This window comes from Rutidosis leptorrhynchoides, chromosome 10 (genome assembly GCF_046630445.1).
Source record: "Rutidosis leptorrhynchoides isolate AG116_Rl617_1_P2 chromosome 10, CSIRO_AGI_Rlap_v1, whole genome shotgun sequence".
Taxonomy (NCBI): Eukaryota; Viridiplantae; Streptophyta; class Magnoliopsida; order Asterales; family Asteraceae; genus Rutidosis; species Rutidosis leptorrhynchoides.
In genome coordinates, this window is record NC_092342.1 from 158,058,349 (window position 1) to 158,130,437 (window position 72,089).

General features: G+C 31.0%; 1 protein-coding gene across 1 annotated transcript; it reads left to right on the plus strand.

Moving 5' to 3' along the window:
• The first annotated feature begins 34,073 nt into the window (after nucleotides 1–34,073).
• LOC139870688 (MLP-like protein 43) lies at nucleotides 34,074–34,637 on the plus strand. Its single transcript, XM_071858471.1, has 2 exons — nucleotides 34,074–34,260; nucleotides 34,369–34,637. Exons 1-2 carry the CDS (start codon nucleotides 34,074–34,076, stop codon nucleotides 34,635–34,637), a joined length of 456 nt encoding a protein of 151 aa, XP_071714572.1.
• The last annotated feature ends 37,452 nt before the right edge of the window (nucleotides 34,638–72,089 follow it).

Consider the following 72,089-nt stretch of genomic DNA (forward strand, 5'->3'; position numbering starts at 1 on the left):
TAATGATAATAATAATAATGACAATCTAATGAAAATAACAATAAAACTACCTTTAAGGAAACAAGCTAAAAATAAACGCCACTGCCCGGGCTCGAACTCGCGACCTCTCAGTTACCCAACACATTACCAAACCATGGATCCGTAACCTGTTTTTCTATTATAATGTGTAACCCTTTTTCATTTAACCTGAATATATATTTCTGTTTTCCCTTTTTATCATCTTTACCCAATTGATATCAATATACATCAACTTAATCTAATCACTATCATAATCGTCGTGATATTATTACCAGATCATTCTCATCAGATCATCATCACAATTCTATATCTTCTCCATAATCATAAAATAATTATCGAAATCCTAATTTATAATCTATCATAATATTATTATCATAATCCATATTCACCAACAGTACTTCGGGCATCATCATTACCATGTACCTCTATCATCATCCACATTAACATCATCACATCATAATCATATACCCTAATCGATATCATCCTAAAGAAAATAGAAAATAAAGACCTCCCATGGCAGCAACATAGTTCGGTATTGTTGAAGGAATTTTGATGGCCCAATTTGAACAACCATTTCACAGTCCAACATAATTGTTCAGCCCAAGTACAATCAGCCCAAGGTGGCTACCTATTAATTAATGGCGCAAGTTGTTAAGCAGAACAACAAATCTGCTTTTTCTTGGATTCTTTTATATTTGAACAGTAACCAAGGATTTAGTTGGAAGTGGGATTAGGTAATTCATAAGCTAAGAAGAAATGGTACGTTCTCTTTTTGAATCTCTCACTTTTTATCTGCCATACATTCACAACTTGACTCACTTACCTAACATCAATCATGCGTTTTTTTTTGTTGGAGTATTATATAACCAATTTGAAATATTTAAATGGTGGACATGTTTTTTTTTTCTTTAGCGTATAAAAAAAAAACCACCTTTGTTATTATAGTAATCGAACAAATGAAAAATAAGTTCATTCCATTGCAGCTGTAACGAGTTTAATGAATATTAAAAGGAGAGTAGTTGCATATTAATTTGGTTTGTGTAGTTGTTCTGTTTTGTTCTTGGAGAGGGGTGCAACAGTGGTAGTAGCAACAATAAGTGTGGTGTTATAACCGAAGTAATTGCAAATTAATGATTGAAGCAGGTGGTGGTTATATGATTTCGTGAGTGAGACTTTATGAAATGGTTCTCGACAAGAAATAAAACCATAGTACCTGTAACATACGAGGTTCGTTTGAATGGGAAATAGAAAACGGTAAGCCTTAGTTGTTGGAGCAAGAAGTAATCGAACTGGATAGCAGTGTGGGATTCTTGGGTTGACGACAAGATAGTCTGTGGTGTTTTGTTATGATTCGATCAAGAAATACCACAACTGCAGTAGCTGAGTAGTTGTGATGGTTTTTAAGTAATGTTGTGTTGGTAATTGAAGAAAACAGAAGTGACAATACATGATGATTGTGGTTCGATGGTGTTGCAAACCAAAGGGTGAAGGTAGTGATCAAGGTGAATGAGTGAAAATGGATGATGGTTTAGTTTACTCTCTTTTCTATTTTAAAATTATTGAATTATAGAGTATGATTTATATATTAGGATTTGGTCGACACAAAAGATCTATTAGTACAGAAATAGATAAAAGAAATAAGGAGGTGATATCAGATTGTACTATCGATTATGATGTTTAACCAACTAGGGAATTCAGATAAAAACGAATACACTTTTGATAGCAATCAGTGACTGAATTTGTATTTTTTTATATATATACACGTTTTATATATTTATTGTTAATAATTAATAATTATAATTATATTAGTAGTAATGTAAATAAAAATAATTCTAATATTAATATTAATGATAATAATAATACTATTATTAATGATACTATTAATAATACTGATTACAATAATATTAGTAATGACAATATAACATTTTTCATTTATATCCATTTTCATAATAATATAACAATACTAATATAGATATTACTATTGAAAGTAATAGTAATATTACTATAACAATTATAGTTTAACTTTTAAATTAAATTTATTATATTAACTATTAATATTATCTGTTATTAATTTTATGATATATATAATAATAACATTATTGACAATAACTTCTTAATGACAATGCTTAATATTAATTCTAATAATTCTTAATTTAAATGGTTAAGTTTTTATTATTCCTAATTCCTACATTTATAATTATATTTATATATATACACATTTATTTACACACAATTGTTCGTGAATCGTCGGGCACAGTCGAAGGTCAATTGAACACATGAACATAGTTTTCAAAGTTTTTGAGATTTCAACAGTACAGACTTTGCTTATCGTGTCGGAAACATATAAGGATTAAGTTTAAATTTAGTCGGAAATTTCTGGGTCATCACAATCGAGACGTATGATCGCATTTAATTAATGAGATCTTAATTTCCTTACTCGCCGAAGAATCAAATCTTTTAGATTTCGAAGATTTTCTTTAAATCCCTTAACTATCGGAAATCAACTATGACTACGTTACCGGTTAAGACAAACCTGCATTTATTCATTTCATTCTTTTGTGATAGCTTCACTCGTACTCTTCATATAAACGATTTATTTTATCCATATCACTCAATGATGATAAAACTCTATTTATCAACTCATATTCGTCATGAAAACATTTTTATTATTAGCCATGACCATCCCAATCAAATTTCGGGATGAAATTTTTTTAACGGGTAGGTACTGTGACGACCCGGCAATTTCTGACCAAATTTAAACTTAATCTTTATATGGTTTCGACATAATAAGCAAAGTCTGTAATGTTGAGTCTAAAATTTTTTGAACTGTCTTCATAAAACCTATTGACCTCTGACTATTCCCGACGATTCATGAACAACTATTGTAACCATATATATATATATATATATATATATATATATATATATATATATATATATATATATATATATATATATATATATATATATATATATATATATATATATATATATATATATATATATATATATATATATATATATATATATATATATATATATATATAGATATATATAAATATAAGTTTATATATTAAATTGAAATAATAAAATACAACTTAATTAATTGAAATTAAAAATGTAAATTAATGGACATAACAATTAAGTTACTATGAATAAATATATTTATGAAATCTATATATAAGTAATGGTATATACATATCTATTAAATGTTACATCAAATTAATTATAAGTTTAAAATATAATTATTATACCGATGTTATTATTACTTCCATTATTAGTATTAACATTTATACTAATATCACTACTTGTTAAATTATTTTCATCATAATCATAGTTAATAAAAGTGTTATTTCTATTAAAATTATTATAAGTATTATTATTGTATTAAAGATACAATTTATTATAATTATCATTAATATTATTAATATTAATATTATTAGTAATATACTTATTATTTTCTTTTATTAATTATATGTAAATTATAAAATCAAATATATAAAAACAAGCCTGATGTACCTTTAAATCAAAAATGGGATTTCCTGTCTACTTGAAAAGCTTGCAGTCGAAATCTATATGGCTAAACAACAAACCATTGTTGTTAACATTCATATCCATCATATGTACGAATTCAGTTATATATATGTATTTATATTTGTTGTTTATCTTCCTTCTCTATTCTTAATTGATTTCCTGTCGATATTGATAACCCCACAAATCAAATGAATTGTCCTCTTAATTATTCTATAATCGTTTATAAACCAACCCCAACCAAACCGATAAGATATATACTGCAATTCCTAAAGATAAATCAAAAATTTATAGTAAACCGTCGAAACACCCCTGTAAGTGTGACTTTTTACTCAAAGCTTGATATTGAATGAATTGCCAAAAACTAAAATTACAGTATGGTTAGGAATCGGTTGTGTAAACTTTCAGCAAATGTTCAAACTCCAATTCTTCCTAACAATTGCGAATTTTTCGAGTCAAAGTTTCATGCCAAAAGTCAAACGATATTTCAAAGATCAAATTGAGGAGTTTTAGGTTGTTTATGTTGAAATTGTTGAATTCTAAAGTTTCTGTAGATGATTTAAAGCATCTTTCATTTTGTAAAAATTGTCCAAACTGTAGTGAACCGTCCTAATCCATCTGGACGAAGTCTTCAACAGTTGGTCCCATTGCGAGGTTCTGACCTCTATATGCCATGAACGACTCCATGTAATATGAGTAAATGCACAGCGGAAGATTTCTTTCATACCTGAGAATAAACATGCTTTAAAGTGTCAACCAAAAGGTTGGTGAGTTCATAAGTTTATCATAAAACAATAAAATTCATCATTTTGATAGACCACAAAATTTAAATGCTGCATGGTATAAATAGGCCCGAATCCTATACCCACCTATAATGTACATGCGATATCTTTTAAATACAGTACACCTTTCTCGTGTACGAAATCATCTTTCATAAATCTTAGTAACCGTACACATATTTCGTGCACAAAAATAACATACACATAACCTGTGTATAAAATCATTCTCTCGATATATAACATTCACTTTTCATTGCTTTCATAGCTTGGCTTGGTAACCGAACTTAACATATAATGCACATAATAATATCCCCAAAACAGAACATCTCGTCTGTATAATAATCATATAAACTTCGAAGTACTAAACACCATGCCCACTAGCCCTTCCGTCTAGTGTACATTCTGGGTGGGGGTGTTAAACCCGGTAGCTACCTTTAGGATTCGCGTCAATTAGGCATGCACTAATTCTCAAAATTAGTGATGTTCCCTAATTCTTAGGTTACCAAGCAATAATAACCAGGGCAAAAATATTCATATCAATTGTGGCAATTATCACGTCCACATAATTCAATGGTGGCAATTATCACGTCCACATAATTCATTCGAGGAATGTTTTGCTTGTGTCTATCTTGTCAAACATTTATTAAAGCATTTCATGTATTCGCAGTTCAAAATGTATTTCAAAAGCATTTAATAAAGCAGTTGTAAAAGTAGCTAATGTATTCTCAGTCCTAAAAATGTAAAGAGTAAAAGAGAATCAAATGAACTCACCTAATGTATTTTGTAGTAAAAATACATATGACTATATTGAACAACTGAACAATGCAGGGTTGGCCTCGGATTCACGAACCTATATCATTTATATGTATATTAATACATATAATCGTAATCGAACAAATTTAGGTATTATTATTAATTGTTATTTTAATAACTTATACGTTTCATTAATAGCTAAATTAAAAATTTTTACTTTTATATACATTAAATAGATAACGAATATTTATTACAAACATATTAATATAGTTATGTTTTATGTAAATAATATATTTTTATATAGAAAATCTTTATTGGATATATTAATAATACTAATGATAATAATGATAAAAATAATAATATTACTGTTAGAAATAACAAAAATGATAATAAAAATAATAATGATAACAATAGTGATAATTCTAATAATAATAATAATGATACTTCTAATAATAAAAATGATAATTTTTATAAAAAAAATTAGTTTAAATAATAATACTACTTACATTAAAAATGATAATACTAATAAAAAAAATGAGTAATAAGTAATCTACCTCAAAGGAGTAGTCCTAAAGAAATGCCCAAGTCCGGGTTTGAACCCGTGAGTCCCGCTAACCCGATAATGTACCAAACCATTTTTCTACTTTAATATGGATTCTAATTTTCATTAAACTCATTTTCTGTGTTCCTCACATCTTATAATCAACATCCTAACAACCCATCATGGTGACAACATTTATCTTTATGATCATCACGGTTTCATCTTCATAGCATCATCATCATTACTTGATCATAATCATAATCTAATCATCATCTCATAATCATCATCGTCAATATCATACTATCTTTATCAACTTTTGATTATCATTATCACCATACGGTTTTTATCATTATTTTACGTATCCATTTGTCATCATAATATCTTAATCACCGACACCCTAACCCTTAATCATCATTTATGTTTTATCTTAGAACCATTTCATTATCATCATTATCTTTTAATCATCATGTTACCATCATTTTAATTATCATCATCATCATTCGTTATCAATATCATGATCGACATTCTAACCACCTAAATCATCACTTTATCCGTAATCTTCCATCATTATTCTTAATTTCATCGTAACTGTACTCATCATCATCATAAGAAGTAAAAAAAATAATATAAAAATCTAGAATAAATATTAACGAACCCGCTGATACCGTGTTTTCAAGGCCCAACAACCAATTAAAAGACTTTGGCCCATGCTGTAAATCAAAGCCCAAAAGTTCAGTTTCAAGCCTAACTCCTAAACAACCATACAGTCCACATTTGAAACGAGAGTTCAGTTGTTTATCCTTCGTCATCTTTATAAGGAAGCTCGGTCCACATTGCCTCAATCGGCCCACATAAAAAGTTTGTGGCTGTTTTGGCTTTCATTGTCAAATCCAACAGAAACACTTGATATTATTTATTTGTTATAGACTTTTAACAAGGCATTATCAAGTGGGTGTAGTGGGGTACTTACTCCATATATGTCGATAAAAGAAAATAACATGCAACAATAAATTAAAAGCCAATATTAACAACGAATTGTTCTTGTATGGTGGTGTGTGGCTGGCATTCATACGAGACAGAAATAGCAAGATGAAGAAAAAAATAAGCGTAGCAGGAGATGTAGATAGAGTTGAAACTTAAATGGGTTTCAATTTGTTACAAGAATTAAGAGAGAGAGAAGAGAGAGAAAATGGTGGTGAGTGTGTTCACGAAGGAGAGGATGGTGAGGTCATGGGGTGGTAAGGTTCTTTGGTGTTGCTAGACTTCAAAAAAATAGGAAGACGGCTGTAGCAGTCGTTTAGTTAATATGATTGATCGTTTGTACAGAAGAACAAGAAAAGAAAAAGTAATCGTAGCAGTAAAGGCTGTATAGAGTGGTGGTTTGCAAATCTAATCAACGTAACAGGAACGTAAACTAACCTGTAGTAGATTGTAATGAGATTGTTTGAGTTGTTTGTGGCGGTTATAGGCTGCAACACAGCAGCTCGTGACAGTAATGAAGATGAAATTAGAAAAAAAACATAATAAAGGTGGTGATGGTGAAGGTTTAGTTGTTGGTGGTTCTTAACTCATAATATGGTGATCAATATAGTGAGGTTGTTGTGATGTGTGGTAGTTTGGGTGAGCAAAATGGTGGTCGAGGGTTGTGTCCACCGTTGTAGTGGGTAGTGGAGAATGATGGTTTCGATCATAAACCGAATTAAAAGTTAGAATACACAAGGTGGTTTACTATGGTGATCATGGGGGTTTAATGATGGCGTGTGGTGGATTTACGATGGTGGTAGCTGAGTAGAAAGAGAAAATTTAGTATCCGTTTGTGATAAAGAGTAGTTGCTAGATAGTGTTGATGATTAGATAGAGATATTAGGATGTTGAAAGTTATCCATATGTAAATGTATGCATCGTGTATATGTAATATTTAGTTAGGTAGAGATTTTGTTTGATTGATATATAGTAATCAATCAAAAATAGTAATCCATGGTTTCATATAGTCAAAAGTGTCGAATAGTTCAAGAAACAAATTGCAGCAAAAGTCTAATGGGTTGGTGTATGATTGTCGAATAGTATAATAGAGAATAATAAATGATAGTGAAAGATAATCATGGATGTGAAGGTTGTCGGGTGATATGCCTTGTATATATAACGAATAGAGGGTAGATAAATATGATGGTGAAATGAAACTGAAAAAGGAAAACAGTGCCACACACAAACACTTTTAATAATATCATAACTTTACTCAATTCACGGATAGAGTTCAGACAACGAAAAGAAAAAATATAATATAAATACATAAACATGTGATAATATTAGCTGTCGTTTACTATTTTATTCACAGACTGAAATTCGTGCTCCGTTGATAATGGATAAGAGTACACAGAAAAATCCCCAATTTTTATATTAATTAACTTCATTTATTTCAGTCATTATGGTATAAAATGTAGTGACCCGAACTTTTCCATGTTTATATATATTAATTGAGATTGATATTTACATGACTAAATGTTTCCAATATGTTAAGCAATCAAACTTGTTAAGACTTGATTAATTGAAATATGTTTCATATAGACAATTGACCACCCAAGTTGACCGGTGATTCACGAACGTTAAAACTTGTAAAAACTATATGATGACATATATATGGATATATATATAGTTAACATGATACTATGATAAGTAAACATATCATTAAGTATATTAACAATGAACTACATATGTAAAAACAAGACTACTAACTTAATGATTTTTAAACGAGACATATATGTAACGATTATCGTTGTAAAGACATTTAATGTATATATATCATATTAAGAGACATTCATACATGATAATATCATGATAATATAATAATTTAAAATCTCATTTGATATTATAAACATTGGGTTAACAACATTTAACAAGATCGTTAACCTAAAGGTTTCAAAACAACACTTACATGTAACGACTAACGATGACTTAACGACTCAGTTAAAATGTATATACATGTAGTGTTTTAATATGTATTTATACACTTTTGAAAGACTTCAATACACTTATCAAAATACTTCTACTTAACAAAAATGCTTACAATTACATCCTCGTTCAGTTTCATCAACAATTCTACTCGTATGCACCCGTATTCGTACTCGTACAATACACAGCTTTTAGATGTATGTACTATTGGTATATACACTCCAATGATCAGCTCTTAGCAGCCCATGTGAGTCACCTAACACATGTGGTAACCATCATTTGGCAACTAGCATGAAATATCTCATAAGATTACAAAAATATGAGTAATCATTCATGACTTATTTACATGAAAACAAAATTACATATCCTTTATATCTAATCCATACACCAACGACCAAAAACACCTACAAACACTTTCATTCTTCAATTTTCTTCATCTAATTGATCTCTCTCAAGTTCTATCTTCAAGTTCTAAGTGTTCTTCATAAATTCTACAAGTTCTAGTTACATAAAATCAAGAATACTTTCAAGTTTGCTAGCTCACTTCCAATCTTGTAAGGTGATCATCCAACCTCAAGAAATCTTTGTTTCTTACAGTAGGTTATCATTCTAATACAAGGTAATAATCATATTCAAACTTTGGTTCAATTTCTATAACTATAACAATCTTATTTCAAGTGATGATCTTACTTGAACTTGTTTTCGTGTCATGATTCTGCTTCAAGAACTTCGAGCCATCCAAGGATCCGTTGAAGCTAGATCCATTTTTCTCTTTTCCAGTAGGTTTATTCAAGGAACTTAAGGTAGTAATGATGTTCATAACATCATTCGATTCATACATATAAAGCTATCTTATTCGAAGGTTTAAACTTGTAATCACTAGAACATAGTTTAGTTAATTCTAAACTTGTTCGCAAACAAAAGTTAATCCTTCTAACTTGACTTTTAAAATCAACTAAACACATGTTCTATATCTATATGATATGCTAACTTAATGATTTAAAACCTGGAAACACGAAAAACACCGTAAAACCGGATTTACGCCGTCGTAGTAACACCGCGGGCTGTTTTGGGTTAGTTAATTAAAAAAAACTATGATAAACTTTGATTTAAAAGTTGTTATTCTGGGAAAATGATTTTTATTATGAACATGAAACTATATCCAAAAATTATGGTTAAACTCAAAGTGGAAGTATGTTTTCTAAAATGGTCATCTAGACGTCGTTCTTTCGACTGAAATGACTACCTTTACAAAAACGACTTGTAACTTATTTTTCCGACTATAAACCTATACTTTTTCTGTTTAGATTCATAAAATAGAGTTCAATATGAAACCATAGCAATTTGATTCACTCAAAACGGATTTAAAATGAAGAAGTTATGGGTAAAACAAGATTGGATAATTTTTCTCATTTTAGCTACGTGAAAATTGGTAACAAATCTATTCCAACCAAAACTTAATCAACTTGTATTGTATATTATGTAATCTTGAGATACCATAGACATGTATACAATGTTTCGACCTATCATGTCGACACATCTATATATATTTCGGAACAACCATAGACACTCTATATGTGAATGTTGGAGTTAGCTATACAGGGTTGAGGTTGATTCCAAAATATATATAGTTTGAGTTGTGATCAATACTGAGATACGTATACACTGGGTCGTGGATTGATTCAAGATAATATTTATCGATTTATTTCTGTACATCTAACTGTGGACAACTAGTTGTAGGTTACTAACGAGGACAGCTGACTTAATAAACTTAAAACATCAAAATATATTAAAAGTGTTGTAAATATATTTTGAACATACTTTGATATATATGTATATATTGTTATAGGTTCGTGAATCAACCAGTGGCCAAGTCTTACTTCCCGACGAAGTAAAAATCTGTGAAAGTGAGTTATAGTCCCACTTTTAAAATCTAATATTTTTGGGATGAGAATACATGCAGGTTTTATAAATGATTTACAAAATAGACACAAGTACGTGAAACTACATTCTATGGTTGAATTATCGAAATCGAATATGCCCCTTTTTATTAAGTCTGGTAATCTAAGAATTAGGGAACAGACACCCTAATTGACGCGAATCCTAAAGATAGATCTATTGGGCCTAACAAGCCCCATCCAAAGTACCGGATGCTTTAGTACTTCGAAATTTATATCATATCCGAAGGGTGTCCCGGAATGATGGGGATATTCTTATATATGCATCTTGTTAATGTCGGTTACCAGGTGTTCACCATATGAATGATTTTTATCTCTATGTATGGGATGTGTATTGAAATATGAAATCTTGTGGTCTATTATTATGATTTGATATATATAGGTTAAACCTATAACTCACCAACATTTTTGTTGACGTTTTAAGCATGTTTATTCTCAGGTGATTATTAAGAGCTTCCGCTGTCGCATACTTAAATAAGGACGAGATTTGGAGTCCATGCTTGTATGATATTGTGTAAAAACTGCATTCAAGAAACTTATTTTGTTGTAACATATTTGTATTGTAAACCATTACGTAATGGTCGTGTGTAAACAGGATTTTTTAGATTATCATTATTTGATAATCTACGTAAAGCTTTTAAAAACCTTTATCTATGAAATAAAGGTTATGGTTTGTTTTAAAAATGAATGCAGTCTTTGAAAAACGTCTCATATAGAGGTCAAAACCTCGCAACGAAATCAATTAATATGGAACGTTTTTAATCAATAAGAACGGGACATTTCAGTTGGTATCCGAGCGTTGGTCTTAGAGAACCAGAATTTTGCATTAGTGTGTCTTATCGAGTTTGTTAGGATGCATTAGTGAGTCTGGACTTCGACCGTGTTTACTTAAAAAATGATTGCTTAACAAATTTTGTTGGAAACTATATATTTTTAACATGTGAATATTATGTGATATATTAATCTCTTAACGCGTTTGATATTATGTGATAGATGTCTACCTCTAGAACAAGTTTCATTGACTCACCTAATAATAATGAAGAGTCAAATGTAAATTGGAATGATTCGTGGACTGATTCACAAGTTCCCGAAGAGGAACCGGAAGAAGAGTCGGAACCGGAAGAAGAATCGGAAACGGAAGAAGAATCGGAACCGGATGAAGAAATAGAACCGGTGGGGGAAATAATAAAACAGTTAAGTAAAAGAAAATCCTCAACCAACCGACCAAGGTTAATTATGGTCAATGGTGTTTCCGCTAAGGAAGCAAAATATTGGGAGGATTACCAATTCTCCGATGAATCGGATTCTGACGAGAATTCCGATGATGTTATAGAAATTACCCCAACTGAATTTAAAAAGGCAAAAGAAAATAATAAGGGAAAGGGCATAAAAATAGAGAAATCTAATTCCAACCCCGATGAACTTTATATGTATCGTCAACTCCCGAAGTCCTTAAGTTGTAACAATGACCCGGGAACCTCTAAACCACCAGGTTTTTCTAAACCAATGTGGATAACGACTGCTCGTATTAGGGGAACATCATATATCCCTAGAAACTTGATAAAACGAACCAAAACTGAAGAAGAAGAAAAAGCGAGTCGGAATAAGATAGTTGTATTCGTGTGGTGTAATATATGTAATATAGTGTGATTATGCTTTATGATATATGTAAAAATTGCTTGTATTAATAAGTATTTTTTTTATGAATCTAACTCTTGTCTATTTTACAGTATAAAAACACAAAATGGATAGACAACCCAATATTTTAAGAGACCTACCCGGAGACATGATTGATGAAATCTTGTCTAAAGTCGGTCAGAATTCTTCGGCACAACTATTTAAGGCGAGATCAGTTTGTAAGACATTCGAAGAACGTTCCAAGAATGTCTTGGTTTATAAGAGACTTTCATTTGAAAGATGGGGGATATCACATTGGGAAACCCATAAGTTACGATGTGTTTACTTTGACGCATATATTGCGGGGAACCCAAATGCTATTTTACGCAACGGGTTAAGAAATTATTTTGACTCAATATATCCGAATATTGGACTTCGTGATTTAGAAAAAGCGGCTAACATGCAACATAAAGAAGCATGTTATGCTTACGGATTAGTAATGTTCGCTTCTCACCAAAGTGAGAACAAGAACATCGGGCTACAACTATTAAACAAAACGTTTCCACAAGTGACGGAGTCGGTAATTGGGGTAAGAAATGAGGTTTTTAGATTGTTACGGGACTGTTGGACATTACGTAACCCTCGTCCCTTTGACGACGTTACAACACGCTGTCATATCAATGGCCATAACGGTTATGTTCCACAAGACCAAGGATGGGAAGTAATCCTAGTAAAACCAGAATGCATGACTTGTTTCTGGACGTATGGATTACGTGTCTTTATTGCCTTTGCTGAACGACTTGTGTACTAGCTAGAATTATCTTCACAACCATTTTGTATCAAATTTATTGTGTGCTATATTTCATGCTATATGTAAAATAAGCGGTATTGTAAGTTTGTAAAATATTGTGTAAAAGTTTGAACGCGAAATATTATTATAATCAGTTTTTCATATAGAATTGTAGTAGTTGAATTGTATATTAGCTACTAAGTATGAACTTAACGGGTAGGTACTACCCGAATTTAAACTTATAAAACGCTAATATGAAGAAAAAGCTTTTATAAATGAGTTCATATTATGCTACGAAATACTATTAACTACTCTTAATATTCTGTATGATTAACTTGTTCCATTTAACTATTTTGAAGGAAATGGCACCGACTACTCGACACACCGTGAATATGAATGAAGAGGAATTCCGTACTTTTCTAGCTTCAAACATAGCCGCAGTACAGGCTGCGCTACATACCAACAATAACCTTGGATCTAGCTGTACAGGAAATCGTGTAGGATGCACCTACAAAGAATTCACTGCCTGCAAACCTTTGGAATTTGATGGAACCGAAGGACCGATCGGATTGAAACGGTGGACCGAGAAGGTCGAATCGGTGTTTGCCATAAGTAAGTGTACTGAAGAGGACAAAGTAAAGTACGCTACGCATACCTTCACAGGTTCTGCGTTAATATGGTGGAATACCTATCTAGAGCAAGTGGGACAAGACGATGCGTACGCACTACCGTGGTCAGCATTCAAGCACTTGAGGAACGAGAAGTACCGTCCCAGAACCGAGGTTAATAAGCTCAAGACAGAACTTAGAGGGTTACGAACCCAAGGATTTGATATTACCACGTACGAAAGACGATTCACAGAATTGTGCCTATTGTGTCCGGGAGCATTCGAAGATGAGGAAGAGAAGATCGACGCGTTTGTGAAAGGATTACCGGAAAGAATCCAAGAAGATATAAGTTCACACGAGCCCGCCTCCATACAACAGGCATGTAGAATGGCTCACAAACTAGTGAACCATATTGAAGAAAGAATTAAAGAACAGACTGCTGAAGAGGCCAATGTGAAGCAAGTCAAAAGAAAGTGGGAGGAAAACGGTGATAAGAATCACCAATACAACAACAACAGTAATTACAACAATAATCGCAACAATTATCCCAACAATCGCAACATCAATCGCAACTACAACAAACGGCCCAACAACAACAACAACAACAACAACAGCAGCAGCTACAACAATCATCCCAACAACAATAATAACCGCAACAACAACAACAATCAGAAGCAGCTATGCCAAAGGTGTGAAAAGTATCACTCGGGGTTCTGCACCAAATTTTGCAACAAGTGTAAAAGAAATGGTCATAGCGCAGCGAAGTGTGAGGTCTACGGACCAGGGGTTAATAGAACGAAAGGAACAAATGGTGTCGGAACGAGTAATGGCGGAGCAAGTAGTGTCAGAGCAAGTTATGCCAATGTAGTTTGTTATAAATGTGGAAAACCGGGCCACATTATTAGAAATTGCCCGAACCAGGAGAACACGAATGGACAAGGCCGTGGAAGAGTTTTCAATATTAATGCGGCAGAGGCACAGGAAGACCCGAAGCTTGTTACGGGTACGTTTCTTATTGACAATAAATCTGCTTACGTTTTATTTGATTTGGGTGCAGATAGAAGCTATATGAGTAGAGATTTTTGTGCTAAATTAAGTTGTCCATTGACACCTTTGGATAGTAAATTTTTACTCGAATTAGCAAATGGTAAATTAATTTCAGCAGATAATATATGTCGGAATCGAGAAATTAAACTGGTTAGCGAAACATTTAAGATTGATTTGGTACCAGTAGAGTTAGGGAGTTTTGATGTGATAATCGGTATGGACTGGTTGAAAGAAGTGAAAGCGGAGATCGTTTGTTACAAAAATGCAATTCGCATTATACGAGAAAAAGGAAAACCCTTAATGGTGTACGGAGAAAAGGGCAACACGAAGCTACATCTTATTAGTAATTTGAAGGCACAAAAACTAATAAGAAAAGGTTGCTATGCTGTTCTAGTACACGTCGAGAAAGTACAAACTGAAGAAAATAGCATCAATGATGTTCCCGTCGCAAAAGAATTTCCCGATGTATTTCCGAAAGAATTACCGGGATTACCCCCACATCGATCCGTTGAATTTCAAATAGATCTTGTACCAGGAACTGCACCAATAGCTCGTGCTCCTTACAGACTCGCACCCAGCGAGATGAAAGAACTGCAAAGCCAATTACAAGAACTTTTAGAGCGTGGTTTCATTCGACCAAGCACATCACCGTGGGGAGCTCCTATTTTGTTTGTCAAGAAGAAAGATGGTACATTCAGGTTGTGTATCGACTACCGAGAGTTGAACAAACTTACCATCAAGAACCGCTACCCACTACCGAGAATCGACGACTTATTTGATCAACTACAAGGCTCTTCTGTTTATTCAAAGATTGACTTACGTTCCGGGTATCATCAAATGCGGGTGAAAGAAGATGATATTCCAAAGACTGCTTTCAGAACACGTTACGGTCATTACGAGTTTATGGTCATGCCGTTTGGTTTAACTAACGCACCAGCTGTGTTCATGGACCTTATGAACCGAGTGTGTGGACCATACCTTGACAAGTTTGTCATTGTTTTCATTGATGACATACTTATTTACTCAAAGAATGACCAAGAACACGGTGAACACTTGAGAAAGGTGTTAGAAGTATTGAGGAAGGAAGAATTGTACGCTAAGTTTTCAAAGTGTGCATTTTGGTTGGAAGAAGTTCAATTCCTCGGTCACATAGTGAACAAAGAAGGTATTAAGGTGGATCCGGCAAAGATAGAAACTGTTGAAAAGTGGGAAACCCCGAAAACTCCGAAACACATACGCCAGTTTTTAGGACTAGCTGGTTACTACAGAAGGTTCATCCAAGACTTTTCCAGAATAGCAAAACCCTTGACTGCATTAACGCATAAAGGGAAGAAATTTGAATGGAAGGATGAACAAGAGAAAGCGTTTCAGTTATTGAAGAAAAAGCTAACTACGGCACCTATATTGTCATTGCCTGAAGGGAATGATGATTTTGTGATTTATTGTGACACATCAAAGCAAGGTCTCGGTTGTGTATTAATGCAACGAACGAAGGTGATTGCTTATGCATCTAGACAATTGAAGATTCACGAGCAAAATTATACGACGCATGATTTGGAATTAGGCACAGTTGTTTTTGCATTAAAGACTTGGAGGCACTACTTATATGGGGTCAAAAGTATTATATATACTGACCACAAAAGTCTTCAACACATATTTAATCAGAAACAACTGAATATGAGGCAGCGTAGGTGGATTGAATTGTTGAATGATTACGACTTTGAGATTCGTTACCACCCGGGGAAGGCAAATGTGGTAGCCGATGCCTTGAGCAGGAAGGACAGAGAACCCATTCGAGTAAAATCTATGAATATAATGATTCATAATAACCTTACTACTCAAATAAAGGAGGCGCAACAAGGAGTTTTAAAAGAGGGAAATTTAAAGGATGAAATACCCAAAGGATCGGAGAAGCATCTTAATATTCGGGAAGACGGAACCCGGTATAGGGCTGAAAGGATTTGGGTACCAAAATTTGGAGATATGAGAGAAATGGTACTTAGAGAAGCTCATAAAACCTGATACTCAATACATCCTGGAACGGGGAAGATGTACAAGGATCTCAAGAAACATTTTTGGTGGCCGGGTATGAAAGCCGATGTTGCTAAATACGTAGGAGAATGTTTGACGTGTTCTAAGGTCAAAGCTGAGCATCAGAAACCATCAGGTCTACTTCAACAACCCGAAATCCCGAAATGGAAATGGGAAAACATTACCATGGATTTCATCACTAAATTGCCAAGGACTGCAAGTGGTTTTGATACTATTTGGGTAATAGTTGATCGTCTCACCAAATCAGCACACTTCCTGCCAATAAGAGAAGATGACAAGATGGAGAAGTTAGCACGACTGTATTTGAAGGAAGTCGTCTCCAGACATGGAATACCAATCTCTATTATCTCTGATAGGGATGGCAGATTTATTTCAAGATTCTGGCAGACATTACAGCAAGCATTAGGAACTCGTCTAGACCTGAGTACTGCCTATCATCCACAAACTGATGGGCAGAGCGAAAGGACTATACAAACGCTTGAAGACATGCTACGAGCTTGTGTTATTGATTTCGGAAATAGTTGGGATCGACATCTACCGTTAGCAGAATTTTCCTACAACAACAGCTACCATTCAAGCATTGAGATGGCGCCGTTTGAAGCACTTTATGGTAGAAAGTGCAGGTCTCCGATTTGTTGGAGTGAAGTGGGGGATAGACAGATTACGGGTCCAGAGATTATACAAGAAACTACCGAGAAGATCATCCAAATTCAACAACGGTTGAAAACCGCCCAAAGTCGACAAAAGAGCTACGCTGACATTAAAAGAAAAGATATAGAATTTGAAATTGGAGAGATGGTCATGCTTAAAGTTTCACCTTGGAAAGGCGTTGTTCGATTTGGTAAACGAGGGAAATTAAATCCAAGGTATATTGGACCATTCAAGATTATTGATCGTGTCGGACCAGTAGCTTACCGACTTGAGTTACCTCAACAACTCGCGGCTGTACATAACACTTTCCACGTCTCGAATTTGAAGAAATGTTTTGCTAAAGAAGATCTCACTATTCCGTTAGATGAAATCCAAATCAACGAAAAACTTCAATTCATCGAAGAACCCATCGAAATAATGGATCGTGAGGTTAAAAGACTTAAGCAAAACAAGATACCAATTGTTAAGGTTCGATGGAATGCTCGTAGAGGACCTGAGTTCACCTGGGAGCGTGAAGATCAGATGAAGAAGAAATACCCGCATCTATTTCCAGAAGATTCGTCAACACCTTCAACAGCTTAAAATTTCGGGACGAAATTTATTTAACGGGTAGGTACTGTAGTGACCCGAACTTTTCCATGTTTATATATATTAATTGAGATTGATATTTACATGACTAAATGTTTCCAATATGTTAAGCAATCAAACTTGTTAAGACTTGATTAATTGAAATATGTTTCATATAGACAATTGACCACCCAAGTTGACCGGTGATTCACGAACGTTAAAACTTGTAAAAACTATATGATGACATATATATGGATATATATATAGTTAACATGATACTATGATAAGTAAACATATCATTAAGTATATTAACAATGAACTACATATGTAAAAACAAGACTACTAACTTAATGATTTTTAAACGAGACATATATGTAACGATTATCGTTGTAAAGACATTTAATGTATATATATCATATTAAGAGACATTCATACATGATAATATCATGATAATATAATAATTTAAAATCTCATTTGATATTATAAACATTGGGTTAACAACATTTAACAAGATCGTTAACCTAAAGGTTTCAAAACAACACTTACATGTAACGACTAACGATGACTTAACGACTCAGTTAAAATGTATATACATGTAGTGTTTTAATATGTATTTATACACTTTTGAAAGACTTCAATACACTTATCAAAATACTTCTACTTAACAAAAATGCTTACAATTACATCCTCGTTCAGTTTCATCAACAATTCTACTCGTATGCACCCGTATTCGTACTCGTACAATACACAGCTTTTAGATGTATGTACTATTGGTATATACACTCCAATGATCAGCTCTTAGCAGCCCATGTGAGTCACCTAACACATGTGGGAACCATCATTTGGCAACTAGCATGAAATATCTCATAAGATTACAAAAATATGAGTAATCATTCATGACTTATTTACATGAAAACAAAATTACATATCCTTTATATCTAATCCATACACCAACGACCAAAAACACCTACAAACACTTTCATTCTTCAATTTTCTTCATCTAATTGATCTCTCTCAAGTTCTATCTTCAAGTTCTAAGTGTTCTTCATAAATTCTACAAGTTCTAGTTACATAAAATCAAGAATACTTTCAAGTTTGCTAGCTCACTTCCAATCTTGTAAGGTGATCATCCAACCTCAAGAAATCTTTGTTTCTTACAGTAGGTTATCATTCTAATACAAGGTAATAATCATATTCAAACTTTGGTTAAATTTCTATAACTATAACAATCTTATTTCAAGTGATGATCTTACTTGAACTTATTTTCGTGTCATGATTCTGCTTCAAGAACTTCGAGCCATCCAAGGATCCGTTGAAGCTAGATCCATTTTTCTCTTTTCCAGTAGGTTTATCCAAGGAACTTAAGGTAGTAATGATGTTCATAACATCATTCGATTCATACATATAAAGCTATCTTATTCGAAGGTTTAAACTTTTAATCACTAGAACATAGTTTAGTTAATTCTAAACTTGTTCGCAAACAAAAGTTAATCCTTCTAACTTGACTTTTAAAATCAACTAAACACATGTTCTATATCTATATGATATGCTAACTTAATGATTTAAAACCTGGAAACACGAAAAACACCGTAAAACCGGATTTACGCCGTCGTAGTAACACCGCGGGCTGTTTTGGGTTAGTTAATTAAAAAAAACTATGATAAACTTTGATTTAAAAGTTGTTATTCTGGGAAAATGATTTTTATTATGAACATGAAACTATATCCAAAAATTATGGTTAAACTCAAAGTGGAAGTATGTTTTCTAAAATGGTCATCTAGACGTCGTTCTTTCGACTGAAATGACTACCTTTACAAAAACGACTTGTAACTTATTTTTCCGACTATAAACCTATACTTTTTATGTTTAGATTCATAAAATAGAGTTCAATATGAAACCATAGCAATTTGATTCACTCAAAACGGATTTAAAATGAAGAAGTTATGGGTAAAACAAGATTGGATAATTTTTTTCATTTTAGCTACGTGAAAATTGGTAACAAATCTATTCCAACCAAAACTTAATCAACTTGTATTGTATATTATGTAATCTTGAGATACCATAGACACGTATACAATGTTTCGACCTATCATGTCGACACATCTATATATATTTCGGAACAACCATAGACACTCTATATGTGAATGTTGGAGTTAGCTATACAGGGTTGAGGTTGATTCCAAAATATATATAGTTTGAGTTGTGATCAATACTGAGATACGTATACACTGGGTCATGGATTGATTCAAAATAATATTTATCGATTTATTTCTGTACATCTAACTGTGGACAACTAGTTGTAGGTTACTAACGAGGACATCTGACTTAATAAACTTAAAACATCAAAATATATTAAAAGTGTTGTAAATATATTTTGAACATACTTTGATATATATGTATATATTGTTATAGGTTCGTGAATCAACCAGTGGCCAAGTCTTACTTCCCGACGAAGTAAAAATCTGTGAAAGTGAGTTATAGTCCCACTTTAAAAATCTAATATTTTTGGGATGAGAATACATGCAGGTTTTATAAATGATTTACAAAATAGACACAAGTACGTGAAACTACATTCTATGGTTGAATTATCGAAATCGAATATGCCTCTTTTTATTAAGTCTGGTAATCTAAGAATTAGGGAACAGGCACCCTAATTGACGCGAATCCTAAAGATAGATCTATTGGGCCTAACAAGCCCCATCCAAAGTACCGGATGCTTTAGTACTTCGAAATTTATATCATATCCGAAGGGTGTCCCGGAATGATGGGGATATTCTTATATATGCATCTTGTTAATGTCGGTTACCAGGTGTTCACCATATGAATGATTTTTATCTCTATGTATGGGATGTGTATTGAAATATGAAATCTTGTGGTCTATTATTATGATTTGATATATATAGGTTAAACCTATAACTCACCAACATTTTTGTTGACGTTTTAAGCATGTTTATTCCCAGGTGATTATTAAGAGCTTCCGCTGTCGCATACTTAAATAAGGACGAGATTTGGAGTCCATGCTTGTATGATATTGTGTAAAAACTGCATTCAAGAAACTTATTTTGTTGTAACATATTTGTATTGTAAACCATTACGTAATGGTCGTGTGTAAACAGGATTTTTTAGATTATCATTATTTGATAATCTACGTAAAGCTTTTTAAAACCTTTATCTATGAAATAACGGTTATGGTTTGTTTTAAAAATGAATGCAGTCTTTGAAAAACGTCTCATATAGAGGTCAAAACCTCGCAACGAAATCAATTAATATGGAACGTTTTTAATCAATAAGAACGGGACATTTCATAAAATTCGATCATTAAATTATTAAATAAAAATTACATCAACTGTCACTCTCAATTCTGGGTAAAATATAAAAAAGTGTTAAAATTTAATAACTAGATCCTAATTACATTTTTTTTAGTAAGCCTAAAATTTATAGAACTAATTTTCGAATCACCATTTATTTTAAACTTGCATAAGTTTGAATTTAACTTACTCAATATCAATCGGAACATCAAACGAGTATTACAATTATTTAATATTTATTTTTAATATACTTTATTTATATATATAGATATATTTTAAATAATAATTATTATAATATTTTTATTTTATTTTACATAATTAAATTTTAATAGCAATAACATATAATATTTCAAATTATATTTTCAATTACCATTTATATATATATACACACACATATCTATTTACAATTATTTGTTCGTGAATCGTCGAGAACTGTCGAAGGGTAAATGAATACATGAACACAATTCAAAGTTTTTGAGATTTCACTATTACAGACTTTACTTATCGTGTCAAAACATATAAAGACTAAGTTTAAATTTAGTCAGAAATTTACGGGTCGTCACAGTACCTACCCGTTAAAGAAATTTCGTCCCGAAATTTGATCGAGGTCGTCATGGCTAACGATAAAAATGTTTTCATGACGAATATGAGTTGATGAATGGAGTTTTATCATCATTGATTAATATAGATAAAACGATTCGATTATGTGAAATGTACGAGTGAAGCTGTCACAAAAGATTGAGATAGAGATTTAACTTTTAAGTAATCACTATAGATTTTCGGAAATCAAGGACATTAAAGAAAATCTTCGTAATCTATATAAGATTTGATTCTTCGGTGAATAAGGAAATTAGGATTATCTTTAATTAAATGTGATCATCTACCTCGATTGCTATGTCTGATATTTCATTATAAATCGATCTCTTCCGTTCCATTATTTTCACCAATCTTATACTTTCTTTCTTAATCCATACATTCAAAAGATTTTGAAAATGCTAAATCCAGTTCTGATCCTTGACCTCATTCTGAGTATCGCAACAATCATTCTTCTATTCCAACTTCCACCGGAGGAATCTATTTACTTCTACTTCGCCCTTGAGATTGTAGTATTTTTAATTCTCCCGTGTCTTTATGTTGCGATAAACATTGATATACACGGTTTGTAATTTCTGTGTTGTTGTTGGGCTTTATATTTTCCTTTATATTTAGAAGTTCCATGCTTTTATTTTCTCTTCCCGACTTCAATTCAAGCGACTAATGGTCCAGAATTCGTAGTTATTGAGTTCTGAATGAACTAAGATTCTAAGCAGAAAGGGAAGGTAATAGTACGATCTGACTTGTTAAATTATCAGAATCACTGAGAATGGAACTATCAAGAATATAATTTCTTGATACGTTCAGAGATTAAGCGGAATGAAAGAGTTGTGTAACATGGCACATGATGAGGGTGTGATCTTCTGTGAACCATAATCACGTTCCATTACAAACTCAACATGACTTACTGTAATATAATCACGTTGGCCTGGCATCATTATATTATACTAACTCATGCTTCAATTCCAGAATTCAACATGACTTACTGTAATATAATCACGTTCCAGAATTCATTCATAATTCATTCATTCATTCATAATTTATACTTAAGTTTTTTTTTTCCAGAAATTTCCAATATAATGTAATACAGATAGCACGAAGAGGTAAATAATTTCGGACGAGAATATTTATGAAAATATCCTCTGAAATATCGAAGATATTTATGATGATATTTTGGAATTTCAAAGTTCGAAGGTTGATGAAGAAAAAATTTTCCGCAACTTTTAACATGACTTCGGAGCAAGATATTCTCTAAAGATTTCATCGGATTCAGAATTACCTGGATTCTTTGAATATAGGGTTTGGTCCTTGTATTTTTCCTTGGTCTACTTCATGGTGTGCTCAATCCGTTTTTCAGTACCAAATTTTCTATCGAGCGTTCCTAACACTCCCTTCTTTATCATCAAACTTTTGGCCGTTTAGACCATCTTCAAATGTTTCTGTTTCCTCTGCATTTAATGCTACGATATCTGGATTATCGGTTATCAAACCTAGGGGTTTCAAGAGAATTGTGTTTTTAGATGATTAAGCGCTGATGGTAACATGGTGGAATATAAAAGGTTCCCCGATAATAATAAAGAGCATGCATATATATCAAAATTATAATAAGGTTGTTTCGAATGAAAAGTCGAAGTTGATTTGCTGGAGCTGTGACAAAATTTGCTATTTTGAAAAGGGATTGCCAAGTTATTTTGGGTAATAATAACACTAAGAAATTAGCACAACTACATGTTAATCATTTGCTCAGATTCCGAGTGCTTTCAGGTGCATAACTATATGCATAAATCTTTTCTTCCGTAGATGAAGTGCGGCTGGTTCATCCTCTCGATTGAAGTGTTTTCAAGAATTATGAAATTTTTGAACGCAGATTGTAATTGTCAAGATACAAATGAGGTTTAAAATGAAATCAAGTGGCAAACTTGAAGAATTGTTTAGTTTCATATGTTATAATCAATATTTTAATTCATTTTAATTGTCCAATATTTTCTTCATTATGCCACTTTTTGGATTCTGATAAGTCGAAATCCAAATATGAAATCAAATAAAAATGGTTATTCTGTGGTGAACGGATTCGTATATCTGTGGATGTAGGTAGGATAGTAAATGACTGTTGAGTCAGATTTGAAGGATGTACAGTGTAACTTATTAATGTGAAACTAAATATTCCTCGAGTATTACCTACCCGTTAAAATATTATCACTATTATCAGTTTGTACAAATGAATTTTTAATTACAATCTTTATGAAAATATATATACATATATATTTTCTTCAGATTTAATCATAGATTTAATGAGTTAATATGATATTAAACTCATATGATTTTCGGTTTGAGCTAGAATAAGAAATCTCTAAAACTATTAGGAATCACATATTCTTCGCAGAATATTAATGAAGTTATGGATCAATAATTCATCGTTCATGGTTGTTAGTACTCCTTGGTATCTATGGTGCGTATGATGTTGAGGTTCGAGGTATAGATTGTGATGTCGAGACGTGTGATGCGGATGTTGCTGTTGATGGATGGTGGTACTGTTTATGCTGTTGGTGCTGCTGATGTTGTCGGTACTACTGATGGTGACGGTGCTGATGTTGATGGTTCTTGTGTAATAAGTATAGCTTGTAAATTACGCACCATTCTTGTCAGGGTTTCTATCCTACCCTCTATCATTTTTATCCACCCACTCATCTGATTCGATAGATCTTGATTATCAATTCAAAGTTCCCTAACTCCTTCTAATATTCCCCTTTGATTGGTATTCGGAAGTAGAGGTTGAATATTTTCTGAGATTGCAGTAACGTAACCTTCGAGGCGGAATATTTTGGCAAGAAGGGTGAAAACAGTGTTGCGCATAGGTTCTCCGGTGAGTACATCATTTTCTCCGATGTTAGGTGGTAAGTTTGGTTCACGGTAGGGTTCGCCTTCATTTCTCCATGGAGTGAGTAAGTCTCGGACCCACCCCCATTTCCTCCAGAAAGAAAAATAGCTAAATGGTGGAGACACTTCAGGTTCATTGACTTCGGAGTCTACTTCAATACGCATCTCGAAATCGCTTCTGAAACTAATGGAATCCAAGCTAGGTGTAGGATCCATCTTTTACGATCAGCAAGAGGATTTTAATATGAAATGATTTTCGGATATCGGATGATATTCTAATTACATATAATACCTATATATAGTACAGAAGATCCCATGAATTACATAGGAAATTAAGGAAACGTGTCAGACAGGGTTTACAGTAACAGATACGCTAAGATATGAATTTTGTCTATACACTATTCATGCAATCAATGCAGTAAGATGTGTCTAGACTAAGAATGATAAGCAAATGATTCCCTAAGAATGATAAGCAGGTAATTTTTGATACGAAATGATAAGCAAAACTTTTGACATGCAGACACGGTCGAAGTCCAGACTCACTAATCATCTAAACAACTATCAGTTAGACACACTAATGCAAGACCTGGTTTGCTAAGACCACTGCTCTGATACCACCTGTAGTGACCCGTCCTAATCCATCTGGACGAAGTCTTCAACAGTTGGTCCCATTGCGAGGTTCTGACCTCTATATGCCATGTAGGACTCCATGTAATATGAGTAAATGCACAGCGGAAGATATTTTTCATACCTGAGAATAAACATGCTTTAAAGTGTCAATCAAAATGTTGGTGAGTTCATTTAATTCCCTTTTACTCTTTACATTTTTGGAACTGAGAATACATGCGCTACTTTTACAACTGCTTTATTAAATGCTTTTGAAATACATTTTGAACTGCGAATACATGAAATGCTTTTATAAATGTTTGACAAGATAGACACAGGCAAAACATTCCTCGAATGAATTATGTGGACGTGATAATTTCCACAATTGATATGAATATTTTTTCCCTGATTATTATTGTTTGGTAACCTAAGAATTAGGGAACATCACTAATTTTGAGAATTAGTGCACGCCTAATTGACGTAAATCCTAAAGGTAGCTACCGGGTTTAACACCCCCACCCAGAATGTTCACTAGACGGAAGGGCTAGTGGGCGTGGTGTTTAGTACTTCGAAGTTTTTATGATTATTATACAGACGAGATGTTCTGTTTTGGGGATATTATTATGCGCATTATATGTTAAGGTCGGTTACCAAGCCAAGCTATGAAAGCAATGAAAAGTGAATGTTATATATCGAGAGAATGATTTTATACACAGGTTATGTGTATGTTATTTTTGTGCACGAAATATGTGTACGGTTACTAAGATTTATGAAAGATGATTTCGTACACGAGAAAGGTGTACTGTATTTAAAAGATATCGCATGTCATTACAGGTGGGTATAGGATTAGGGCCCATTTGTACCATGCAGCATTTAAATCTTGTGGTCTATCAAAATGATGAATTTTATTGTTTTATGATAAACTTTTGAAGTCACCAACCTTTTGGTTGACACTTTAAAGCATGTTTATTCTCAGATATGAAAGAAATCTTCCGCTGTGCATTTACTCATATTACATGGAGTCGTTCATGGCATATAGAGGTCAGAACCTCGCAATGGGACCAACTGTTGAAGACTTCGTCCAGATGGATTAGGACGGGTCACTACACAAACGTTCCTACAATCGAAAATCAAATTTATTTTTTTTTCCTTTCCAGCGTCGACGAACAGCAGCAATTTTTCTATATATATATATATATATATATATATATATATATATATATATATATATATATATATATATATATATATATATATATATATATATATTTCCTTTTCTCTTTGTTTAATTGAATCAATATTTATTACATGTTATTTGGAAATGAATTTCAAATCTTATTTCAAAAGTTAAGTAATTAAATTGATTGGAAAAGGATTCTGGTCGACTACTTTAGAGGAGGAAGAAGAAGAACACCCGAATACGGGTTTATAAAAATTCCATTATGTTATAAAACAGAAAAATGGACACATCACAATGGTTAAGGGGTTAGTCGGGTGAGCGAGAGGTCTCGGGTTCGAGACCCGGCTGAGGCATTTCTTTTTGTTCCGAAATTTTGAGGTAGTTTTCAAGTTTTAAATTTATTATTATTATTATTGTTATTATTATTATTATTATTATTATTAATCTAATTATTGTTATTGTTGTATTATTATTTGTATTAGGAATATTATTATTGACATCATTATTACTAATACAAGTAATAAATATTATTTACTTGTAATTATGAAAATGTGTAATCTTATTAATATAAGTATTATTATTAAGTAATAGTATTATTATTGTTAGTATTATTATTAGTTCAATTATTATTATTATCATCACAACTATAAGTATTACAACCCTTAGTAGTATTATTATTGATATTATGATCATTATTAATTATTGTTATTGTTATAACATGATTCTTATTATTATCATTTTAGTTATTATTAAGTAATATCGTTATGAACTAAAAGTATTATTATTATTAATACAAAGTACAATTATTATTATTATTACGAATATGATTATTATTATTATTGTTCCAACGAAAATAACAAAAACTATTATTATTAGTATCATTAATATTAGTATTAGTATCATTGTAGACTTATTATTATTATTAACAAAAGTATTATTATAATGATTATCATTAGTAATAAGATCGTATATAATAGTTATTATTATTAAGTATTATGTATTATTATCAAAATTATTATTTTCATTATCATTATTATTATTAAACTTATCATTTTATATAAAATTTGCATTAATATTATTATTATTATTATTAAATCTAATAGTATTATCATCCATATCTTAATATTTTCATTTATTTAACTAGCAAATGATATTCATATAACAATATATTTTATAACACAAATGTAAACTATATTAATATCTTATTTATTAAAATAAATAAAATGAATATAATGAAGCATATAAGTTACTAATATTAAAACTTATATTACCAATAATATACATATTTGTTCAATTACAAGTATATATATATATATATATATATATATATATATATATATATATATATATATATCTATATATATATATATATATATATATATATATATATATATATATATATATATATATATATATACGAATGATATAGGTTCATGAATCCGAGGCCAACCCTACATTTGTTCAGTATCGTCATATGTATTTTTACTACAAAATACAGTATTGTGAGTTTCATTTGCTCCCTTTTTAAATACTTTTGCAATATATATTTTTGGGACTGAGAATATATGCGCTGCTTTTATAAATGTTTTACGAAATAGACACAAGTAATCGAAACTACATTATATGGTTGAATGATCGAAGTCGAAAATGCCCCTTTTTGCTTGGTAGCCTAAGAATTAGGGAACATCACTAAATTTGAGAATTAGTGCACGCCTAATTGACGCGAATCCTAAAGATAGATCTATTGGGCCTAACGAACCCCATCCGTAGGAGCGGATGCTTTAGTACTTCGATGTTGTTTTTATCATGTCCGAAGGATTTTCCGGAATGATAGGGGATATTCTTATATGCATCTTGTTAATGTCGGTTACCAGGTGTTCAATCCATATGAATGATATTTTTGTCTCTATGCATGGGACGTATATTTATGAGAACTGAAAATGAAAATCTTGTGGTCTATTAAAATGATGGAAATGATTATTTATGTTAAACTAATGAACTCACCAACCTTTTGGTTGACACTTTAAAGCATGTTTATTCTCAGGTACGAAAGAAATCTTCCGCTGTGCATTTGCTCATTCTAGAAATATTACTTGGAGTCATTCATGGCATATTTCAAAAGACGTTGCATTCGAGTCATTGAGTTCATCAAGATTATTATTAAGTCAATTATAGTTGGATATATTATGAAATGGTATGCCTGCCGTCAACTTTCGATGTAATGAAAGATTGTCTTTTCAAAAATGAATGCAATGTTTGTAAAATGTATCATATAGAGGTCAAGTACCTCGCGATGTAATCAACTTTGTGAATCGTTTATAATCGATATGGACTTCGTCCGGATGGATTATGACGGGTCTCTACAAACACGACCCTAGGTTTACTTACACCTTCTACCATTAGAAAGTTAAAAGTAAATTTTGGCCCCGCAAAATATAAATAATAAACCAATGTTCGCTATTATGATCAGCTGATTCTGACGCCTTGCGGCCTAACGACACCGCACGAATAAAACCGTCCATTTCGGCCATAATCCTTCGTGCCATCAATTACGCCCTCTTGTTAAAATGGATATGGATGTTTTTAAATTCTCCTAATTTCATGTAAAGGCAATTGGTACAATATAATAAATTCTTTTTCCAAAGTGAAAAAGAAGGAGCTTTTACTGAAAAATGTCCTTAGAGTGAAAGTTGGAAACGGGAGATCTATCCTTTTTTGGAAGGATAATTGGCTTGGTAATGGTCTGTTACGTGAATAATTGGGAGATTATTTCATTTGGATTCGGATGAAAATTGTACCCTTGCGTGTAGTGACCCAAACTTTTCCATGTTTATATATATTAATTGAGATTGATATTTACATGATTAAATGTTTCCAACATGTTAAGCAATCAAACTTGTTAAGACTTGATTAATTGAAATATGTTTCATATAGACAATTGACCACCCAAGTTGATCGGTGATTCACGAACGTTAAAACCTGTAAAAACTATATGATGACATATATATGGATATATATATATAGTTAACATGATACTATGATAAGTAAACATATCATTAAGTATATTAACAATGAACTACATATGTAAAAACAAGACTACTAACTTAATGATTTTTAAACGAGACATATATGTAACGATTATCGTTGTAAAGACATTTAATGTATATATATCATATTAAGAGATATTCATACATGATAATATCATGATAATATAATAATTTAAAATCTCATTTGATATTATAAACATTGGGTTAACAACATTTAACAAGATCGTTAACCTAAAGGTTTCAAAACAACACTTACATGTAACGACTAACGATGACTTAACGACTCAGTTAAAATGTATATACATGTAGTGTTTTAATATGTATTTATACACTTTTGAAAGACTTCAATACACTTATCAAAATACTTCTACTTAACAAAAATGCTTACAATTACAACCTCGTTCAGTTTCATCAACAATTCTACTCGTATGCACCCGTATTCGTACTCGTACAATACACAGCTTTTAGATGTATGTACTATTGGTATATACACTCCAATGATTAGCTCTTAGCAGCCCATGTGAGTCACCTAACACATGTGGGAACCATCATTTGGCAAAATAGCAAGAAATATCTCATAAAATTACAAAAATATGAGTAATCATTCATGACTTATTTCCATGAAAACAAAATTACATATCCTTTATATCTAATCCATACACCAACGACCAAAAACACCTACAAACAATTTCATTCTTCAATTTTCTTCATCTAATTGATCTCTCTCAAGTTCTATCTTTAAGTTCTAAGTGTTCTTCATATATTCTACAAGTTCTAGTTACATAAAATCAAGAATACTTTCAAGTTTGCTAGCTCACTTCCAATCTTGTAAGGTGATCATCCAACCTCAAGAAATCTTTGTTTCTTACAGTAGGTTATCATTCTAATACAAGGTAATAATCATATTCAAACTTTGGTTCAATTTCTATAACTATAACAATCTTATTTCAAGTGATGATCTTACTTGAACTTGTTTTCGTGTCATGATTCTGCTTCAAGAACTTCGAGCCATCCAAGGATCCGTTGAAGCTAGATCCATTTTTCTATTTTCCAGTAGGTTTATCCAAGGAACTTAAGGTAGTAATGATGTTCATAACATCATTCGATTCATACATATAAAGCTATCTTATTCGAAGGTTTAAACTTGTAATCACTAGAACATAGTTTAGTTAATTCTAAACTTGTTCGCAAACAAAAGTTAATCCTTCTAACTTGAATTTTAAAATCAACTAAACACATGTTCTATATCTATATGATATGCTAACTTAATGATTTAAAACCTGGAAACACGAAAAACACCGTAAAACCGGATTTACGCCGTCGTAGTAACACCGCGGGCTGTTTTGGGTTAGTTAATTAAAAACTATGACAAACTTTTATTTAAAAGTTGTTATTCTGAGAAAATGATTTTTATTATGAACATGAAACTATATCCAAAAATTATGGTTAAACTCAAAGTGGAAGTATGTTTTCTAAAATGGTCATCTAGACGTCGTTCTTTCGACTGAAATGACTACCTTTACAAAAACGACTTGTAACTTATTTTTCCGACTATAAACCTATACTTTTTCTGTTTAGATTCATAAAATAGAGTTCACTCAAATCGGATTTAAAATGAAGAAGTTATGGGTAAAACAAGATTGGATAATTTTTCTCATTTTAGCTACGTGAAAATTGGTAACAAATCTATTCCAACCATAACTTAATCAACTTGTATTGTATATTATGTAATCTTGAGATACCATAGACACGTATACAATGTTTCGACCTATCATGTCGACACATCTATATATATTTCGGAACAACCATAGACACTCTATATGTGAATGTTGGAGTTAGCTATACAGGGTTGAGGTTGATTCCAAAATATATATAGTTTGAGTTGTGATCAATACTGAGATACGTATACACTGGGTCGTGGATTGATTCAAGATAATATTTATCGATTTATTTCTGTACATCTAACTGTGGACAACTAGTTGTAGGTTACTAACGAGGACAGCTGACTTAATAAACTTAAAACATCAAAATATATTAAAAGTGTTGTAAATATATTTTGAACATACTTTGATATATATGTATATATTGTTATAGGTTCGTGAATCAACCAGTGGCCAAGTCTTAGTTCTCGACGAAGTAAAAATCTGTGAAAGTGAGTTATAGTCCCACTTTTAAAATCTAATATTTTTGGGATGAGAATACATGCAGGTTTTATAAATGATTTACAAAATAGACACAAGTACGTGAAACTACATTCTATGGTTGAATTATCGAAATCGAATATGCCCCTTTTTATTAAGTCTGGTAATCTAAGAATTAGGGAACAGACACCCTAATTGACGCGAATCCTAAAGATAGATCTATTGGGCCTAACAAACCCCATCCAAAGTACCGGATGCTTTAGTACTTTGAAATTTATATCATATCCGAAGGGTGTCCCGGAATGATGGGGATATTCTTATATATATGCATCTTTTTAATGTCGGTTACCAGGTGTTTACCATATGAATGATTTTTATCTCTATGTATGGGATGTGTATGGAAATATGAAATCTTGAGGTCTATTATTATGATTTGATATATATAGGTTAAACCTATAACTCACCAACATTTTTGTTGACGTTTTAAGCATGTTTATTCTCAGGTGATTATTAAGAGCTTCCGCTGTCGCATACTTAAATAAGGACGAGATTTGGAGTCCATGCTTGTATGATATTGTGTAAAAACTGCATTCAAGAAACTTATTTTGTTGTAACATATTTGTATTGTAAACCATTATGTAATGGTCGTGTGTAAACAAGATATTTTAGATTATCATTATTTGATAATCTACGTAAAGCTTTTTAAAACCTTTATCTATGAAATAAAGGTTATGGTTTGTTTTAAAAATGAATGCAGTCTTTGAAAAACGTCTCATATAGAGGTCAAAATCTCGCAACGAAATCAATTAATATGGAACGTTTTTAATCAATAAGAACGGGACATTTCATTGCGGACCGACGTAATTTCGAGAGGTATAGATGATTGAGGAAATGAGATATTGGCATGAGGTATTCAGTAAACTGGCCGAATTAATAACGCATGTAGTTGGCTTGGCGATGTCGCATGAAGTTGATTGTTGGCAATGGTCACATGACATGCGTCGAATTTTACGGTTAGTGATACTAGATTATTTATGGATGATCGTTTACTGCATACCCTTGATAAGCATACTAGATGGTTTAAGTGTATCCCACGTAAGGTAAACATTTTTCTTTGGCGGGTGGCATTAGATAGACTCCCTACTCGTGATAACTAAGATGGGTAAATGTTTCGGATGCTGGTTATGTTAGCTGTCAATGTGGGTTAGAGTCGTCGAATCATGTATTTTTTGGTGTGATCTTGCATCGAAGCTATGGCGTAAATGCATAATACGGTCCGATGTTCAAATGCCGATTTTTTCTAATTGGATTGAGTTTGTGGATTGGTTTGATGCATGGAATGTTAACGAAGACTCTAGGTGCAAGTTGTATTCGATTGTTGCTACTCTACTTTGGCTACTAAGAAGATTTAGAAACATTGTCGTGTTCCCCGGCGAAGATATGAATAAATCTTGTTTATTTGATTCATTGCGTAGTTTTTCATTTTTATGGTATTCTAGTAGAGTAAAATGTAATATTTCTTGGAACGATTGGCTTGTAAAGCCCTTGTAATTTTTGTGGTTTTGTGCTCTTTAGCTGCTTACTAGAGGGTAGTTTATTAATAAAAATTTTGATTTTCAAAAAAAAAATGTAGTGTGAAGGGTTTGAACAATAATAGAGTAAGTTTATTTATTTATTTATGTACTTCGTATTTATTAGTAGCTTATACTATAAAATAGTAGACTAATTTTAAAGATTTTACTGACAATTCCACCCAGAAGTTACTGGGTTACTCCTACAGCACGTCCTTGTACAATGCTTAAGGCTCTCGGCTAGGTAGCAGGAGCAACTTTTAATTTATTATGAGCTCAAACGATGGATTCAATAAGTTCTTGCCAGATACTATAAAGTTATAAATTTATAAAATTATGGGGTGCTACAATTATATTTAGTAGTGTCATCTACAATTTAGAATTATCGTTTCTAAATTTTTTTTGCAACTAGTGGTGTCTCGAAATCCACGGGTAATATGCTAGGTTCGCCCTTGCCAGTTCTCGATGCAACTATGGAAGGGTTAGTTGATTTTCTTAATATGTCTACTTACACCTTTGTAATGCAAGGTTTTTTATTTCATTAGTTTAGATATGTGGGTGGTAAAAATGAGAAGGGTTTTCCTGCCCATGGCTTTCCTTTGAAAGAGGCTTGTGAGGGAGGAACTAGGCGTAGTATCTTTGGCCTTGCAAGTATGGATATCTTCGTAGTGTAATGTTCAATATTTGCCTCGTAAGGAATTGATTACGAAGAGATATCTTCGACTATGTCCTCAAGATGGAGTACACTATCAATATGTGTCCTAAAGTTATATATAATTATGTGAATAAAAAAATTGTCACGTTTAACACACAAGCATTTTAAATGGCTGATGGCATCTTATATTTAATTTCACACATAATTTCACAAACATATACTAAGTTAAATCGATGGCTCTAAAAGGAAAACTGATTGGGTACGTCGAAATTAGTTCAGATATAGAAGAGTTTCATGGTCTCTGGATTCACAAAGGACATCACCTAGCTTCCATCCTCCCACATACGATTCATGCATGTGAACTCCTTAGCGGTCAAAGAGGTGTTGCTGGATCCGTCGTTCAGTGGGAGTACACTCAAGGTATGTAAATATGTAGTTGTATTATTATTACAAAAAAAAAGTCATTAATCAATATTACAAAACATGTGAACTCCTTTGTTTCTACTTTTCTTGTGCATGGTAAAAAAGAGGGAAAAAGGAAATTTGTTAAGCAGATAATTGAATCAGTCGATAACATGAACCACACGAGCGTGTACAAGTGTGTTGGAGGAGAACTAGCGGAGGTATACAAGTCCTTCACAATATCATTTCACAATGAAGTAAAAGATGGTAAACAGCTAGTCGCGTGGATCTTTGATTTCGAGAGGGAAAACACGAGTGTGCCATATCCAACTTCTGTCATGGACTATGTATGCGATCTTTTTCAACAGTTGGATGCTCATTTGAGCTGCAAATAAATTTTCAAGGTTTAAATATGGTAATGAAGGAATCGGCGGGTTGTTAATTACCTACTATTTTATCTAATAAAACAGCAACAGTACTTCAAAATAAATTGGTTGGCTATTAAGGTGGCTCTTTGTGAACATATATGTTGTACTTGTTACTTGTATTAATGCATTAATCTGTGGTGTATATAATATTTGTGTAATAATTTGGATTGATTCCTTCTCTTTGTATGGCTTTGTAACATGGAATACATTTTAAAGCAAATATGAAGTTCTGTTATATTTATCTATTGATTATTACGTATGATTGAACTACATATTTATATTTGTGAGACAAACGTCAGGAAACTTCAAACTGCATTGAAGAACTTAATACTTGATAGTAGTACGGAGTATATGCTTACATTTACTAAAAAAGTGTGTAAATATCATAGAACATTGAGATGCGGGTACACTCACACAAATTTCACAAAAAAAGTTTTACACAATTTTATTAAAAGAAACTTGTCTAAAAAGGTTAATAAAAGTCACAATTTCTGTCATTTTCTTTATACTTGAAGAGGACTTTGGTTTCAATTTATTGTTTAAAAAGGTCTTTCATTTAAATATGATTGTAATTGTAATGTAATATAATTGTAACGCAATTGAGGTATAAACTAGTTTCGATCAGCCCGCGCGGCGCGCGATGCGGCAGTTGTTTTCGACATGCATATTCGTATTTAACGTAGCGTTGTGTATGTACAGAGTGGGAAACGGCTCATCTGGTAGGACCCGTTTTAGAAGTCGGTGTGGTTAGCGTTTTTGAAAAAGTTTATGTTTCGAACGTAGTTAGTCTTCTTTTATTCGTAAAATTATTTCAAGGTTAATGGTGGTAGCGGTGAAAATTAATTCGCGGCGAGTAGGAAGATAAGATCCGTTAAAGTTTACGGTGGATGTTATTTGTTTATTTCAATTAAAAATTAAATTCACGTTTTAAACCTCTAGAATTTATGATTTTTAACCGTGAGAAAGTCTAAGAGATGAATTGTTGAGGGGGTGGGATGAAAATTTGTAGTGTAAAAGGGAATGGTGATACAACAAAAAATTTGCCTAGGACGACACCAAACCCCATCTCCATTACTATAAAATATATAAATATAAATTAACATATGAAATTTTAACTTAATATAAATTAAGGTGACCTTTTAATTCCATGTCATATCCACATCATTTTATCAATTAGTAACTAGGATTTTATCATTTTTTTCAATCAATAAATAAACTTCCATTGTTATGAACTTGAAACTCTTAAATCTTTGAAATTGAAAACGATAATGATAATATTGAATTCATTCACACAAGGTTGAACAAGAATTATACTCAATCCGTCCCATAAAAATAGTTTTAATGAACTTTTTATTGAATTTAAGATATACTAGTAAATTATTTAATTTGGCTCCGTTTAATATTGTTTGAAACACCTCAAATCCATTTATTGAAAACGACACATGTTTTAAACAGTGCATTTGCGCGACGCGCATAACACCTGCGCGACACGACTTATAACGTGTTTTCATTGTCGAATCTTTTAACCAGACCTGACCATCAGCTCCAGGCCATTTGTGCGACGCGCAAATACCAGGCGCGACGCGCCGTATAACGGGAAAACAAGTTGGACATGTTATCAAATTTTACTCCAATTCAATTTCTAACAAAATCCAATTTATCACATTGTTTGACACTTTAAACCTGTCATACAGAATCAGGTTTATGACAATTTCAATCGACAAATGTACCAAAATGACGATTGGGACATTATGACCCATCACATAACCAACGGTGTAATCTTGACCCAATTACAAAATTAACGATTTAAGACTCAACAACCCAACCCAATACCAAGAGTATGATCCTGGAGACTATCCATCCCCAACCAAAGCCAAATATCCAAAAGCTATCCCTCCAAGCTCAAGCAACACGAGATTATCTAGTCTACAACTAGAAACCTTCACCATTACAAATCTGTATCTATGAAAAGGTAAACAACGAGGGAGTAAGCTAATACTTAGTGAATGCAATAATTAAACATATACATATATAATTTACTTACTTGCAATCACTTACACAAACAATGCATACAAAGCTAATACCGCAATAACATATATTCACAATATAACATGCTAAAACAAACAAACACATACTATGGTTAACCATACGCAATAATATTATACATCATATGATATAACCCTCTGACAGTCGCCAGTTTAGAATTGTGTGAAAGATAATAGGAGCATACATCCATGCTTCTGTACCGTGTTCTCCACCCAACTCTTGATCTTCTCCCTCTTTCCAAATGACATTTATGCGTCTTTCAGGAGTTGGATCCCTTTCATTTTTCCTTTCTTCCCTGCGGTTCCAGTCTCTCCGCTTATCGTGTCTCGATTTTTCCTGCCATGCAAAACGTTTGTTCGGATCATTCCTTCTGTATTGTTTTCCGGGTAGCAAATGATTTAGTTCACCATCTTTGATCTTAACGATGATTTCTCTCATTAAAGACTTGAAGTTTTCTGTATCATGCCCATATGCTTCGTGAAAATCACAGCATCTACCACTTTTTGGGCCTTCTCTTTCCTCCATAGGTGCTGGAGGGTTGAAAGTCTCCTTAATTGGTTCAATAAACAGAATCACTTTTGGTGTCTTCGTTAAAGCCATGATAAGTGGGTGTCTTTCTAAATTTCTACGATTGTGATAGTAATAATTTGGATGATTGTTATCCCTCCAACCATGTTGTTGACTTTGATAGCTGTTGTCATGCCTACGCTGAGACTTGTCCGGATACCGTCCTCCGTTTTGATGCCTGTATTTCCTTTCTGTCCTCTGATGTCCCATTTCCCCATCTCTTAAGTGTTTTTGTGCACCTACCAATGCCTTCTCACTTTTTCGGCCTTCTCTTTCCTCCATAGGTGCTGGAGGGTTGAAAAGTCTCCTTAATTGGTTCAGTAAACAGAATCTCTTTTGGTGTCTTCGTTAAAGCCATGATAAGTGGGTGTCTTTCTAATGTTCTGCGATTGTGATAGTAATAGTTTAGATGATTGTTGTCCCTCAAACCATGTTGTTGACTTTGATAGCTGTTGTCATACCCACACTAAGACTTGTCCGGATACCATCCTCCGTTCTGATGCCTGTAGTTCCTTTCTATCCTCTGATGTCCCATTTCCCCATCTCTTAAGTGTTTTTGTGCACCTACCAATGCCAGATGCAAAGTTTTTGGAACATTATACCGCAACGCATGAACTAGGTGTGAGAAACGGTGCTGGTCAAGACAGAAAATGAAACTAGATACTAGCTGAGACTCTAGTATATCAGGTATCCTCTGACATTCAACAGTATAACGCTTCATAAAGTTGCTCAAAGATTCATTTTGATGCATGGTAATTTCGTGTACATCGAAGTGTGACAACGTTCAACTTCTCTAACTTTGATACTGCATAACAAATTTGGCCCTTAAGTCTAGAAAACTGGTAATGCTTCTGGGCGGAAGACTTGTAAACCATTCTTTTGCCATCTTCTGCAACACCATGGGAAATATATGACATGCAACCTCATCTTCTAAGTGTTGCGCCTCATAACCCCTTCAAACATAGTAAGAAAATCCTCTGGGTCAGTTGTACTGTCATAAACACCTATAGATGGTATTCTTAGGTTCCTTGGAAGTGGATAATTTACTATACGAGTGATGAAGCACTGAGTTGATTCTGCCATTGCTGGAGGTTTAGTAGCTTCATCTCATGTGATTAGCGCGAAAAAGTTGTCCACTGCCGCTGCACGGATGGCAGGCTACGCTAGCTTTTGTTTGTACTTTAACGGCACAGTTTTTGAAAAAATTTCATCCAAAAATTTTCCGCCATTTCCTCAGATATAAACGCTTGCATATAAGAACAATGTGTCACTTAACGAGAGTTAGTCAAAAGTTGTGAAGATTCTCGCTTAATTTTCAAAAGCATGCTGTACAATGATTCGATCAATATGTAGATATGATAACTAGTACGTTTAAGAAGTTAGAGTAAACGCTAGTACATAAATGGTTCATATCGAATTATGTTATAATATAAAAATGATTTTAATTATAAACTTTGAAATATAATTAGTTTTGAAAAACTAAATATTATATTATTACATAAATATTTCAATTACATATTATAAGTACAAATTTATATTTCTAAATAAAAATATATATATATTTTACAATGTGATAAAATATAATATTAATTTAATTATAAGACGTGTTGATTTTAAATAATACTTTTATATATAAATAACGAGGCGATGATTTATTGAAGCAAATGACCATAACACTCAATTGTACAAGTTATATTTTGAGTGATATTGGTTATCAATGTTTTAAGACTAATTATTTATAAAAGTACTTGTCACCTAACGTAAAATGTTAATTTTCTAAGTGTACGAAAAGCCGTTCGAGAAACCGAAACTGAGACATTAGTCGAGTGACAACGTACGAGTCATTGGAACAAAAATTACATGTTAACCCTTCTTGTAAATATAATATATTATATAAATAATTATAGATTAAATATATATTATATATTATATTAATTGAAACGAGTGTCGGCAATTAGCATTGGTTGAATGTGAGCTGTAGAATGTTGCCATGCGATCGCATGGCTATTAGGGAGAAACCCCATGCGATTTCATGGGGTGTAAATGAGCGAAACATCCTATAAAACGTTCGACTAGTTCAGTGTAATCACAATTCATTCTTCTGTCTCTCGTATCCTCCCTTCATATATATAAATTATAATTATAATTATTATTATTACTAAGGTTAATATTATTATTAACCTTATCATTATTATTAGTAGTAGTAGTTATTATTAGTATTATTATACATAAATTACTACGATGAAGTTCTGCTAGCGTGTTTTCAAAACGAGTTTTTGAGAGGGATAAAGCTAAGAAAATTATGGGTTATAGCTATGGAAGTTATGGGTATAGTTCGGGGGTATAGCTCGACAGGTCAACCTAGTGTTTATCATCTCCGTTGCGTCTACGTACCTTCCTGCAATATTGAATCTCAATATTAATACGTGAGCACTCGTATCTTATCTTTTATATATTAATAGTGTATCCCTGACTAGTGCTCGAGTATATATGATTATACATGCTTGTATGTTTAAAATTTTTTCGTTAGATAGTTATGATAGATCACGGATTTGATACATATGCGATTGAAATAAGGTATATGATATGCATGTCGTTGGAAAGCTGTCGAAAAATTAATAACTTTTCATTTAGAAGTCGTGTGATTTCGGTGAACGAATTAAGAGATATCGTCAATTGAGTTATCTATAATTTTAAGTATTATTATTAAAATGATTATCGTTATCGTTATCGTCGTTGTGACGACCCGTAAATTTCTAACCAAATTTAAACTTAATCTTTATGTGGTTTCGACACGATAAGCAAAGTCTGTAACGTTAAGTCTCAAAAACTTTGAACTATGTTTATATATACATTTGACCTTTGACTATTCCCGACGATTCACGAACCATTGGATGTATATATATATATATATATATATATATATATATATATATATATATATATATATATATATATATATATATATATATATATATATATATATATATATATATATAAAGTATGTATATAATATTTTAAAAATTAATAAAGTATACTTTAATCACTTGAATTAAAATATAAAATAATATATAAAATAATTAAGTTGTTATTGAAATAAATATATATATGACTTTTATATACAATTAATATTACATGTACATTGTAAAATACATAAAATATATAAATATTAAATATTCTATACATTAGATAACTAGTAAATATGATAAAATTTATAATTTGTAATAATAATATATTAGGTGTAATTACAAGTTAAGAATAAATGTTATAGTAAAATTTTTATTATTTTCAATACTAATATCAAAATTACTATCAATATAACATACAAATATGAAATTGGATATATATAAATTGTTACAGTATTATTACCAATATGAATAATTATTATAATTAATATAGTATTATGATTATTATGATTATTATCATTAAATGTTATCATACTTATTATTATTAAATATCATCATTTTTAGTATTATTCTTAGTATTATTTTGGGATTTCTATTATAAATATTTTTACTATTTCTATTAATATCTTTAATAACTGAAATTAATTAATTCTTATATTATTATGAGTATTGTTATTTATTATTATTAATATTAAATAATTACTATTATAATATTTATATTTATATTTATTGATAAATTGAAAAAGGTATATATAATTACAGAATCCGTTAAAAATCACGATTAAACTGTTTTTGGATTGTGAATCTTGTCTCTAATTCTGTACTGAACGAATATTAATCCCTAACAAAACAAAATAAGTTGAGTGTCATAATCACCTTTTTTTTTCCATCGTACCTGATAGAATTATTGACTGTCGACTTGAGGGATAATAAATCAATCACATTGCTCAGTTATTTTAGCTAACTCAGTCAGTTTCTTCATCACCATTATCAATTTTCTATTTTACAACTTTTAAATAGTTGAATTTGAACAGAAAAAGGGCAAGAACATAGCGTGCCCCCTGTTCTTGCTTCCATTTTCAATCAGAATGATTTCCAAACTTATTTCAAAATGTGTTAATGTGATTCTATTAGGAATCCACTATAGAAGCTATCTGTAAAGTTCCATTTTCCAATTTTTAACATCGAATATGAATTCTAGAGTCAAAGTGTAATTTCAAAAAAGTCAACATTTGTGTTCATGGTTAAATTCGAATTAGTTTTAATGATTTTGTTTCAATTGAGGATTCAGAAAGATTATAGGAATGATTTAAAAACTTTTTCAAGTAGAAACCTTGATCTAAAACGTTCTCAAAGTCAAGAATGATGTTTGGGTTTTTATTTCTTGTTCATGAACTACAACAGACGATTTCTTTCATTTTTATTGTTGTTTAAATCGAATAAATAGCCATTACAGGTAGTTTACAACTGAATATCAAATCTTATTTTCAACTTTGATTTATTAATTGACTTTGATTTAAATCCCTGGTCGACTGATATTTTTTGGAAGAAGATGATAAAGGAAACTTTAATAATACGGGATATAAATAAATGGATGGGTTATGATTAAGGAAAACAGGAATAGACGGTTGATTAGGGGTGTGTACGTGTTAGCGAGGGGTCTCGGGTTCAAACCCTGTCATGGACAATTCTTTTTAAGGAAGCTTTTAAAAAGGTTATACCATTTTATATTTTCATTTTTATTATTATTATTATTATTATTATTATTATTATTATTATTATTATTATTATTATTATTATTATTATTATTATTATTATTATTATTATTATTTTGATTATTATTAATATTCTTATTATTATTATTGTTATTATTATTATGTTATTAATATTACTAATTAATTATTATTATTGTTATTGTTATTATTATTAGCATAATTATTATTATTAGTATTATTATTATTATTAGTATTAGTATTGATAGTATTATTAAGTATTATAGATAATATCATTATTAAGATCATCATTATTATGGTTATAATTATCAAAATTGTTATTATTAGTTATATAATTATTATCATTATTACTATTAAAAATTATTATCATTAGTATTAAATTGATCGATAAAAGTATTATTATTATAATTACTAACAATAGTATTGGAATTAACATTATAATTTTCATTAATTTTAATATTAATATCATTGTTATATTTATTAAGATTATTATGATTATTATCAACATAAGTATCATTATTAACAAATATCACTATTATTATTAATATTATCATTATTAAATAAGTTATTATTATTATCACTAATAAAAACTTTAATATCAAAACTATCATTTTTATTAATATTAGTATTTGTATTATTTTAGAATTATTATTATTTCAATAAAAGTATTACTATTAAGATTACCATAAGTAATAAAGTTGTTACAAGTATTATTACTAAGTACTAAGTATTAATATCAAAAAGTATAAATTTTCATTATCATTATTATTAAATTATTAAAAACTACTAATATTATCATTATTATGAGATTCATTATTAAAACTTTATGAGATTCATTATAAAAACTATCGTTAATATCATCATTCGTAATATTATTATCATTATTATTAATATTAGTACTATCATTATTATTATTTTTATCACTTAAAATATTATCTTAGTATTAATAAACAAATGATATCTATACATATATATAAATATATTAATACTTATAAAATAACAAAATTTAATATTTTTATGTACAAAATAAATATACGAAACATATATATATATATATATATATATATATATATATATATATATATATATATATATATATATATATATATATATATATATAAAGGATATAACTAATAAATTTATATATATTTACTCAATTACCATTATGTATATTAATATATATACATATAAATGATATAGTTTCGTGAATCCGAGGCCAACCCTGCATTGTCCAGTTTCATTATATGTATTTTTACTACAAAATACAGTATGGTGAGTTTCATTACTCCCTTTTTAAATGCTTTTGCAATATATATTTTTGGGACTGAGAATACATGCGTTGCTTTTATAACGGTTTTACGAAATAGACACAAGTAATCGAAACTACATTATATGATTGAATGATCGAAGCCGAATATGCCCCTTTTTGCTTGGTAACCTAAGAATTAGTAAAACAGTCTACTAATTGACGCGAATCCTAAAGATAGATCTATTGGGCCTAACAAACCCCATCCGTTGTAGCGGATGCTTTAGTACTTTGAGTTTTTATATCATGTCCGATGGATGTCCCGGAATGATGGGGATATTCTTATATGCATCTTGCTAATGTCGGTTACCAGGTGTTCAATCCATATGTATGATTTTTGTCTCTATGCATGGGACATATATTTATGAGAACTGGGAATGAAATTCTTGTGGTCTATTAAAATGATGGAAATGATTATTTTTGTTAAACTAATGAACTCACCAACCTTTTGGTTGACACTTTAAAGCATGTTTATTCTCAAGTATTAAAGAAATCTTCCGCTGTGCATTTGCTCATTTTAGAGATACTACTTGGAGTCATTCATGACATATTTCAAAAGACATTGCATTCGAGTCGTTGAGTTCATCAAGATTATTATTAAGTCAATTATAGTTGGATATATTACGAAATGGTATGCATGCCGTCAACTTTCGATGTAATGAAAGTTTGTTTTTTTAAAACGAATTGAATGTTTGTAAAATGTATCATATAGAGGTTAAGTACCTCGCGATGTAACCAACTATTGTGAATCGTTTGTAATCGATATGGACTTCGTCCGGATAGATTAGGACGGGTCGTTATAGGTGGTATCAGAGCGGTGGTCTTAGCGAACCAGGTCTTGCATTAGTGTGTCTAACTATTAGTTGTTTAGATGCATTAGTGAGTCTGGACTTCGACCGTGTCTGCATGTCAAAAGTTTTGCTTATCATTTAGTGTCGAAAATTATTTGCTTATCATCCTTAAAGTCTAGACACGTCTTACTGCCTTTATTGCATAGACTGTGTATAGATAAATTCATATCTTAGCGTATCTGTTGTTGTTACCATTGCCTGACAGCTTCCGTAGATTTCTCCGTAACTTATGGGATTTTAGTATTATATATGCATATGTAAATTATGTATTACAGGGTACTAATCTACATCTTATAATCTATTTCTTATCGAAAATCCTTCATCTGATCATACGAGATGAATCCCTCAACCAGTTCGAGTCCCTCAGATTCCGATAACTATTCCGATAGTTATTCGGACAGCTATTCCGACATGAATGTTCACCTAAGCTCCGGAAGCAGCGTCACCCGAACGAATCAACCAATCGGCCATCCTCAATTCATCTAATGGGTTTGTAGTTGACTTAACCGATGGAGACGAGAAGAAGGCGATCCTTTCCACCCACCAACCTGCACTCTTGACGATGAACCTGAAGCACTTACCGACGAACCCATTCGAAACACCATTTTCACACTCATTTTCCGAATATCTCGCCAATATTATATTCTATCTAAAATTCTAAACCTTATTCATTCGCTCGTTCCTACCGATAATCATCCCGGAATAATATAAGAAGTCAACGAACTTCACGCTCGAGTAATCAATTTGGAGAATATGGTGTAAAATTTACCAGCTTCAGCAACATCATCGGCACTAACAACACCATCAGCAATAGCACCCGTACCATCAACAACACACGCCTCAACATCTTATTCTGTACCTCAAGTATAATCATCGTTTTACGTATCGTTCTACATCAATTATCTTCGTTCTTCATGGCGATTAAGTAATCTCTAAATGTTTTAGAGATTATGTATTCTAGTTCTAACGGTAAACCAAATGAGTTTAATATCATATTAACTCAATGAATCCATGATTACATCTGAAGAAAATATATATGTATATATGTTTTCATAAAGATTGTAATTAAAAAAAATTTCGTACAAAGTGTTAATTTTGAAAATATTTTAACGGGTAGGTAATACCCGAGGAATATTCAGATTTCACATTAATAAGTTACACTGTATATTCTTCGAAGCTGATTCAATAGTCGTTTGTTATCCTACTTACATCCACCGATATACAAATCCGTTCATCACAGAATAACCATATTCATCCAATTTCATATTTGTATTTTGATTTATCAGAATCCAACAAGTGGCATAATGAAGAAAACATTTGACAAAATAAAATTTGTTAGAAACAAACAAATTAACTATGAGAAATTTTGTTAAGAATCCACGCTAACTGTTCCTAGCTAATTGTTCCTAGCTAACTGATTACATTTTATTTATCACAATTTAATTATCGCAATTTACATTCTCGCAATTTTATTTATCGTCATTTAATTTCTGTTATTTACTTTATGCAATTATTTATCGACATTTAATTTCTGTTATTTATTTTACGCACTTTAAATATCAGGACACGTATACAAGTTTTTGACATATCATATCAACGCATTTATATATATTATTTGGAATCACCATAGACACTCTATATGCAGTAATGATCAAGTTCTCTATACAGGGTTGAGGTTGATTCTACAATAATATATATACTTTAAGTTGTGATCGAGTCTGAGACACGTACACAGGTCACGATACATGTTAATTAATTCGAATATTATAAACTATATATGAATTATTGAATTAGTAACTATGGACTGCTAATTGTGGACTACCAATATTGAATAATTAAAATGAATTAAAATATTGATTATAACATATGAAACTAAACAATTCTTCAAGTTTGCCACTTGATTTCATCTTAAACCTTATTTGTATCTTAACGATTACAATCTGCAATTCAAACCTTTCATAATTTTTGAAAACACTTTAATCGATAGAATGAGCCAACCGCACTTCATCTACAGAAGAAGAGATTGATGCATATAGTTATGTACCTGAAAATTCTCGGAACCTAAGTAAACGTTTAACACGTATCTGTGTTAGCTCCTTAGGCATTGTTATTACCGAAAATAACATTGTAAATCTTTTTCAAATTAGCCAATTTTGTCACAGATCCAGCAAATCAACTTCGACTTTTCGTTCCAAACAACCTTATTATAACTATGATATAGGTGCGTTCTCTTTTATTGTTATCGGGGAACCTTTTATATTTCACCATATTACCATCAGCGTTTAATCATCTAAAAACACAATTCTCCTGAGACCACCTCAGATTGATAACCGATGATTCAGATATCGTAGCATTAGATGCAGAGAAAACAGAAAAATTGTAGATGGTCTAAATGGCCAAAAATTTGATGATAAAGAGGGGAGTGTTAGGAACGCTCAATAGAAAATTTGGTACTGAAAAACAGATTGAGCAAACCATGAAGGAGACCAAGGCCAAATAGAAGGACCAAACCCTATATTCAAAGAATCCAGGTAATTCTGGACCCGATGAAATCTTTAGAGAATATTCTGCTCCGAAGTCGTGTTAAAATCTTGCGGAACATTTTTCCTTATCAACCATCGAACTTAGAAATTCCAAAATATCATCAAAAATATCTTCAAAATTTCTGAAGATATTTTCATAAATATTCTCGCCCGAAATTATTTATCTCTTCGTACTATCCATATTACATCATAAAGGAAACTACTTTAGTTTCTAAATTTCTTTAAAATTCTTATTTGAATTATGAATGATTTTGAAGAAGTGTTAGAAATTGATGCATGAATTAGTATAATATAATGACACTTGATCAACGTGATTATATTACAGTAAGTCATGCTGAGTTTCTAATAGAACGTGATGATTCACAGATCATAACATCATCACGTGCCATGTTACATAACTCTTTCATTCTGCTCAACTTCTAAACATATCAAGAAAATATATTCTTGATAGTTCTATTCTCAGTGATTCTGGTAATTTGACAAATCAAATCGTTCGATAACGTTCTTCCTTGTTTAGAACATTAAGTTCATTCGAAACTCCATACTTATGAATTCTGGACCGTTACTCGCTTTACTAAGAGGTTGAGAGGAGAATAAATAGGCAAAGAGCTCTAAAATATAAGAGAAAATATAAAGTCCAATAACAACACGGAGGTTACAAACCATGGATATTAATACGAATAGCAATATAAAGACACGGTATAATTAAGAATAGTATCACTCCAAGGTAATAGTAAAAGTAAACAGATTCTTCTGGTGGAAGATTGAAAAGAAGGATGACAGAAATGATATTTAGGAAAATATTAAGGATTAGAACTGGATTAAGCATTTTCACAATCTTTTGGATGTATGAACTAAGAAAGAAATTATAGGAATGGTGAGAATAATGGAACGGAAAAAGTTTAATTTATAATGGGAATATCAGACAGAGTAATCGAGGCAGATCACCGTATTTAATTATAAAAGCTCTTAATTTCCTTATTCGCCGAAGAATTCAAATCTTTTAGATTTCGAAGATTTTCTTTAAATCCCTTGAATTCCGAAAATCAACTGTGACTACATCACCGGTTAAGACGAACCTGCATTTATTCATTTCACTCTTTTGTGATAGCTTCACTCGTACTCGTCACCTAATCAAATTGCTTTATCCATATTACTCAATAATGATAAAATTTTATTTATCAACTCATAATTGTCATGAAAACATTCTTATTGTTATCCATGACGACCTCGATCAAATTTCGGGGACGAAATTTATTTAACGGGTATGTACTGTGACGACCTGGAAATTTCCAACCAAATTTAAACTTAATTTTTATGTGGTTTCGACACGATAAGCAAAGTCTGTAACGTTGAGTCTCAAAAACTTTGAACTTATATATACATTTGACCTTTGACTATTCTCGACGATTCACGAACCATTGGATGTATATATGTATATATATATATATATATATATATATATATATATATATATATATATATATATATATATATATATACAAATATAAATAAAAGTATGTATATAATATTTTAAAAATTAATAAAGTATACTTTAATCATTTGAATCAAAATATAAAATAATATATAAAATAATAAAGTTGTTATTGAAATAAATATATATATGACTTTTATATACAATTAATATTACATGTACATTGTAAAATACATAAAATATATAAATATTAAATATTCTATACATTAGATAACTAGTAAATATGATAAAATTTATAATTTGTAATAATAATATATTAGGTGTAATTACAAGTTAAGAATAAATGTTATAGTAAAATTTTTATTATTTTCAATACTAATATCAAAATTACTATCAATATAACATACAAATATGAAATTGGATATATATAAATTGTTACAATATTATTACCAATATGAATAATTATTATAATTAATATAGTATTATGATTATTATGATTATTATCATTAACTGTTATCATACTTATTATTATTAAATATCATCATTTTTAGTATTATTCTTAGTATTATTTTTTAGATTTCTATTATAAATATTTTTACTATTTCTATTAATATCTTTAATAATTGAAATTAATTAATTCTTATATTATTATGAGTATTGTTATTTATTATTATTAATATTAAAGAATTACTATTATAATATTTATATTTATATTTATTGATAAATTGAAAAATGGTATTTATAATTACAGAATCCGTTAAATCACGATTAAACTGTTTTTGGATTGTGAATCTTGTCTCTAATTCTGTACTGAACGAATATTAATCCCTAACACAAACAAAATCAGTTGAGTGTCATAATCACCTTTTATTTATTTTTTTTTCCATCGTACCTGATAGAATTATTGACTGTCAACTTGAGGGATAATAAATCAATTGCATTGCTCAGTTATTTTAGCTAACTCAGTCAGTTTCTTCATCACCATTATCAATTTTCTATTTTACAACTTTTAAGTAGTTGAATTTGAACAGAAAAAAGGCAAGAACATAGCGTGCCCCCTGTTCTTGCTTCCATTTTCAATCAGAATGATTTCCAAACTTATTTCAAAATGTGTTAATGTGATTCTGTTAGGAATCCACTATAAAAGCTATCTACAAAGTTCCATTTTCCAATTTTTAACATCGAATCTGAATTCTTGAGTCAAAGTGTAATTTCGAAAAAGTCAACATTTGTGTTCATGGTTAAATTCGAATTAGTTTTAATGAATTTGTTTCAATTAAGGATTCAGAAAGATTATAGGGATGATCTAAAAACTTTTTCAAGTAGAAACCTGGATCTAAAACGTTCTCAAAGTCAAGATTGATGTTTGGGTTTTTATTTCTTGTTCACGAACTACAACAGACGATTTCTTTCATTTTTGTTGTTGTTTAAATTGAATAAATAGCCATTACAGGTCGTTTACAACTGAATATCAAATCTTATTTTCAACTTTGATTTATTAATTGAATTTGATTTAAATCCCTGGTCGACTGATATTTTTTGGAAGAAGATGATAAAGGAAACTTTAATAATACGGGATATAAATAAATGGATGGGTTATGATTCAGGAAAACAGGAATAGACGGTTGGTTAGGGGTGTGTACGTGTTAGCGAGGGGTCTCGGGTTCGAACCCTGTCATGGACAATTCTTTTTAAGGAAGCTTTTAAAAAGGGTATACCTTTTTATATTTTCATTTTTATTATTATTATTATTATTATTATTATTATTATTATTATTATTATTATTATTATTATTATTATTATTATTATTATTATTATTATTATTATTATTATGATTATTATTAATATTCTTATTCTTATTATTGTTATTATTATTATGTTATTAATATTACTAATTAATTATTATTATTGTTATTGTTATTATTATTAGCATAATTATTATTATTAGTATTATTATTATTATTATTAGTATTATTAGTATTATTAAGTATTATAGATAATATCATTATTAAGATCATCATTATTATAGTTATAATTATCAAAATTGTTAGTATTAGTAATATAATTATTATCATGATTACTATTAAAAATTATTATCATTAGTATTAAATTGATCGATAAAAGTATTGTTATTATAATTACTAACATTAGTATTGGAATTAACATTATTATTTTCATTAATATTAATATTAATATCATTGTTATAGTTATTAAGATTATTATTAACATAAGTATCATTATTAACAAATATCACTATTATTATTATTAATTTTTTCATTATTAAATAAGTTATTATTATTATCACTAATAAAAACTTTAATATCAAAACTATCATTTTTATTAATATTAGTATTTGTATTATTTTAGAATTATTATTATTTCAATAAAAGTATTACTATTAAGATTACCATAAGTAATAAAGTTGTTACAAGTATTATTACTAAGTACTAAGTATTAATATCAAAAAGTATAAATTATCATTATCATTATTATTAAATTATTAAAAACTACTAATATTATCATTATTATGAGATTCATTATAAAAACTATCGTTAATATCATCATTCGTAATATTATTATCATTATTATTAATATTAGTACTATCATTATTATTATTGTTATCACTTAAAATATTATCTTAGTATTAATAAACAAATGATATCTATACATATATATAAATTTATTAATACTTATAAAATAACAAAATTTAATATTTTTATGTACAAAATAAATATACGAAACATATATATATATATATACATATATATATATATATATATATATATATATATATATATATATATATATATATATATATATATATATATATATATATATATATATATATATATATATATATTAATAATATAAAAAGGATATAACTAATAAATTTATATATATTTACTCGATTACCATTATGTATATTAATATATATACATATAAATGATATAGGTTCGTGAATCCGAGGCCAACCCTGCATTGTCCAGTTTCATTATATGTATTTTTACTACAAAATACAGTATGGTGATTTTCATTACTCCCTTTTTAAATTCTTTTGCAATATATATTTTTGGGACTGAGGATACATGCGCTGCTTTTATAACTGTTTTACGAGATAGACACAAGTAATCGAAACTACATTATATGGTTGAATGATCGAAGCCGAGTATGCCCCTTTTTTCTTGGTAACCTAAGAATTAGTTAACGAGTCTACTAATTGACGCGAATCCTAAAGATAGATCTATTGGGCCTAACAAACCCCATCCGTTGTAGCAGATGCTTTAGTACTTCGAGTTTTTATATCATGTCCGATGAATTTCCCGGAATGATGGGGATATTCTTATATGCATCTTGTTAATGTCGGTTACTAGGTGTTCAATTCATATGAATGATTTTTGTCTCTATGCATGGGACGTATATTTATGAGAACTGGGAATGAAATTCTTGTGGTCTATTAAAATTATGGAAATGATTATTTATGTTAAACTAATGAACTCACCAACCTTTTGGTTGACACTTTAAAGCATGTTTATTCTCAGGTATTAAAGAAATCTTTCGCTGTGCATTTGCTCATTTTAGAGATACTACTTGGAGTCATTCATGACATATTTCAAAAGATGTAGCATTCGAGTTGTTGAGTTCATCAAGATTATTATTAAGTCAATTATAGTTGGATATATTATGAAATGGTATGCATGCTGTCAACTTTCGATGTAATGAAAGTTTGTTTTTTAAAACTAATGCAATGTTTGTAAAATGTATCATATAGAGGTCAAGTACCTCGCGATGTAACCAACTATTGTGAAATGTTTGTAATCGATATGGACTTCGTCCGGAGGGATTAGGACGGGTCGTTAAAGTCGTTATATTCGTTATTATCTAATAATCAATTTTATTATTATTATTATTATTATTATTATTATTATTATTATTATTATTATTATTATTATTATTATTATTATTATTAAAATAATTAATATTTTTTATCAAAACGATCATTTTATTATTTTTATTATTATTACTATTAAAAGTATCATCAATATTAAAACTATCAATTTTTTTATTAAAATTATGATTTTAATATAAATATAATTGTTATTATTAAATATCATTATTATTATCATTTTAGTATTATTATTATTAAAAATTATCATTTTGAATAAAATTATTATTTTTATAAAATATTATTACTATTACAGTTAATAGTAAAAAGTATCGTTATTATTAAAATTATCATGATTAGAATAATCATTTTAATCATCGTTTGTAAATATAAATATTGTTATTGTTATTATTAATAATAGTTATTATTATTATTACAAAATATTACAACTTTCACTCATTATTATTATTATCAATATTATTTTATCAAATAAATATGCGAAACAAAGATATTTTTACCACACGTAATATAATTACATTAATAATACATACTACTATATTTTTATGATATTAAGTGAACTTTATAAATTATATTAGTTAAGATATATAAATGTATATTCTATCATATATAAATTTTAATATAAATTTTAACATAAATCTTTATTTATTAATAAATGACTTTATCATTTTCACTCTCATAAAATCTGATAAATATAAAATGACTATATTTAAGTTATATAATAAACATGTATAGATTTTATAAATCATCTTGTGTTAAATTGACTTTTGTTGACTTTTGCATGATAATCTCGAGCATTAGGATGGTGATACACTACGACTTGACCTATATTGTTAAACATATATTGACCAACAGATATATATATAGACACAAGTACTAAAAACTACATTCTATGATAGAATTATTTGGATTCAGAGGTTCGATTTGCACTAGCTACTATCGGTGAGAAATTTTTGCATTGCACGATGCATTAGCTACCGTTTAGCTACCCTCGGTGAGAAATTTTTGCATTGTACGATGCATTAGCTACCGTAGGCAATTTTATGTAGCATTAGCTACCCTCGGTGAGAAATTTTTGCATTGCACGATGCATTAGCTACCGTTGTAAGATTGTTTATCGGTGAGAAATTTTTGCATTGCACGATGCATTAGCTACCGAAATGGTTCGATTTAGTAGATACTATCGGTGAGAAATTTTTGCATTGCACGATGCATTAGCTACCGTTTTAGCTACCCTCGGTGAGAAATTTTTGCATTGCATGATGCATTAGCTACCGTTGTAAGATTATTTACGGTGAGAAATTTTTGCATTGCACGATGCATTAGCTACCATTGTTGTATTTCCCTCAGTGAGAAATTTTTTCATTGCATGATGCATTAGCTATCGTTGGTGAAATTTTATTGTATTAACTACCACGGTGAGAAATTTTTGCATTGCACGACGCATTAGCTACGGTTGGTGAGTGAAATGTCCCGTTCTTATTGATTAAAAACGTTCCATATTAATTGATTTCGTTGCGAGGTTTTGACCTCTATATGAGACGTTTTTTCAAAGACTGCATTCATTTTTAAAACAAACCATAACCTTTATTTCATAAATAAAGGTTTAAAAAGCTTTACGTAGATTATCAAATAATGATAATCTAAAATATCCTGTTTACACACGACCATTACATAATGGTTTACAATACAAATATGTTACATCGAAATCAGTTTCTTGAATGAAGTTTTTACACAATATCATACAAACATGGACTCCAAATCTTGTCCTTATTTTAGTATGCAACAGCGGAAGCTCTTAGTATTCACCTGAGAATAAACATGCTTTAAACGTCAACAAAAATGTTGGTGAGTTATAGGTTTAACCTATATATATCAAATCGTAACAATAGACCACAAGATTTCATATTTCAATACACATCCCATACATAGAGATAAAAATCATTCATATGGTGAACACCTGGTAACCGACATTAACAAGATGCATATATAAGAATATCCCCATCATTCCGGGACACCCTTCGGATATGATATAAATTTTGAAGTACTAAAGCATCTGGTACTTTGGATGGGGTTTGTTAGGCCCAATTGATCTATCTTTAGGATTCGCATCAATTAGGGTGTCTGTTCCCTAATTCTTAGATTACCAGACTTAATAAAAAGGGGCATATTCGATTTCGATAATTGAACCATAGAATGTAGTTTCATGTACTTGTGTCTATTTTGTAAATCATTTATAAAACCTGCATGTATTCTCATCCCAAAAATATTAGATTTTAAAAGTGGGACTATAACTCACTTTCACAGATTTTTACTTCGTCGGGAAGTAAGACTTGGCCACTGGTTGATTCACGAACCTATAAAAATATATATACATATATATCAAAGTATGTTCAAAATATATTTACAATACTTTTAATACATTTTGATGTTTTAAGTTTATTAAGTCAGTTGTCCTCGTTAGTAACCTACAACCAGTTGTCCACAGTTAGATGTACAGAAATAAATCGATAAATATTATCTTGAATCAATCCACGACCCAGTGTATATGCATCTCAGTATTGATCACAACTCAAACTATATATATATTTTGGAATCAACCTCAACCCTGTATAGCTAACTCCAACATTCACATATAGAGTGTCTATGGTTGTTCCGCAATATATATATATATATATATGGGTTGACATGATATGTCGAAACATTGTATACGTGTCTATGGTATCTCAAGATTACATAATATACAATATAAGTTGATTAGGTTATGGTTGGAATAGATTTATTACTAACTTTCACGTAGGAAAAATGAGTAGTTTTTATCAATCTTGTTTTACTCGCCATTTATTCGTTTCTAATCCGTTTTGAGTGATTCCAGTAGCCACAGTTTCGTATTGAACTTTACTTTATTAATCTAAATAGAAAAAGTATAAGTTTATAGTCGGAAATATAAGTTACAAGTCATTTTTGAAAGAGGTAGTCATTTCCGTCGAAAGAACGACATCTTGATGACCATTTTGAAAAACATACTTTCACTTTTAGTTTAACCATGATTTTTGGATATAGTTTCATGTTCATAAGAAAAATCATTTTTCCAGAAGTATAGCTTTTAAATCAAAGTTCTTCTTAGCTTTTAATTATCCCAACCAAAACAGCCCCCGGTTTTACTACGACGGCGTATATCCAGTTTTATGGTGTTTATCGTGTTTCCGGGTTTTAAATCATTAAATTAGCATATCATATAGATATAGAACATGTGTTTAGTTGATTTTAAAATCTAGTTAGAAGGATTAACTTTTGTTTGCGAACAAGTTTAGAATTAACTAAACTATGTTCTAGTGATTACAAGTTTAAACCTTCGAATAAGATAGCTTTATATGTATGAATCGAATGATGTTATGAACATCATTACTACCTTAAGTTCCTTGGATAAACCTATTGGAAAAGAGAAAAATGGATCTAGCTTCAATGGATCCTTGGATGGCTCGAAGTTCTTGAAGCAGAATCATGACACGAAAACAAGTTCAAGTAAGATCATCACTTGAAATAAGATTGTTATAGTTATAGAAATTGAACCAAAGTTTTAATATGATTATTACCTTGTATTAGAATGATAACCTACTTTAAGAAACAAAGGTTTCTTGAGGTTGGATGATCACCTTACAAGATTGGAAGTGAGCTAGCAAACTTGAAAGTATTCTTGATTTTATGAAACTAGAACTTTTGGAATTTATGAAGAATACTTAGAACTTGAAGATAGAACTTGAGAGAGATCAATTATATGAAGAAAATTGAAGAATGAAAGTGTTTTTAGGTGTTTTTAGTCGTTGGTGTATGGATTAGATATAAAGGATATATAATTTTGTTTTCATGTAAATAAGTCATGAATGATTACTCATATTTCTGTAATTTTATGAGATATTTCATGCTAGTTACCAAATGATGGTTCCAACATGTGTTAGGTGACTCACATGGGCTGCTAAGAGCAGATCATTGGAGTGTATATACCAATAGTACATACATCTAAAAGCTGTGTATTGTACGAGTACGAATACGGGTGCATACGAGTAGAATTGTTGATGAAACTGAACGAGGATGTAATTGTAAGCATTTTTGTTAAGTAGAAGTATTTTGATAAGTGTCTTGAAGTCTTTCAAAAGTGTATGAATTCATATTAAAACACTACATGTATATACATTTTAACTGAGTCGTTAAGTCATCGTTAGTCGTTACATGTAAGTGTTGTTTTGAAACCTTTAGGTTAACGATCTTGTTAAATGTTGTTAACCCAATGTTTATAATATCAAATGAGATTTTAAATTATTATATTATCAAGATATTATGATATATTAATATATCTTAATATGATATATACATTTAAATGTCGTTACAACGATAATCGTTACATATATGTCTCGTTTCGAAATCCTTAAGTTAGTAGTCTTGTTTTTACTTATGTAGTTCATTGTTAATACACTTAATGATATATTTAATTATCATATTATAATGTTATATATAATATAACAATGTATTAATATGCTTCATATATATTTAGTAAGATGTGGTTATAATGATAATCGTTATATGTATCGTTTCGAGTTTCATACGTCAATAGTCTCCTTTTTAAGTATATAAATTATTGTTACTATTTTTAATGAGATACTTGATGATCATTATATCATGTTAAACATATATATTTATTCATTTATGTATCATCATGTCATATACAACTTATAGCGTTCGTGAATCATTGGTCAAACTGGGTAATCAGACGTTTACAAAATTTCTGTTTCAATTAACCAAGTCGTAACAAGTTTGATTGCTTAACATGTTGGAAAAATTTAATCATGTAAATATAGCTTTCATTAAACATATAATCATAGAAAGGTTCAGAAAAGTTCGGGTCACTACAGTACCTACCCGTTAAATAAATTTCGTCCCGAAATTTTAAGCGATTGGAGGTGTTGGCTCATCTTCTGGAAATAAGTGCAGGTACTTCTTCTTCATCTGATCTTCTCGTTCCCAGGTGAACTCGGGTCCTCTAAGAGCATTCCATCGAACCTTAACAATCGGTATCTTGTTTTGTTTAAGTCTCTTAACCTCACGATCCATTATTTCAACGGGTTCTTTAATGAATTGAAGTTTTTCATTGATTTGGATTTCGTCCAACTGAATAGTGAGATCTTCTTTAGCAAAACATTTCTTCAAATTCGAGACGTGGAAAGTGTTATGTACAGCCGCGAGTTGTTGAGGTAACTCAAGTCGGTAAGCTACTGGTCCGACACGATCAATAATCTTGAATGGTCCAATATACCTTGGATTTAATTTCCCTCGTTTACCAAATCGAACAACACCTTTCCAAGGTGCAACCTTAAGCATGACCATCTCTCCAATTTCAAATTCTATATCTTTTGTTTTAATGTCGGCGTAGCTCTTTTGTCGACTTTGGGCAGTTTTCAACCGTTGTTGAATTTGGATGATCTTCTCAGTAGTTTCTTATATTATCTCCGGACCCGTAATTTGTCTATCCCCCACTTCACTCCAACAAATTGGAGACCTGCACTTTCTACCATAAAGTGCTTCAAATGGCGCCATCTCAATGCTTGAATGGTAGCTGTTGTTGTAGGAAAATTCTGCTAACGGTAGATGTCGATCCCAACTGTTTCCGAAATCAATAACACATACTCGTAGCATGTCTTCAAGCATTTGTATCATCCTTTCACTCTGCCCATCAGTTTGTGGATGATAGGCAGTACTCATGTCTAGACGAATTCCTAATGCTTGCTGTAATGTCTGCCAGAATCTTGAAATAAATTTGCCATCCCTATCAGAGATAATAGAGATTGGTATTCCATGTCTGGAGACGACTTCCTTCAAATACAGTCGTGCTAACTTCTCCATCTTGTCATCTTCTCTTATTGGCAGGAAGTGTGCTGATTTGGTGAGACGATCAACTATTACCCAAATAGTATCAAAACCACTTGCAGTCCTTGGCAATTTAGTGATGAAATCCATGGTAATGTTTTCCCATTTACATTCTGGGATTTCGGGTTGTTGAAGTAGACCTGATGATTTCTGATGCTCAGCTTTAACCTTAGAACACGTCAAACATTCTCCTACGTATTTAACAACATCGGCTTTCATACCCGGCCACCAAAAATGTTTCTTGAGATCCTTGTACATCTTCCCCGTTCCAGGATGTATTGAGTATCTGGTTTTATGAGCTTCTCTAAGTACCATTTCTCTCATATCTCCAAATTTTGGTACCCAAATCCTTTCAGCCCTATACCGGGTTCTGTCTTCTCGAATATTAAGATGCTTCTCCGATCCTTTGGGTATTTCATCCTTTAAATTTCCCTCTTTTAAAACTCCTTGTTGCGCCTGCTTTATTTGAGTAGTAAGGTTATTGTGAATCATTATATTCATAGATTTTACTCGAATGGGTTCTCTGTCCTTCCTGATCAAGGCATCGGCTACCACATTTGCCTTCCCCGGGTAGTAACGAATCTCAAAGTCGTAATCATTCAACAATTCAATCCACCTACGCTGCCTCATATTCAGTTGTTTCTGATTAAATATGTGTTGAAGACTTTTGTGGTCGGTATATATAATACTTTTGACCCCATATAAGTAGTGCCTCCAAGTCTTTAATGCAAAAACAACCGCGCCTAATTCCAAATCATGCGTCGTATAATTTTGTTCGTGAATCTTCAGTTGTCTAGACACATACGCAATCACCTTCGTTCGTTGCATTAATACACAACCGAGACCTTGCTTTGATGCGTCACAATAAATCACAAAATCATCATTCCCTTCAGGCAATGACAATATAGGTGCCTGTCACGACCCGGAAAAATTTAGACTAATTTTGAACCAAACTCTCGATACGATTTAATATCTTTGACACGATAAGCAAAGTTAGTAATGTTGTGTCTCAAAAATTTTGAACTCTTTTCATATATTCAATCGACCTTCGACTGTTCTCGATGATTCATGAACAACTAATTGTAAATAGATACATGTATATTTAAATATATATATAATTATGTGTATAAATATTACTTGAAAATATATAAATAATATTAAATCTGTTGTTTAAGAATATATAATATATTCATTTTTTCACAACTGTTTACATATATAGAAAGAGAACATATTAAAAATAATTGATTTCGAAACGTCAGTGACACTCGGTTGACGTTTCGTTAGTTTTAATATAGATATAATACATGTTCGGGAATGATTAAGATAAAAGTTGGACTGTACATTGATTACGAAGATATTAGATTTCTTAAAAATATTTTTACCTTTTTAAGTTTAAATATTTGTACTCCGTACATATAAATTGGAACATAAAATAAATAATTATCGAACTTTTTTGATCAGGTTTCAAACAGTTAATAAGTGAAATAATAAATTATATTTAATCTAAAAGTTTGGGATTTTTAGGAACACTTTCATACCCCAGTCAACTGTTTAGCAATGGACCCGATATAGCACTCCGCGAACTAAAAATATCTATAATGTCGTCAGACTCCTCATGTTTAATTAAATTTATTATGTTACTGTTGCCTTGTGAGTTATTTTTTTGAACCTAATATCCTACATCTATCTATTTAACATCTTTATGTATATATGTGCACCTACACTTGTATATCATCACACCACCAAGATTATCATCAATCAAGAACACCTTTACCTATTATCAACCGAGAACCCAACAACTACTACTTATGTTAACCGGGAATACCTCTAGCTATTATCAACCTCCACCTATTACCAATCCGTTAGAACCACCACCATAAACACTTTCACCTCCTCTCTCTCTACCTCTCTCTCTCATGATCCTTCCATAAAACCCATTTGATCACCCTCGACATCACCAAGCCATCACCAACAAATTTTTGTTTCTGTTTGTATCGATTTTTGTCAAGACAACACAACCAATGAGTCACCACCACCACATGTTTTCTTTCTATTTCAGTTTCAGTGATGGGCTGAATGACTACCGAAACACCACCTATGATCATCACCAAAACCGCCATAAACCACCACCATCGACTGTGGTAAACAACCATCACCTTTCTCTCTTTCTTTCTCCTCTCTCTATATATATATCTCACTCTCTCTCTACTAAAACATGCTACTATCTCTTTCTGTTTTGAAGCCACACCACAGCCACCATTAAACCACCATCGAATACCTATATCTACTGCTTTTGTCTTCTGAAATTACTACTACACCATCGTTGTTTTATTATTATTTTTTTTTTTTGCTCTTTCTTTCTTTCTCGATCAAGTGGTCAAGTAGGGGTAGTTAACAACTACACATTTAATTAAAACAAGGTGTGTACATAAAATAATATCGAAAATGATAGTGATGTGAACAAGATTAGTGGAAGCTATTATTTTTTCCAATTGGCCGACCAAGGGAACCACTAAAGTGACATAATTTGGTTTTAATGGGTAAAGTTGTGACTAGGATCAAACTCCACAACCCACTTGTAACTTTAACTGTATCATTCTTTTGACCATGTAACCATTGGTAACCAGCGATACATAATTAAAACCCATCTGCTGTTTTATTTCTATTTTGTCCAACCAATTCCGTCACTTTGCAACCCGGGTTATTCTGATCGAAAACCAATTATATATAAAAAAAAAGAGAAGGCCGAACCCCACCTCCACTCAAACATAACCAAAACCAAGTTTCCTAAATAGAAGACTAGCGAATATAAGGGTTATGGAATTGCTGTGGAGCCAGACTGGAAATATAAGCTTAGATATTATTTAATTGTACCGAACCATTTGAAGATCCATTTTGTTAATTTGGGCCGTATCATGTTTGGTTATCGAATTTCTAAGTGGGTCTTGGGGTTAGTATAATTGGGTCGAGGTCCAATTTAATGGTTGAGCCATGTTGTTTGGCCGAAAGGGATGATGAAGATGTTAGTTTATGATAATCATAATTATAGAAGATGAATGAATGATGTTAAGTAATATTAAATTGATTGAAGAAGTTAAGAAATTTGAAACCGAATAAAGCAAGTTAAATATATATTCAATTTATATATTTACAAGAAAAAGGGAAATGGAGGAATAGGTAAGGATGTTATCGGGTTAGCGGGATGTCGCGGGTTCGAGTCCCGTCATGGGCTGTTTACATTTTTTGCCTATTTTGAGGTAATTACTCATTATTGTTATTGTTATTATTATTATTATTATTATTATTATTATTATTATTATTATTATTATTATTATTATTATTATTATTATTATTATTATTATTATTATTATTATTATTATTATTAATTAGTGGTATTATTACTAAGTATTATAGTTATTAATATAAATAATAGTATCATTATTATTATTTATAAAATCATTATTTTTATAAATATTATTATTAGTATACATTATTATAAAAATTAACATTTTTATTAAAAGTAGTATTTTTATTAAAGTTATCATTTTATCATTAAAAGTATCATTTTTAACTCTATTATCATTATTATTATTTTTTTTATCAATTCTAATATTATTTTAGTATTAATACAGTTTTAACAAACAAAAGATATATATATATATATATATATATATATATATATATATATATATATATATATATATATATATATATATATATATACAAAACAAAAAAAATGTATTAACTATATATAACATAACAAAATTAATAGTTTTATTTATTTTAAATATATATAAAATAAATATATGAAACATATAGGTTATTAATATAAAAATGATATAACTATTAAATTCATATAAATTTGTTCGATTACAATTATGTGTGATAATATATATATACATAATATAGGTTCGTGAATTCGAGGCCAACCTTACACTTGTTCAATGATGTCATATGTATTTTGACTACAAAATACAGTATGGTGAGTTTTATTTGCTCCCTTTTTAATTGCTTTTGCAATATATATTTTTGGGCTGAGAATACATGCGCTGCTTTTATAAATGTTTACAAAATAGACACAAGTACTTAAAAATATATTCTACGTTGAGTTGTACCACTGGCATATTTCCCTGTAGCTTGGTAACTACTATTTACATGGGTATTGTAAACGTGAATCCTGTTGATAGATCTATCGGGCCTGACAACCCCAACCGGACTGGACGACCAGTATTCAACGGTTGCACAGTACTTCGTTTGGTGACTACACTTGGTACGGTGTAGTGAGATTTCATAATAAAGGGAATATGCGACGTTGATTAAATGTTAAGTATGGTTACCAAGTGCTCAACCACTTAGAATACTTTTATACACTTGCGAGTGTACATATATTTATAAACGGAAATCTTGTGGTCTATTAATATATTGAAATGATTGTTATGATAAACCTATGAACTCACCAACCTTTTGGTTGACACTTTTAAGCATGTTTATTCCCAGGTATTAAAGAATTCTTCCGCTGTGCATTAGCTCATTTTAAGGATATTACTTGGAATCGATCATCGCAATGGGACCAAATGTTGATGACTTCGTCCAGGTGGATAAGGACGGGTCTTTACAGTTGGTATTAGAGCATTGGTCCTAGCGAACTAGGTCTTGCATTAGTGTGTCTAACTGATAGTTGTTAAGATGCATTAGCGAGTCTGGACTTCGACCTTAGCTGCATATTATAAGTATCGTTTATCATTCCTAGTGGAAAATTACCTGCTTATTATTCCTAAGTCTAGACATGACTTCCTGCACTTATTTGATAGATAGTTTATAGATAAATTCATATCCTAGTGTATCTGTCACTGTAGACTTTATCTGACACGTTTCCTTAATTTCCTCCGTAGTCTACGGGATCTTCTATACTAAATATAGGTATTCTATGTAATTTGAATACCATCCGATATCCTAAAATCATTTCATATCGAAAAATCCTTTATTCAATCGTACGCAATGGAACTCACCACTAGTTCAAGTCCCTCGGATTCTGACATGGAGTTTCACCTAAGCACTGAAAGCAGCGTCACCAGAATGAATCACCCAGTCATCCATCCCCAATTCATCTGATGAGTTCGTAGTCGACTAAATCAATGGAGATGAGAAGAAGACGATCCTTTCCATCAACCAAATTTTCCTCTCGGCGAAGAACCTGAAGCACTTACCGGCGAACCTATCCGAAACATCATTTTCACCCTCATTTCCCGAATACCTCACCACAATTATCTTCTATCTAAAATTCCAAACCTTATTCATTCGCTCGTTCCTACCGACAATCATCCCGGAGTAATAAGTCAACAAACTTCGTACCCGAGTTGTAGCTTTGAAAAATATGGTGCAAAACGTACCAGCTTCAGCAACATCATCGGTACCAACAGTACCACCAACATCAACATCTGTACCACCAACAACCCAAGTTTCAACATCACATTTCTCAACATCACAATCTATACCTCGAGCATAATCATCGTTCTACGTATCGTTCTATCTACTTTATCTTCGTTCTATATATCGTTCTACATCGATTATCTTCGCTCGACATGGCGATTATGTAATTTCTAAAGTTTTAGAGATTATATAATCTAGTATTAACGATAAATCAAATGAGTTTAATATCTTATTGACTCATTAAATCCATGATTACATCTGAAGAAAATATATATGTATATATGTTTTCATAAAGATTGTAATTAAAAAAATTCTTTTGTACAAACTGTTAATGATGAAAATATTTTAACGGGTAGGTAGTACCCGAGGAATATTGAGATTTCACATTAATAAGTTACATTGTACATTCTTCGAATCTGAATCAACAGTTATTTACTATCCTACCTGCAATCACCAATATATGTATCTGTTCACCACAGAATAACCATTTTCATTCAAATTTCATATTTGAATTTTGACCTATCAGAATCCAACAAGTGGCATAATGAAGAAAACATTGGACAAAAATAAAACTTGTTAGAAACAAATGAATTAACTAATTAAAATATTGTTAAGAATTCAAGCTAACTGTTCCTAGCTAACCGTTCCTAGCTAACTGGTTACATTTTATTTATCGCAATTTAATTATCGCAATTTACATTCTCGCAATTTTATTTATCGTCATTTAATTTCTGTATTTATTTTACGCACTTTAAATAACGGGACACGTATACAAGGTTTCGACATATCATATTGACCCATCTATATATTTATCTTGGAACAACCATAGACACTCTATATGCAAATGACGGAGTTAGCTATACAGGGTTGAGGTTGATTCCAAAATATATATATAGTTTGAGTTGTGATCAATACTGAGACCGGTACACGGGTCACGATACGTATTAATTAATTCGAATGTTATATATTAAACTATATATGAACTATTGGACTGTTAAATGTGGACTATCGACTGTGGACGAATAATATTGGACAATTAAAATAAATTAAAATACTGATTATAACATATGAAACTAAATAATTCTTCAAGTTTGCCACTTGATTTCATCTTAAACCTCATTCGTATCTTGACGATTACAATCTGCGTTCAAAACTTTCACGATTCTTGAAAATACCTCGATCGAGAGGATGAACCAGCCGCATTTCATCTACGGAAGAAAAGATTGATGCATATAGTTATACACCTGAAAAACCCTCGGAAACTGAGTAAACGTTTAACACGTAGCTGTACTAATTCCTTTAGTGTTATTATTACCCAAAATGATTTGGTAATCCCTTTCAAAGTAGCAAATTTTATCACAGCTCCAGCAAGTCAACTCCGACTTTTCATTCGAAATAACCTTATTATAACCTTGATATATATGCGTACTCTTTATTGTTACTGGAGAATCTTTTATATTTCACCATATTACCATCAGCGTTTAATCATCTAAAAATACAATTCTCCTGAAACCACCTCAGTTTGATAACCGATGACCCAGATCCGTTAACTTTGAAAATGCTGACGAAGTAGCATGTTGTAGATGGTCTTAATGGTCAATAGTCGATGCTAAAGAAGGAAGTGTTAGGAACGCTCGATAGAAAATTTGGTATTAAAAATCGGATTGAGCACACCGTGAAGGAAACAAAGAACAAATACAAGTACCAAACCCTATATTCAAAGAATCCAGGTAATTCTGGATCCGATGAAATCTTTAGAGAATATCTTGCTCCAAAGTCATGTTAAAATCTTGCGGAAAATCTTTCTTCATTCACCTTCGAACTTAGAAATTCCAAAATATCATCATAAGTATCTTCGATATTTCTGAGGATATTTACATAAATATTCTTGTCCAAAATTATCTACCTCTTCGTGTTTCCAGTATCCCATTATATTGGAAACTCCGGTAAAATCCAAGTATAAATTATGAATGAATTGTGGAGAAGTGTTGGGAACTGAAACATGAGTTAGTATAATATAATGCGCTTGGCCAACGTGATTATATTACAGTAAATCATGCTGAGTTTCTAATGAAATGTGATGATGGTTCACAGTAGATTATACCATCATCATGTGTCATGTTACATAACTCTTTCATTCTACATAACCTCCGAACATATCAAGAAGAATATATTCTTGATAATTCTATCTTCAGTAATTTTGATAAATTTGAAAATCAAATCGTGCTATCACGTTCCTTCTTGCCTAGAACATTATAATCATTCGAACTTCTATATTTACGAATTCTGGACCATTATTCACTTGACTTGAAGTCGGGAAGAGAAAACAAAAGCATAGGGCTTCGAAATATAAGGGAGAATATAAAGCCCGATAACAACACATAAATTACAAACCGTATATGCCAATGTTTATCGCAACATAAAGACACGGGAGAATTAAAAACAATATAACCCCAAAGGCGAAGTAGAAGAAAGTAGATTCCTTTGGTGGAAGTTGAAAAAGGAGAATGAATGTTGCGATAGTAAGGATGAGGACAACGATCAAAACTGGATTAAGCATTTTCACAATCGTTTGAAAGTATGGATCGAGAAGAAAGAATTAAAGTGGTGAAAATAATGGAACGAAAGAAGTCCATTTATAGTGAAAATACTAGACAAAGAAATCAAGACAGATTTCCGCATTTAATTACAGAGATCTCAATTTCCTTATTCGCCGAAAAATCAAATCTTCTAGAGTTCGAAGATTTTCCCTAAATCCCTAGAATTCCGGAATTCAACCATTACCACGTCAAAAGTTATGACGAAACTTACCTTTCTCATTTCACTATTTAGTGATAGCTTCACTCGTACTCTTCTAGTAATCGAATTGTCTTATCCATATTACTCAACAGTAATAAAACTCTATTTATCAGCTCATATTCGTCAGGAAAATATTCTTATTGGTAGCCATGATGACCTCGATCAAATTTCGGGACGAAATTTCTTTAACGGGTATGTACTGTCACGACCAGGAAAAATTTCGACTAATTTTGAACCAAACTCTCGATACGATTTAATATCTTTGACACGATAAGCAAAGTCAGTAATGTTGTGTCTCAAAAATTTTGAACTCTTTTCATATATTCAATCGACCTTCGACTGTTCTCGATGATTCATGAACAACTAATTGTAAATAGATACATGTATATTTAAATATATATATAATTATGTGTATAAATATTACTTGAAAATATATAAATAATATTAAATCTGTTGCTTAAGAATATATAATATATTCATTTTTTCACAACTGTTTACATATATAGAAAGAGAACATATTAAAAATAATTGATTTCGAAACGTCAGTGACACTCGGTTGACGTTTCGTTAGTTTTAATATAGATATAATACATGTTCGGGAATGATTAAGATAAAAGTTGGACTGTACATTGATTACGAAGATATTAGATTTGTTAAAAATATTTTTACCTTTTTAAGTTTAAATATTTGTACTCCGTACATATAAATTGGAACATAAAATAAATAATTATCGAACCTTTTTGATCAGGTTTCAAACAGTTAATAAGTGAAATAATAAATTATATTTAATCTAAAAGTTTGGGATTTTTAGGAACACTTTCATACGTCAACTGTTTAGCAATGGACCCGATATAGCACTCCGCGAACTAAAAATATCTATAATGTCGGCAGAATCCTCATGTTTAATTAAATTTATTATGTTACTGTTGCCTTGTGAGTTATTTTTTTGAACCTAATATCCTACATCTATCTATTTAACATCTTTATGTATATATGTGCACCTACACTTGTATATCATCACACCACCAAGATTATCATCATTCAAGAACACCTTTACCTATTATCATCCGAGAACCCAACAACTACTACTTATGTTAACCGGGAATACCTCTAGCTATTATCAACCTCCACCTATTACCAATCCGTTAGAACCACCACCATAAACACTTTCACCTCCTCTCTCTCTACCTCTCTCTCTCATGATCCTTCCATAAAACCCATTTGATCACCCTCGACATCACCAAGCCATCACCAACAAATTTTTGTTTCTGTTTGTATCGATTTTCGTCAAGACATCACAACCAATGAGTCACCACCACCACATGTTTTCTTTCTGTTTCAGTTTCAGTGATGGGCTGAATGACTACCGAAACACCACCTATGATCATCACCAAAACTGCCATAAACCACCACCATCGACTGTGGTAAACAACCGTCACCTTTCTCTCTTTCTTTCTCCTCTCTCTATATATATATCTCACTCTCTCTCTACTAAAACATGCTACTATCTCTTTCTGTTTTGAAGCCACACCACAGCCACCATTAAACCACCATCGAATACCTATATCTACTGCTTCTGTCTTCTGAAATTACTACTACACCATCGTTGTTTTATTATTATTTTTTTTTTGCTCTTTCTTTCTTTCTCGATCAAGTGGTCAAGTAGGGGTAGTTAACAACTACACATTTAATTAAAACAAGGTGTGTACATAAAATAATAACGAAAATGATAGTGATGTGAACAAGATTAGTGGAAGCTATTATTTTTTCCAATTGGCCGACCAAGGGAACCACTAAAGTGACATAATTTTGTTTTAATGGGAAAAGTTGTGACTAGGATCAAACTCCACAACCCACTTGTAACTTTAACTGTATCATTCTTTTGACCATGTAACCATTGGTAACCAGCGATACATAATTAAAACCCATCTGTTGTTTTATTTCTATTTTGTCCAACCAATTCCGTCACTTTGCAACCCGGGTTATTCTGATCGAAAACCAATTATATATAAAAAAAAAGAGAAGGCCGAACCCCACCTCCACTCAAACATAACTAAAACCAAGTTTCCTAAATAGAAGACTAGCGAATATAAGGGTTATGGAATTGCTGTGGAGCCAGACTGGAAATATAAGCTTAGATATTATTTAATTGTACCGAACCATTTGAAGATCCATTTTGTTAATTTGGGCAGTATCATGTTTGGTTATCGAATTTCTAAGTGGGTCTTGGGGTTAGTATAATTGGGTCGAGGTCCAATTTAATGGTTGAGCCATGTTGTTTGGCCGAAAGGGATGATGAAGATGTTAGTTTATGATAATCATAATTATAGAAGATGAATGAATGATGTTAAGTAATATTAAATTGATTGAAGAAGTTAAGAAATTTGAAACCGAATAAAGCAAGTTAAATATATATTCAATTTATATATTTACAAGAAAAAGGGAAATGGAGGAATAGGTAAGGATGTTATCGGGTTAGCAGGATGTCGCGGGTTCGAGTCCCGTCATGTGCTGTTTACATTTTTTGCCTATTTTGAGGTAATTACTCATTATTGTTATTATTATTATTATTATTATTATTATTATTATTATTATTATTATTATTATTATTATTATTATTATTATTATTATTATTATTATTATTATTATTATTATTATTATTATTATTATTATTATTATTATTATTATTATTATTATTATTATTATTATTATTATTATTAATTAGTGGTATTATTACTAAGTATTATAGTTATTAATATAAATAATAGTATCATTATTATTATTTATAAAATCATTATTTTTATAAATATTATTATTAGTATACATTATTATAAAAATTAACATTTTTATTAAAAGTAGTATTTTTATTAAAGTTATCATTTTATCATTAAAAGTATCATTTTTAACTCTATTATCATTATTATTATTTTTTATCAATTCTAATATTACTTTAGTATTAATACAGTTTTAACAAACAAAAGATATATATATATATATATATATATATATATATATATATATATATATATATATATATATATATATATATATATATACAAAACAAAAAAAATGTATTAACTATATATAACATAACAAAATTAATAGTTTTATTTATTTTAAATATATATAAAATAAATATATGAAACATATAGGTTATTAATATAAAAATGTTATAACTATTAAATTCATATAAATTTGTTCGATAACAATTATGTGTGATAATATATATATACATAATATAGGTTCGTGAATTCGAGGCCAACCTTACACTTGTTCAATGATGTCATATGTATTTTGACTACAAAATACAGTATGGTGAGTTTCATTTGCTCCCTTTTTAATTGCTTTTGCAATATATATTTTTGGGCTGAGAATACATGCGCTGCTTTTATAAATGTTTACAAAATAGACACAAGTACTTAAAAATATATTCTACGTTGAGTTGTACCACTGACATATTTCCCTGTAGCTTGGTAACTACTAATTACATGGGTATTGTAAACGCGAATCCTGTTGATAGATCTATCGGGCCTGACAACCCCAACCGAACTGGACGACCAGTATTCAACGGTTGCACAGTACTTCGTTTGGTGACTACACTTGGTACGGTGTAGTGAGATTTCATAATAAAGGGAATATGCGACGTTAATTAAATGTTAAGTATGGTTACCAAGTGCTCAACCACTTAGAATACTTTTATACACTTGCGAGTGTACATATATTTATAAACGGAAATCTTGTGGTCTATTAATATATTGAAATGATTGTTATGATAAACCTATGAACTCACCAACCTTTTGGTTGACACTTTTAAGCATGTTTATTCTCAGGTATTAAAGAAATCTTCCGCTGTGCATTAGCTCATTTTAAGGATATTACTTGGAATCGATCATCGCAATGGGATCAAATGTTGATGACTTCGTCCAGGTGGATAAGGACGGGTCTTTACAGTGCCGTAGTTAGCTTTTTCTTCAATAACTGAAACGCTTTCTCTTGTTCATCGTTCCATTCAAATTTCTTCCCTTTATGCGTTAATGCAATCAAGGGTTTTGCTATTCTGGAAAAGTCTTGGATGAACCTTCTGTAGTAACCAGCTAGTCCTAAAAACTGGCGTATGTGTTTTGGAGTTTTCGAGGTTTCCCACTTTTCAACAGTTTCTATCTTTGCCGGATCCACCTTAATACCTTTTTTGTTCACTATGTGACTGAGCAATTGAACTTCTTCCAACCAAAATGCACACTTTGAAAACTTAGCGTACAATTCTTCCTTCCTCAATACTTCTAACACCTTTCTCAAATGTTCACCGTGTTCTTGGTCATTCTTTGAGTAAATAAGTATGTCATCAATGAAAACAATGACAAACTTGTCAAGGTATGGTCCACACACTCGGTTCATAAGGTCCATGAACACAGCTGGTGCATTAGTTAAACCAAACGGCATGACCATAAACTCGTAATGACCGTAACGTGTTCTGAAAGCAGTCTTTGGAATATCATCTTCTTTTACCCGCATTTGATGATAACCGGAACGTAAGTCAATCTTTGAATAAACAGACGAGCCTTGTAGTTGATCAAATAAGTCATCGATTCTCGGTAGTGGGTAGCGGTTCTTGATGGTAAGTTTGTTCAACTCTCGGTAGTCGATACACAACCTGAATGTACCATCTTTCTTCTTGACAAACAAAACAGGAGCTCCCCACGGTGATGTGCTTGGTCGAATGAAACCACGCTCTAAAAGTTCTTGTAATTAGCTTTGTAGTTCTTTCATCTCGCTGGGTACAAGATCTATTTGAAATTCAACGGATCGATGTGGGGGTAATCCCGGTAATTCTTTCGGAAATACATCGGGAAATTCTTTTGCGACGGGAACATCATTGATGCTCTTTTCTTCAGTTTGTACTTTCTTGACGTGTGCTTGAACAGCATAGTAACCTTTTCTTATTAGTTTTTGTGCCTTCAAATTACTAATAAGATGTAGCTTCGTGTTGCCCTTTTCTCCGTACACCATTAAGGGTTTTCCTTTTTCTCGTATAATGCGAATTGAATTTTTGTAACAAATGATCTCTGCTTTCACTTCTTTCAACCAGTCCATACCGATTATCACATCAAAACTCCCTAACTCTACTGGTATCAAGTCAATCTTAAATGTTTTGCTAACCAGTTTAATTTCTCGATTCCGACATATATTATCTGCTGAAATTAATTTACCATTTGCTAATTCGAGTAAAAATTTACTATCCAAAGGCATCAATGGACAACTTAATTTAGCACAAAAATCTCTACTCATATAGCTTCGATCCGCACCTGAATCAAATAAAACTTAAGCAGATTTATTATCAATAAGAAACGTACCCGTAACAAGCTCCGGGTCTTCATGTGCCTCTGCCGCATTAATATTGAAAACTCTTCCACAGCCTTGTCCATTCGTGTTCTCCTGGTTCGGGCAATTTCTAATAATGTGGCCCAGTTTTCCACATTTATAACAAACTACATTGGCATAACTTGCTCCGACACTACTTGCTCTGCCATTACTCGTTCCAACACCATTTGTTCCTTTCGTTCTGTTAACCCCTGGTCCGTAGACCTCACACTTCGCCGTGCTATGACCATTTCTTTTACACTTGTTGCAAAATTTGGTGCAGAACCCCGAGTGATACTTTTCACACCTTTGGCATAGCTGCTTCTGATTGTTGTTGGTGTTGTGGTTGTTATTGTTATTGGGATGATTGTTGTAGTTACTGTTGTTTTTGTTGTTGTTGTTGTTGTTGGGCCGTTTGTTGTAGTTGCGATTGATGTTGCGATTGTTGGGATAGTTGTTGCGATTATTGTTGTAATTGCTGTTGTTGTTGTATTGGTGATTCTTATCGCCATTTTCCTCTCACTTTCTCTTGACTTGCTTCACATTGGCCTCTTCAGCCGTCTGTTCTTTAATTCTTTCCTCAATCTGGTTCACTAGTTTGTGAGCCATTCTACATGCCTGT

What these genes read in the sequence shown, in the direction of transcription:
- LOC139870688 (XM_071858471.1), top strand. Translation starts at nt 34,074, where the DNA reads ATGGCTCTAAAAGGAAAACTGATTGGGTACGTCGAAATTAGTTCAGAT. An exon ending in TCAGTGGGAGTACACTCAAG is followed by an intron (nt 34,261 to 34,368) that starts GTATGTAAATAT and finishes ATGGTAAAAAAG; the next exon opens with AGGGAAAAAGGAAATTTGTT.